Source organism: Phyllobates terribilis, unplaced genomic scaffold, assembly GCF_046119375.1.
Source record: "Phyllobates terribilis strain yellow unplaced genomic scaffold, ASM4611937v1 Scaffold_13__5_contigs__length_258822181, whole genome shotgun sequence".
In the NCBI taxonomy this organism is placed as follows: domain Eukaryota; kingdom Metazoa; phylum Chordata; class Amphibia; order Anura; family Dendrobatidae; genus Phyllobates; species Phyllobates terribilis.
This window is the reverse complement of record NW_027362773.1, coordinates 200,897,502-200,969,590: the sequence shown is the minus strand read 5'-3', so window position 1 is coordinate 200,969,590 and position 72,089 is coordinate 200,897,502.

Genomic DNA, 72,089 nt, shown 5'->3' with positions numbered 1-72,089 from the left:
CCAGTGTGAAGGCGTGAGATGGACCATCCCTGGCCACATTCACTTGTCCACGTGTTTGTGGTTAGGCTGTCCTTCAAATAGGGGCAGGCCGGGCTAAGAAAAGTGTGTGGGGGGAAGTTGACAGGAGAAATAGGGGCGGCTGGGGACGGTGTGTGGACACACGGCCACGGGGTGGCTGGGGACCGAGTATGGACACCCGGCCGCCCCCTGGCGGCTGGGGACCGAGCGTGGAAACCCGGCCACCAGGTGGCTGGGGACTGAGTATGGATATCAGGCCGCTGACGCAGCCATGACGTGGTGGCCAGATTCCGCCTCCACATGCCTAAAAGGCCCAATTTCAAGTGCAAGCAAGCTAGCAGTATGGTATTGCTGCCTGGGGGTGGGTGGATGGAAGGCTGCATACTTACGCTTGCATTGCAAGGAATGTAGGAGGTACAATTGAACACTGCCCTGTGACAAGCACTTGCACGGGGATAGTTGCAAGTCTGAATCTTCTGATGCGGCAAGGATCACTTCTGATGGGCACACTTTTAGGCAGTGACCTGGGTGTCAGAGATGCTTCCAGGGGTCTTCCCCATGCTGTTTCCATGTCTTTTCAGCACTGTATGCATGTGTCACACAGCACATGGCTAGATAAGGTTGTAAAATGTTAAAATGGCATTTCCCGGTGAATGCATTTGTCACGGTTGAAAGCAATACAAAAGTGCAAAAACGCATAAAAAATGCTACTTGTAAACATAGCCCAAGGTGTGGAGGAGTATTTTTGTTTTTGGTTATTTATTTTACCTTATACAAAAGTCTTTACCCTTGAAAGGATGTTCCTTAACATATTTCACAGGAAAACCGTTTCAGTTTCGTTTTTGAATGTTTTATTGTGAGCCCGTAAAAGTGGCTTAATACCTCTGACCACGTTGTTGACAGCAGTGACCTGGGGGTCAGAAATGCTTCCTGGGGCAATGCCCATGCTGTCCCCATGTCATTTGAGCACTGTCACTATCGTTTTGGGCACTTTTTAGGCTTTCTACAGACTGCCGGGGGTGCCACCGCAAAAATGCTCGGGTCTCCCATAGACTAACATTGGGCTCGTTGCTCAGGTCGAGCACCCAAGTATCACGGCGAGCTCGGCCCGAGCTTCGAGCACCCGAGCATTTTAGTGCTCGCTCAACACTACTAAGGAACAATGCAAGGAAGTCAAACAAATAGAGAGTTTTGTAATAAAAATATGATGTAATATATTAAAGGGAATCTGTCAGCAGGATTTCACCCCATCCCCACCCCCATGTACTATTTATAATATCTTTACATAGTCAGTCATTTTCTCTGTTACTGAAAAATTTTCATTTTAATTGATATTTAAGTGAGGCTGAGGAGCTTTTGTAGACCTGAAGCCTTGGTCATTCCAGCTCTATTTCCCGCCCAGGACTGCTTCCTTTTGCTTGACTGATGACTCCTTCATTGAATTCATACAGTAAAGAGGCTGTCAGTCAAGCAGCAGGAGGCAGCACTGGGTGGGGAATAGAGCTGGAGTGACAGAGGCTTCAGATTTACAAATAGTTCTTCAGTGCTATTTCCATATCAATTAAAATGCTGATTTCTCAGTAGTGGAGGAATGGAGTGAACATGTAAAGGTATAGCTGAACTTGTCTTTGAAAGAGCTACATGTACATTTAAATTGTTTTTTGGGGTAAAATTCTGCTGACAGATTCCCTTTAATAAATTACATTATATTTGTGTTACCAGAATTTGTTGGACTTCATTGGATTGTTTTTCAGGGAAAAAGATAGGAAATTTTGAAGGTCAGGTGTGTAGAACATTTTGATACATGTTACATTTGAAGGATTCTTCATAAACTGAAAAGAGTAATAGGTTTTCCTGAAATAGCTTTAAAATGTGATAAATCTTATTAGGAAGTTATTAGCTCCATGGTTACAGAAGCAACAGATTCTGTTGACCTATGTCAAACTTTATGGGTTGTTGTCTTGTAGTGGGACCCTATTAAAGCGGCTCACTGGAGGGAACATCTGGCTTTTTATGAGAAAAGGATTACAGGTTGCAAATTAACAATATATGAAATAACTGCAATAAAATATAATATCCTCCATTCCTCCTCACTGCACAAACGTAGTGAGATGGACAACCGGTCATTTGATGTACAGGGTGGGCCATTTATATGGATACACCTAAATTAAATGAGAATGGTTGGTGATATCAGCTTCCTGTTTGTGGCACATTAGTATATGGGAGGGGGAAAGCTTTTCCAGATTGGTGGTGACCATGATGGCCATTTTGAAGTCGGCCATTTTGGATCCAACTTTATTTTTTTCAATGGGAAGGGGGTCATGTAACATATCAAACTTATTGAGAATTTCATAAGAAAAACAATGGTCTCATTGGTTTTAGCATAACTTTATTCTTTCAAGAGTTTTTTACAAGTTTATGACCACTTATAAAATGTGTTCAAAGTGCTGCCCATTGTGTTGGATTGTCAATGCAACCCTCTTCTCCCACTCTTGACACACTGATAGCAACACCGCAGAAGAAATGCTAGCACAGGCTTCCAGTTTCTGTTGTTTCAGATGCTGCACATCTTGTATCTTCACAGCATAGACGATTGCCTTCAGATGACCCCAAAGATAAAAGTCTAAGGGGGTCAGATCGGGAGACCTTGGTGGCCATTCAACTGGCCCACGATGACCAATCCACTTTCCAGGAAACTGTTCATGTAGGAATGCTCGGACCTGACACCCATAATGTGGTGGTGCACCATCTTGTTGGAAAAACTCAGGGAACGTGTCATCTTCAGTGCATAAAGAGGGCAACACATCTTCATGTAGCAATTTCAGATATCCAGTGGCATTGAGGTTTCAATTGATGAAGAATGGCTCCACTATCTTTGTACCCTATATACCACACCAAACCATCAAGATGCGAGATGTGGAGCATCTGAAACAACGGATACTGGAAGCCTGTGCTAGCGTTTCTTCTGCAGTGTTGCTATCAGTGAGTCAAGAGTGGGAGAAGAGAGTCTCATTGACAATCCAACACAATGGGCAGCACTTTGAATACATTTTATAAGTGGTTATAAACTTGTAAAAAACTAATGAAAGAATAAAGTTACATTGAAACCAAGCACACCATTGTTTTTCTTATGAAATTCTCAATAAGTTTGATGTGTCACATGGCCCTCTTCCCATTGAAAAAAATAAAGTTGGATGGAAAATGGCCGACTTCAAAATGCCCGCCATGGTCACCATCCATCTGGAAAAGTTTTCCCCCTCCCATATACTAATGTGCCACAAACAGGAAGCTGATATCACCAACCTTTCCCATTTAATTTAGGTGTATCCATATAAATGGCCCACCCTGTATATAGACAGAAAGTTCCGAGACTTATAGACTTTGAATGGAGAAGCATCACACAAGGACATGTATTCAAACTTCCCTCATTGCGGACATGTTATGAGAAGGAAGAGGAGTTCTGTACCCCCTTTCTACAGATCTGTGGAGGTTGTAGCAACGGAGAACCCAGCAATCAAACATGGTTTGGTGATAAATGTTAATTTCAGAAAAACCTCTTGAGATATGTCTAAACATATGTAAGACGTAAAAACAACTAAATGTATATACTGTATATATCATATGAGGAAAAAATTGGCCAAAGTCCATCACAGAATGCATTGCAGTTATATTACCGTACAGCCGTGCAATATAGCACTTAGATCGTGGTGTCACATGAAGAGATGACATTGCCACCATGTTTCCATCATTTATCAAATTTGTACCTTTGTCACTACTTCTCTTTTGTCTTTGTACATCTTTTTTAGATTTTTTAGAAATGTCTCAGGAGACAAAGTGGAAAATAAATGGGAGTGTTGCATACATTTCTGTATTCATTCCATAAGTTTCTGCTTCTGTAGCTGGACCGCACAGTGCCTTTGTTATGGGTGTTACTGTGAGATAGTGCAACAATTTGGGTTGTTATTTTATGACTAATGGTGTTGTCCAGGATGGAAGCTTAGGGATTATATCCACTGTGTTGACTAATTAACTCCCTTCTGTGAGTCCTGGGTGGGGCTCACACTATTTAATCACCTTGCTTTCAATCACTAGTCGCCAGTTATAAAGTTGCTTGATCTAGTCTACACCCTTGATCTCGGCTCCTGTTTTACTAGTACTTTTTCCTGTTACAGACCTCTGCTTGTTTTCCATTCTGCCTTATGTTTTTACCCGTGTTCCAAATCTCATTGTTTTGAAGTAGATTTCCGATTATCTTCAGACAGATCGCTATTCCGGCCAGCAGCTACTGTAGGGACCAAACCCAGGCTTTTATTTAATCCTCTAACTTTCTACCTCTAGTTGCCAGTTATATGTTCTTCTTGAGTTGGTCCACACTCAGTTTTTCCAGTTTGTTTTTCAACATGCCTGATGTTTTTGCCCTTGTTCCAGACTTCCTAATATTAACCCGCATTCCTGACCATTTTCTGACAGATCGTTCCAAGGCCGATCCAAGGACCCAACCCACGGGAACCTGTCTAAAACCAGATCCCTGTACAGGGGGTTAAAAGTTGAAGTCCAGGGCAACTCTTGGGGTCTGACAGACAGTGTGGCCAGAGCTAAGCCTGTCTATGGAAGCCCTACAAAGAGCTACTAGACAACCATGCGCAAACCCCTATTGATAGTGAGTGAGTTGGCAGACAAAGACTTCTTGCTATAGCTATCCATGTAGATTCACCAAGTCCTTTTAGAGTGCTTGGAGTGTATTGGCTTTTAAATTTCATTTTATGGTAAGGTTTTTTTCTGTATATTTTACTATAGAACTGACTCTACTATACCCATTGTTGGCGTTGATGAGAACTCGATACTTACATCTGATTCTGTTAAGAGGATCAATTTGAATTTTCTTTTATCGAGAGTTATCTGCATTCTTGGAAATTCTCTCATCCCCTTTTCTGTACAATAATCCCTCATCTAGGTCAATTGATTATTGACACTGAAAATCCCTGTTTCTCAGATACCAAGCAGTGAAAAGCACTGCCTAGTGAGAAAAGGAGGTTGTTACATTATATTAGATTATTATACTTTCAAACCTAATTAACCCCATTGGGACTCATTGGCAGCTTAATGCAGCTCAGTGTTGCAGACTAGATCTCCCTTTCAACTTTTTACAACCATCAGCTGCAGACAGGCCTAGTGTTATGGATGATTAGGTCTTTATAAAACCATGAGATTTTATTTTCCTCTAGATCTTCTTCTGCTTCTTGGAATAAAGAAGCTTTTTTATGTTTTTTTTTCAATGCAAATAGAAACAAGTCAGAAGTAGTCGTATTAGCTGTATTCGAGTTTTTACACGAAGAACCTGAGGTAATTGATGTTCTGGTAGAATGTACAGTTTCTTCTTGATTCATCTATGAGACACATGCTTCATCACTAGTCTTAAGATTTAAAGGGTTCTTCAGGTTTCTTATATTCTGAAATAACATCTAGATCTTTAAATATATTAATCAGGCTGGATTCACGCATCCAACTTTCACAGCATGAGTATGGACTTCAATGTCTCGACCAGCCATGGGTCTCTTGACCCAAACTCAACAGTCTCATAGGCATATATGAGGCTTCTAAGCTAGGGTCAGACACCATGATCTATAATCAGACCTTGAATTTTGGACTTCTGTAAATTTCTTATTTGTGTGTTAAAGGGGACCAAAGGATAATATTTCGGAAGGAAGTAGTATTTCTTAGCCCCTTCACGGTGCAGCCAATTTCCGTTTTTGTGTTTCTGTTTTTCCATCCCCTTCTTCCCAGAACCATAACTCTTTTATTTTTCTGTCCACATAAACATATAAGGGCTTATTTTTTGCTCGACGAGTTGTACTTTTGAATGACACTATTTATTTTACCATATAGTGTACTCAAAACTGTAAAAAAATTCCAAATGCTGTGAAATTGTGAAAAAAAAACTGTAATTCCCACATTGTTTTTTGAAAATTATTTTTACGGTGTACATTTTCTGGTAAAAAATGACCTCACAATATGATTCTCATCATCAATGCAATTACAGCAATACCAAACATGTCTAGTTTTTTTATTATGTTTGCAAAAAAAAAAAAAAAAGTGGGGTTGTGTCGCCATTTTCCATGACCCATAACATTTTTATTTTTCGTCTGATAGAACTATGTAATGGCTTATTTTTTTCTCAGCAAGACAATGTTTTTATTAGTGCCATAGATGTGACTTTTTAATCGCTAGTTGCAGCATTTTATGGAGAACTGCGGCGACCAAAAAACTAATATTGGCGTTCTTGAATTTTTTCAGTTTACGGTGTTTACCAATCGGATTAATTGTTTTCAGATTTTGATAAATTCGAGTTTTTGAATGCAGTGATATCAGATATGTATATTTTTATTATTTTTTTTAACATCTTTATTTTCAATGGGAGGAAAGGGGAGTGATTTAAACTTTTTTTTTTCATATTTTTAAAAACCTTTTTTTACTTTTTCCTGATTATGTTAGTCCCCTTAGGGGACTTAAAGATGCAATTATTTCATCGCTTGTGCTATATGTAGTGATGTCACAGCATTGCTGCATATAGCAGAAATCACAGTCTCCTTTGAAGCCTGTCCACAAACAGGGTTTCAAGGGAGCTCCGTAATGACAAGCACGGGGGTCATGAGCTGAGCCCCAACTGTCATGAAAACCCATCGGCAACCCGTGATCACGTCACTGGCCCGCCGATGGGTGGAGTTAATGACATGCATGTTAGAGATTGACAGTGGCATTTAACAAGTTAACAATGGCGAGTGGAGCTTGAGACCTTGAGTCCGCTCCATACACTTGCTTCTGACATGCGCCGTATATATATATGGCGGATATCATGAAGGGGAGAAGGATGACTGCATATCACTTGGCTTTTTCATCTTTTTATGCTCAATGTGGGTCTGAAGTTTGGAACCACCATAAATTTTGAAAAAAAGGGCCCATAATGCTGTTTTCCGGCACAGCAGTACCCCAGCCATCTTGTGGTGCAGAGAACACTACAGTTGGCCCTTTTTTCTCTTAAAATGGGGCAATGCTAAAATTCTCTGCACAGGTAGTTGTTGGAAAATAACTGTGCAGAGATAAAATAGTGAAGGGGATGCAGTGCTAAACTTAAAAGTTGGGTTCCCACCATTCAAAAGGGGTGGAATACCATAGCAAATGTAAACAATCTCATAAGTAAAATGAAAATTTTTTACTTTTACGAAGTCCTTCACTAGTCACCTCTAGCCATTTTTAGGAGGCTTTAAAGTCTTCCAGTATTATACACACATCCACAGCTTGATGATTCTAGTTCACATTTAACCCATTCATGGCCAGGCTCTTTTCCATTTTTATTTTTTTTTTTTTTTATTTTTTCCTCCCCCTTCTAAGAACAATATTTATTTATTTTTTTCATCAACCTAACCATATGAGGGCTTGTTTTTCCAGGAAAAGTTGTACTTTTGAATAACACCATTCATTTTATCACGTGATGCACTAGAAAGCGGGAAAAAATTCCAAGTGCATTGAAATTGCAAAAAAAGTGCAATTTCACAATTTTTTTTTTACTATTATTTTTTATCATGTTCACTATACCATAAACCTTACTTGGTAATATGATTCTCCAGGTCAGTAAAATTATGCAGATACCAAACATGTAGTTTTTTTTTTTTATTTAAGTGGCGAAAAAAAAATTAAGATTTGTAAAAAAAAAATGTTGCTTGTGTTGCCAATTTCCAAGACCCATATTATTTTCAAATTTTTGAGATGGCTTATTTTTTACACCCCAAGCTGATGTTTTTTCTGATATCATTTGGGGTAGATACGATGTTTTGATCACCTTTTATTGCATTTTACTGCAATGTCGTGGCAGCCAAAAAACTTCCCATAATTCTGAAGTTTCGATTTTTTTTTTCATTACACAGTTTACCGCTTGGATTCAGTTATTTTATATTTTAATAGATATGACTTTTACGAATGCAGCTATTCCAAATATGTGTATTTTTTATTATTTTTGTATTGCTTTATTTATGATAGGGCAAAAGGGGGGGATTTGAACTTTTATATTTTTATCATATTTTTTAAAAAAAAAAATTCACTTTTTACTGTATTTGTTAGTTCCCTTAGGGGACTTGAAGTTGCTATCATCTGATCACTTGTCCTATACATAGCAGTGATTCAGCACTGGTATGTATTGCAGAAATCATGATCTCCTATCAACGGCAGCTACAAACTGGCTTTCAGAGGAGAAACAACATGACAAGCGTAAATGTCTTCAGCAGACCCCCAGCTGTTATGGCAACCTATCGGTGCCCCATATTCACTTCACGGGCACAAGATGGGCTCGTGAAATGACGCGCCCTTCTACCGGCACGTGTTAAATGTTGCTGTCAGAGATTGAAAGCAGCATTAAACATGTTAACAGGCTCAGGTGGAGCTCAACTCCACACTTGGCTGTTAGAGAGCCCACATCAAATTTAGGTACCCAACATATGACGTAACTGTACGTTATATGTCGGAAAGGGTTTAAAGAAAACTCCGCACAAAAATTTAAAAATGTCATCTCCTCCAAAATTGACTTACCTATAAAATGCCATTTCAAATATTAGCTATTGTTTTCTGCTAGGACCAAAAATAATTAAAAAGTATAAAAAATAAGTCAATTTGAAAATTATGTAGAGTAACCTAATAACAATATCAAAAAGTATATTCATAAAGACAAAGTTATCACTACATGTGTAAAGGACCAGTACTAGGACTTGGGATACTTGTCTGTAAAAGCCAAGTCAATCTTGACCAAGTTAGCTTCTGAGACTTTTTCTTCTATATTTATTTTTACCGAAATGTACCATAATGTCTTTTTTGTTTGGAGTGTCTGGTGAAAAATGTTCTTCTCTATCCACATCTACAATGACAGACTAGGAAATACAGAGGCCTCCATATAACCTGTCAGTTTGAGTTAAGCATTCACATTCATTTTGTGAACTCCTTGATTATTTCAACCTTTTTTCTCTACAGTCTCCAAAAAACCTGACATCAAGGGCTTTAAAAACTAATATTTTCCCACCGGTAGTAATGATCTGCCCTGTTGTCATAATCGATCCAAGGAAAGGTCTCTGCCTTCTGACTCTCTCTTACTTTTTTATATATGTGATCTCTTCTTTTAGAGGTGACCCTATAAATTATTTTTCTCAGAATGTAACCCATAAATGCTCAAAGCAAAATCCAACTCTATCAAGCTTCATCTTTGAGATGTACCCTTACCTAGATGAAAGAAATTGTTCCAAGTACATTTACAAGTATCAAATTTATGCCACAAATTTATGCAACAAATTTTGGAAACCACCAATTTAAGTACCAAATTTGTTTCTGTGGACTTTTCATTAAATCGAAAAATAAAACAATGCAAATCAGCACTTCTGGATTTTGCTACAACGCCACAGTCCATACACCTGAGAAATTCTGACAAGATTTCTGGAAAAAAAATTCTACAGCAAAAAACAGCGGATGAGATTTTAGCAAAACTTATCAATGTATGTTGTGGAAATTTTGACTTTTTTGAATTATTATTAGAGATGAGCGGTGTTCGACTTGAACTGTTCGCCAATCTCAAATTCGAGCTGTTTTGGGCGGTGTTCGAGCCGTTCGGCGAACACGAACGATTTGAAAAAAATTTGGCTGATCGAGGTTATGTTCGATAACTGTTCGTGCACCAAAATCATAACTGGATTTTTTCTCAGTAATGATGAAAATTAATGTTAATACGCAGTTTGAGTGTACAGCGGGGCGGGGGGAGGGGCAGGGGAGGGATCTCTGCAGGAATAATGAAGATCTCCATTTTTTTTTCTCTTTCCCGCATTTACAATGGGGAGGTGCAATCTGTCAGCCTATCAGCAGTGCATACACGGAGCGAAGTGCTTTTTTTCACACAAGCAAGGGCATGTGTCATTGGCAGTGTATGTCACATGTCCTTGCCCTATAAGACCCAGCCATTTTCCCCGTCGCAACCATTTTCTCACTGCTGCAGCTGCGTGTTAGATGGCACCGCTGTTGCTGTGTGTGCTATACCTTGTTAATTTCAAGCCAATTTTCGCACAAATCTACAGATACCTTGGGAGTAGAGAAGAGTTGTGATTGCAGTCCTTTTAAGGACTAGGTTACAGCATTTCCTACGACTTTTATCAGGCACGTCTGTGCTCTTAAATAGATAGGTTGTGGGAGTAAAGACTAATTGTAACTGCAGTCCTTTTCAGGACTAGGTTACATTAGTTCCTATCAGTTTTTGCCAGGCAGGTCTGTGCCAGTGCTGTGCAAGTTTTTTTCACAGCATTTGGTAAAATCTAGCAAAGCTAATCCTTTTTGGCCTATTGCAGAGTGTGTTAGTCAGTGGAGTAACCTATCTGTGTTGCAAGATACACCACCTGTGTATAGAATACCAATTTTTTTACTGCACCTAGTGAAGTAAAACCTTTTGGGCATAACATCATTCTATTAGTCCATCTATACTGACCTCCATAAGGTTGCAAATTGAATATAATTTTTTTCTGCATCTACCTCTGAAAAAATAATTGGGCTTCTAGCTGTGTGTGGGACTTGTTCTATTAGTCCATCTATACTAGCCTCCATCAGGTTGCTAATTGAATATAATTTTTATCTGCATCTAGCTCTGACAAAAATATTTGGCCTTCTAGCAGTGTGTGGGACTTGTTCTATTAATCCATCTATACAGACCTCCATCAGGTTGCAAATTGAATATAATTTTTTTCTGCATCTACCTCTGAAAAAATAATTGGGCTTCTAGCTGTGTGTGGGACTTGTTCTATTAGTCCATCTATACTGACCTCCATCAGGTTGCAAATTGAATATAATTTTTTTCTGCATGTAGCTCTGAAAAAATATTTGGGCTTCTAGCAGTGTGTGGGACTTGTTCTATTAGTAGATCTATACTGACCTCCATCAGGTTGCAAATTGAATATAATTTTTTTCTGCATCAAGCTCTGAAAAAATATTTGGCCTTCTAGCAGTGTGTGGGACTTGTTCTATTAGTCCAACTATACTGACTTCCATCACGTTGCAAATTGAATATAATTTTTTTCTGCATCTAACTCTGAAAAAATATTTGGGCTTCTAGCTGTGTGTGGGACTTGTTCTATTAGTCCTTCTATACTGACCTCCATCAGGTTGCAAATTGAATATAATTTTTTTCTGCATCTACCTCTGAAAAAATATTTGGGCTTCTAACTGTGTGTGGGACTTGTTCTTTTAGTCCATCTATACTGACCTCCATCACGTTGCAAATTGAATATAATATTTTTCTGCATCTAGCTCTGAAAAAATATTTGGACTTCTAGCAGTGTGTGGGACTTGTTCTATTAGTCCATCTATACTGACTTCCATCACGTTGCAAATTGAATATAATATTTTTCTGCATCTAGCTCTGAAAAAATATTTGGGCTTCTAGCAATGTGTGGGACTTGTTCTATTAGTCCATCTGTACTGACCTCCATCAGGTTGCAAATTGAATATAATATTTTTCTGCATCTAGCTCTGAAAAAATATTTGGGCTTCTAGCAGTGTGTGGGACTTGTTCTATTAGTCCATCTATACTGACCTCCATCAGGTTGCAAATTGAATATAATTTTTTTCTGCATCTAGCTCTGAAAAAATATTTGGCCTTCTAGCAGTGTGTGGGACTTGTTCTATTAGTCCATCTATACTGACCTCCATCAGGTTGCAAATTGAATATAATTTTTTTCTGCATCTAGCTCTGAAAAAATATTTGGCCTTCTAGCAGTGTGTGTGACTTGCTCTATTAGTCCATCTATACTGACCTCCATCACGTTGCAAATTGAATAAAATATTTTTCTGCATCTAGCTCTGAAAAAATATTTGGCCTTCTAGCAATGTGTGGGACTTGTTCTATTAGTCCATCTATACTGACCTCCATCAGGTTGCAAATTGAATATAATATTTTTCTGCATCTAGCTCTGAAAAAATATTTGGCCTTCTAGCCGTGTGTGGGACTTGTTCTATAAGTCCATCTATACTAACCTCCATCAGGTTGCAAATTGAATATAATTTTTTTCTGCATCTATCTCTGAAAAAATATATGGGCTTCTAGCTGTGTGTGGGACTTGTTCTATTAGTCCATCTATACTGACCTCCATCAGGTTGCAAATTGAATATAATTTTTTTCTGCATCTACCTCTGAAAAAATATTTGGGCTTCTAGCTGTGTGTGGGACTTGTTCTATTAGTCCATCTATACTGACCTCCATCAGGTTGCAAATTGAATATAATTTTTTTCTGCATCTAGCTCTGAAAATATATTTGGCCTTCTAGCAGTGTGTGGGACTTGTTCTATTAGTCCATCTATACTGACCTCCATCAGGTTGCAAACTGAATTTAATTTTTTTCTGCATCTAACCCAGACAATAGTTTTGGCCTAATACCACAGTTTGGCGACTTAGCTTTGCTCGGTTCCCATCCAGTGTTTTTTTGTGCAAACAACTCCAGAGTTGTGAATTAGTTAACCACCAAAATGAGTGGAAAAAGGCCTGCTGGTGGTGGAAAGGGGAATAGGCGTGTTGGGAAGGGGAAAAAAGGTTGTGTCCGTGGAGTAGGTGTTAAAGCAACAGTAACATCTGCAGAAGAAAGACCATCTTCCAGCAAAACTAAAATGTCTACTTCTTTTAGCGGACAATGTGATAAGATCCCTTTCTTACGGCCACGCCAATCGCTACAAATTCCAGATGAGGCACAAAAACAGCAGGTGCTTCAACGGATATCAAGTGCTCCTTTAAGTGGGCTCTTCTCCACATCAACTTCAACATCACAAATACTCCAGTCCTCAGAGGTGTCACCCCAATCGCACTTGCTTCCTCACAGCTCCCAAATCTCCAGCTGCCCGTCTGAGTATGAGGTAGAACAGATGGTTGAGTCTGCAAAGCTGTTTACTCATACTATAGCCTGGGAATCAGAGGTCGACTCCAGCGCTAACGTGAATCCAGACGAGGAAATGATCTGCACTGATGCCCAGAATCTTTATGAGTCGGATCCAGGACCAGACGCAGAAGATTCTGACCATAATGTAGACCCTCATTCCCAAACTGTAACTCCTGTTGGTGGAGACAATGAGGAAGACGATGATGAGACTCAAATACCTGATTGGAGCGACAACTTTAGTTTTTTGTCAGGGCAGGAACAGGTTGGCTCTGAGGACGACGGGTGTGATAACACACAGTGTGATGATGATGAGGTTGGAGATCCCACTTACTGTCAACCCACAGTCAGCCAAGAGATGAGGTCAGCAGAGGAGGTGGAGGAAGATGCTTGTGACGACGAGGTCAGGTTGCGCCTTCCTGGACAGAGACATAGTACTGGAAGCACGTCAACAACTGCATCCTCAAACACAACTCTGCCTCTGACCACAAGTCGTGGTGGCTCTTAAGGTCGCATGGGTGCTAAGCCTTGCATAGACTGGGCATTTTTTCAGATCGATAAAGATGACCCAACTCGTGTTATCTGTAACATTTGTCAACAAAAGCTAAGTAGAGGCCAAAAAATACATAGTTTGAGTACTTCATGCATGAACCGGCACATGGACATGAAGCATAAGTTGCAGTGGGAAGCTCACTGTGCTACAATGCGGCCTAGCCGGTCGGGCCAACCACCGTCTGCCCCATCTTGTGCATTGGCGGCCTCTTCATCCTCTGTGACTGGGGGGACAGCAGTCACTCCTGTTTAGGGACGCAGACCTGCCACCTCTTTACCCGCAACAGCAAGTGTGATTGGCAGGTCATCATTTTCTTTGGCGGTGGTAACACCAGCTGGTGTTGAGCGCTGTCCGACATCGATCGCACCACCTTTGGATCAAGGCAACCTAACATGTCCGTCTGCATCTTCCTCACAGACCGGCAGTTTGCCGGGGACACCCTTATCAACCCCATCTAAGCACAACAGCCAGCCCTCAGTCCCTCAGATGTGGACAAGTAAAAGACCATTTCCTTCTAGCCATGAGAAAGCTAAGAGGTTGAATTTCACCATCTGCAAGCTCTTGGCTACAGAAATGCTGGCTTTCCGCCTGGTGGACACAGAGGATTTTCGAGACCTTATGTCGGACGCAGTGCCCCAGTACCAGATGCCCAGCCGGCACTACTTCTCAAAGAAAGGTATGCCTGCGCTCCACCAGCATGTCGCACACAACATCACCGCTTCTTTGAGAAACTCTGTGTGTGACAGGGTGCATTTCACCACTGACACTTGGACGAGTAGGCATGGACAGGGGCGTTTCATGTCGCTGACTGGGCACTGGGTAACTATGGTGACAGCAGGACAAGGGGCTGCTGTCCAAGTCTTGCCGTCCCCACGAGTTGTGCGTCAATCCTCTTTATGTCAAAGTTCCTCCACTGCCTCTGCCTCCTCAACCTCCTCCCGGTCCTCCACCTGCACCCAAAGCCTGTCTGGTCATGCCACAAGCTTTCTAACTGCGCAGAAGGGATCCTGCACACCTCCTTACTATGCTGGCAGTAGGGCTCAACGTCATCAGGTGGTTTTTACTTTGAAATGTCTGGGAAATGTGAGTCACACAGCTGAGGATTTGTGGTCAGCTCTGGAGAACCAATTTCATGAATGGTTGTCTCCACTGGACCTGAAACCAGGGAAGGCCGTGTGCGACAATGCTGCAAACCTGGGTGCGGCACTTCGCCAGGGCAATGTCACACACGTGCCTTGTATGGCTCACGTGTTGAACCTGGTTGTCCAGCAATTTTTAGCCCACTATCCCGGACTAGATGGCCTTCTGCAGAGGGCATGGTCGCTGTGTGCTCACTTCCGCCATTCGCATCCCACAGCTCAGCGACTTACATTTCTACAGAAGTCATTGGGCCTGCCACTTCACCAGCTAAAATGCGATGTGCCTACCCGGTGGAATTCAACTCTGCACATGTTGCAGCGACTGTGGCAGCACCGACAAGCCCTGGTGCAATACGTTCTGATGTATAGCCTGGGCCAACGGGATCCAGAGGTGGGGCAAATCACGCTGGAGGAGTGGTCTCAGATCAGGGACCTATGCACCCTTCTGCACAGTTTTGAAATGGCGACGAAGATGTTTAGTGGTGACGATGCCATTATCAGCATGACTATTCCAGTGATTTACACGCTGGAGCACATGTTAAACAGAATTCAGAGTCAGGTGGTGGCACAAGAGGAGGTGGAGGAAGTAGAAGAGGAGGAGTTGTATGCGAAATGGCTAACATCTGCAAGGTCCAGACGGTTGGCAGCACCAAGGCGGCAGGCATGTGAGGGTGGGGGAGATGGTTTTACCAGGGCGCATGGTAGCAGCCAAACTAGTGAGGAAGGTGCAGGAGCCCAGGAAGAAGTGGAGGACGAACTGGTGGAAGACTCATCAGTTGAGGGAGACCTTGATCACATTTCTGTTCTGCGAGGTTGGGGGGAGAGGACAGAGGAAGGAAGCATGATTGTTACCTCGCCACCAACACAACAGGGACTTGGTGCTCCTGGATGCGCAAGACAAATGAGTGCCTTCTTGCTGCACTACCTGTAACATGACCCTCGAATTGGGAGAATTAGAAAGAATCCTGACTACTGGGTTGCCACACTGTTAGATCCCCGGTACAAAAGTAAATTTGCAGAAATAATTCCTGCCATAGAAAGGGATGAACGCATGCAGGAGTATCAGCAGAGACTGTTGCAGAATCTTACATGTGCTTTTCCACAAAACACCAGTGGTGCACGTAGTGAATCTCACAGTTCCAACTTGCCAACCGGGGGACCTTCGAGTGTTCAGCACTCAAACCGTAACAGAAACACAGTATCTGCTGGTAACATCAATTTTGCGGAATCATTTCACCACTTTTTTAGCTCATCCTTTGCAAGGCCACAGGAGACAAGAAGTCTGACACATAGTCAACTCCTAGAGACGATGGTACAGGAGTATCTCAAAGTAAACATTGAAGCCAAGACTGTGTCACTGGACCCTTGCTCTTTTTGGGCTTCCAATCTGGATAAATGGCCAGAGCTCGCCACTTACGCCTTGGAGATCTTGTCATGCCCCGCAGCCAGCGTTCTGTCTGAACGTGTGTTCAGCGCTGCTGGTGGTGTGCTGACAGATAAGCGCATGCGGCTCTCCACTGATAATGTAGACAGACTCACGTTCATAAAGATGAACAAATCATGGATCCGAAACGACTTTTCTACCCCTGTGTCATCCTGGGGAGAGTAAAAGCTTGATGATTGGTTAAAATCACCTCACCAACCATTTTAAGCTTTCAAATTACTAATCATTTTTATCTGTATCTTGGCTGGAAAATAATTTTGGCTTTGTAGCAGTGTGCAGTACTGATTCTATTAGGCCATCTATACTAAGCTCCACCAGATTTAAAATTAATAATAATTTTTAGCTGCATCTAGCCCGGAAAATAATTTTGGGGCTCCGACATGCGCAAGACAGATAAGTGACTTCTTGCTGCACTACCTGCAACATGACCCTCAGATTGTCAGAATTCGAAGTAATCCTGACTACTGGGTTGCCACATTCTTAGAACCCCCACACTCTTCGATCAACCTTTTCATTTTAATAAAGACCAAAAAAATGGTCATTTTTGAAATTATAAGCATTAGCCGGTTATTAGAAACTGAAATCAAACAGTTTTCAACTCAAAACTTTATTCTAGGTGATGTTACATTTTCACATAGGACCCCTTGTTCGAAAGGAGCTTCTGAACTCTCTCGTCCATTGGATTTGTCATGTTTTGGATGGTTTCTGCTTCAATTGTTTTGCATGAGGACACAATACCCTCCCAGAGCTGTTGCTTAGATGTGAACTGCCTCCCGCCATCATAGACACTCCTTTTGATGATGCTCCAGAGGTTCTGAATGGGGTAGAGGTCAGGGGAGCATGGGGGTCACACCATAAGTTTGTCCCCTTTTATGCCCATATCAGCCAGAGATGCAGATGTGTTATGTGTAGCATGAGACGGTGCATTATCATGCATGAAAATGATCTTGCTGCGGAATACACGGTTCTTCTTCTTGAACCATGGCAGGAAGTGCTGTTTGAGAAACTCCACATACATTATGGAGTTCATCTTTACCCCTTTAGGGATCCTAAAGGGGCTGACAATCTCTCTCCCCATGATTCCAGCCCAAAACATTACTCCACCTCCTCCTTGTTGGCACTCTAGCCGTGTTAGCGTTGGGTGTCCATCAATCAGCCATCCTCCACTCCATCCATCTGGACCATCGAGCGTTGCATGGCACTCATCCGTGAACAAAACAGTTTTGAAATCAGTCTTCATGTAATGTTTGGCCCACTGGAGCCGTTTCTGCTTGTGTGCAGTGGATAGAGGAGGTCGACAGGATGGCGTACGCACAGCTGCAAACCTCTAAAGGACCCTGCATCTTGTTGTTCGGGGAACGTTGGAGGCACCAGCAGCTTCAAAAACTTATCTGCTGCTATGACAAGGCTTTTTTGCGGCTGCTCTTTTAACCTGACGTAATTGCCTGTAGGAAAGAGTCCTCAATTTGCCCTTATAAGCACGCACACGTGTGTACTTTGAATCAGCTACATACTTCTTGATTGCCAAGACACTTCATCCTGATCATCGCACAATGTTGATTGTAGTCATGCCTTGACCTAAACACTCCACAATTTGTTGCATATCAGCAGCCGACACATCCTTTTTCTTTCCCATTTTGGCAGAAAATGTAGGCTTCTTAATAATGTGGGACAGCCTTCTTAAGTAGTCTTGCCGTTCATTGGACACACCTGCCAAAATAATTAGCACAGGTGTCTGCAATTGCTTACAGTGATATAAAGAGCCCTGACACACATCACCATCAATGAGTTTAACTGACAAACAAACAAATTCTTCCCTTATCACTCCTAAACACTTTTTGCATAATAATTTGGAACACAGTGTACATGTGCTTTTCCACAAAACACCAGTGGTTCACGTAGTGAATCTTACAGTTTTAACTTGCCAACTGTGGTCTGTATGGAGTTGTTCAATAAAGGGCCCAAAATTAAGATAACATAGACGGGAGAGGTCTGTATGAATAGGAATTCCTAAGAATTTGATACCCTGTGAGGGCCAGGCAAAGGGAAAGTTGGACTGGATGGAATCCTGTATGGATTTGGGGAGGGAGACATCGAGGGCCTCAGACTTCGCTGTATTGATTTTAAAATTTGACCATGTAACAAAGTGATCTATTTCAGCCATAACAGCAGGGATGGATATATGTGATTGAGTGATATATACTAGGACATCATCAGCAAATAGAGAGCACTTGTACTCGGTGCCTCCCACCTCAATCCACCTAATATTGGGGTTATGGCGAATTGATGAGAGCAGGTGCTCTGTCACTAGGATGTATAAGAGAGGGGACAGAGGACATCCCTGCCTTGTCCCATTGGTGATTATGAAAGGTGATGAAAATGTTCTGACGCGCCCCCTGGGCCTTGGGACATCTGGAGCCGGACCTTTTTTGGTGGATGCTGGTGGTTGTAGTCTCCGTGGCGGCGACCCGGTTCCGTGGCTCAGGGCGGTCAAACCAGTGGCGGAACTATTTATGTGGTTTTGATGTTTCAATGTCCGACTACGCCACCCGTGGATTGTGGTCAGAGTGAACCGCCGCTGCAGGGCAGACCGCTGAGGCTGGTGTTGTGGGTGCAGCAGAGCGTAGCATAACTCCCCACGGGAGGAGAATAGCCTCAGGGCAGTGTATGTGGAGGATGGGGGTGATGGTGCAGGGAAGCAGCAGTAACGACACTGAGTCAGTGATGCAGTCCAGGGCCTTTACTCACAGTTCTTATTATCCAGACCACTTCTGCAGGTAACGGCTGCCCACGTCGTACTGTGCTCACCAGGTGAGGGGCTCAGACAACTCCCAGATAACTTTGGAGCGCTTCACAGGACCCCCTTTGTGTGTCCTTTGTCTGGCCTTTCTTACCAACCCTTCTGTCCGGCTGCCTCGGGCCTCCTCTTGGTAAACTTGGCGCCAGTTTCCCTGACCCTATGTGCTGCCCTCCTAGCGGGTGTAGCGAGGGGCTGCGCCACATAAAATGTCACAGACTCCGGTTTCTAGCTGAGGGTCGTTTCCCGCCTCCACTAGTTTCGGGGACCGGTCTCCCCCTTTGGCCTGACCCCTCCACGCAGGTGGATTCGGGCGTGCGGTGGCAACTCGCCCGTCCACACCCCTAGGATCCCTTCGTTCCTCATTCCTGGAGCCTTCTCCGCTCCTCTTCCTTCCTTCTCCCTCTTCCATGCCTGGGCCTCTGTTACTAGGCCCGCCTCTGGAGCAGAGCTCATGCAGTGCCCCTGCTCCCTGTCACTTCTGCTCAGACTTCTCTGCACTGAACTAAGATGGTGCCCACCTTTTATACTCCCTTCTCAATGCACCCAGGAACTGCTTCCTCCCTGCTCCTGCACTACAGGGTTCCCCTTCCTCAGTGTTCCCTCCCCCCACTCCAGCCAGGGACAGGGACTGTCGTGCCCATCTCAGGGGCATATTGGTCGCCCTGCCCCACGGCAATGTGGTGTAATGCATGCAGGTGTCGGGGTCCTGATCCACACTCCATCCTTACCTGAGAGTGAGATATCACACCTCTGGGTGAGGTGCAATACCTCTGCAGCAACCGAGCCCTCGGGGTGCTACAGTTCCATTTATCTTCAGCCTAGGTGACGCATTGCGATACAGGGCCGTGATTTTGGCTATAAAAGGGTCCCCTAGACCCCTACCCCAAGCTTTTTAAGATAATAATATATGGCGTGCCAGGAGACACTATGGAATGTTTTCTCAGCATCCAACGAGAGTATCTAATTACAATTTTTTAACTGCATCTAGCCCAGGAAATACTTTGTGCCTAGTAGCAGTGTCTGCTAGTCAGCGGATTATCCCGGCTGTTAAGCAAGCTACACCACCTGTAGTTTGGACACTTAATTTTTTCAAATGAAATGCTTCGGGACCACGGGATACTCAGTGAAGAGCATCAGGAGGCACCCCAAGGCATAGTGGCTGGGACTGGCGGTAGGACGCCTTGCGGTGGACAGCCGAGCTCAATCCTTATAAAAGCTTTTTAACTGCAGCAGCTTTAGTGGACGCTACTGGAGCTGGAATTACGCGGCTGCTGGCATGAGACTTGCCCTTCAATAGATCCTTGTAAAAGGATTTAAAGTGTATTCATTCAAATTAGAGAGACAATTTAAATTAAAAAGCTTAGAGCTGCCTCCACCACAGGGGGGCTCGCTCGACCCACCAGCGGACAGGCACCAGTATTGGGAGAGGGGGGCTGGCCGTCAGGGTGCACCGCGGCTCTGGCACAAACGGAGGTGGCACAGGCAGGAACGGACTGACCGTGTCGGCTTCTCACTTTTTGGATTTTAGAAGGGCATGACATGCCTATATCTGTGTCTCCCCCTCCTTTTACTCCTCCACCTCTTTTCTTTTCGCATGACTATATGTACTTGTCACTTTTCCATGTGTTAGTTATGTCTTCTGAGCAGTTTGTCAGCTTTTGGACACCTTTGAAGGTGTTTTCTATGTGTTTTTGTTTGCCTGCCATTGGTTTTAACGCTGTTCGAAGGTGTTCGACGAACAGTTCGGCGAATACAGGGGTGTTCGACGAACCGAACCGAACTCGAACACTACGGGGGTGGCTCAACACTAATTATTATGTTCTCAGAATGTCAGTTGTTATTACTAATTGGTTACAGGTTTTCTCGTTGAATTCAAAGTGGAAGTCAAAATCTATAACAAAAAGTAATGGATTATGTGTTCAACATGCAAGTCTTCTCTTAAGAAAGAAAGAGAACTTGAACTCTAGCGCCACTTATTGGAAGCAGCGATCCTAAAATCAATATCGACTCTTTAAAAAGCCTTGTAATGTGACTTAGGATAAAAGCCAAACCAGAATCTCAATTTTCAGACACAGGGTTTTGGGGTGTTGCCCCTCAACAGTGCAAAGTATGAGATCTGATTTGGCTAAGTGAGAGGATCTGGACTTGGGTATAAGTGGTACTGATTCTCCTTGTCGAGAGTGACAAGCCAAGTCAGACATGTCAGAATGAGGAGACTTATAAGCTATGCATGCTCCTCTGGGAAATCAAATATGCAAATTGTTTTTTGTTTCAGAAAGGAAGAGGACTTGGTTACAGGTTTTCCTGTTGAGTTGAGAGGGGAGGTCAAAATCTACAACAAAAGTTGTGGATTATGTGTTCAATATGCAAATTGTCTTTTCACAGAGGAAGAGGACTTGAACTCTATCACACCCTATTGGAAACAGCAATCCTAAAAGAAAACTCTTTAACAAGGCTTGCAATATGACTTGGGATAAAAGCCAAACCAGAATCCTAATTTACAGATAAAGTGTTTATGAATGTGGCCCACAAAGAGAAACATTACCCCTTAGACATCAGTCCGGATTATGAATTTAAATTCCTACAGAACTGTGGCAAAATCTGCAAGTGCAAATTTCAAAACCATTGATTTTTTTACATAATTCACCGGAAGATCTATAGCAGATCTACATAATTTGAAGCAGATTTGCCACTCATGGCTTTTCTGCAATTTTCTCTGGAGTTGCGGCTGAAGATTGCATCTTTGGAAACTCTGCATGTGTAGACTTTATTAATTCTATTGTGTTCTGCTCGTTGCTCATGTTGCCAGCCACCTCTGCAATGTATTGGAGGTGGCCAGTTTCCTATTCAAAGTGAGCAACGTTACAGGCACTTTTCTAAATCTGGCCAGATTGTTGGATCCAGCTCCAGATTCCCACATGATGCGAAGCTGCCTCTTCTTGAAGCATGGAAGAGTGCACAGTTGGGAGCAGTGGCACAATCATGCTGCTGGTCAGAACTGTCAATCTTCAGGAGCACACATCCTACCCACCATTAAGAAAGATGATTGGAGATAGATGAGCGGTGTGCTCCTAAACATTGAAGATGAGTACCACCCTTTAGAAACAACTTTTTTCTCTACTATGTTTCATGCACTACCATATTACAGATTCTTGATGTGTAAGTCCCTAATTTAACACTCATAGTGTGCTATGGTCTCTTACTGTACCATGTTATGTACATAATGCCAGAGGGAGATCATTTGCCTCAACGTAAAACCTGTAACAGATTCTCCCACCTACCATGTATCATTTATACTATCGATGATTTTTATGGGTCAGTAGGAGAAATGAACTAGTGGAATAGAATTCTACAAAAATTTGCATTAGCCAGATTGCAGATTTTTTATAATTCGCTTCCACACGGATTTACCAAAATGGCAGCTGCTGGTGGCCCCTTTACTAAACTGTGAAAGGCCATCAATATGTTAAAAAAAATCCTTGTACTCATCTCTCTGGCCCATCTATGTTACCTGACCAATCCTTTCCGCATTTCCAAATCACCACTGCTTGCGCTGAAATCCCTGGGAGGGTTCTTCACAAGCATCAAGTCTCATGCTAAATCTTCTAGGGCCTCATTAAAGCCAGAAGTCCCACACCAGCATGAAAGGCCTGGAGTGAGTATAAGGATTTATTTATTTATTTTTTTACATATTCTGTTTATTAATATTACATATTTTGTTTAAGGGGCACTACATTTGAGAAGAATAACTTCTCCACGTGTCGAAATTGCTGGGAAAAGCCTCGCAAACTGACAAATTGGAATTTTCCCTTATTTTCTCATCTCTAATCATTAGGGTTATTAGAAACTATAATATGGATGTAAATGGAACCACTGAACTCACACTCTATAGATAATCCCTTATAGCATGGATATCGATGTTATATATTGGAAAAAGATAGTGACTCCCAGTTGACAGTTCCAACTGTGTCTCTATTCTTATCTTTTAAAAAACAAGCACAAAAGTTCTATTTCTTTTTTAGAATTACACTTTTGTGAAATAGTTTTTATTTTCTGTGCATTCAATTCAAATAGAAAGGAAAAAATATTACATTAAAAATTAAAAAAAACAGTGACGCGTTCCCTAAATCACTGGCAGAGCATGGGGCGGAGGAGGCATCTTCATAGTTGATTGCCCTGAGTTGCCGAATTCTTTGGGGGGAACAAAATTCCTCTCTGTCCTGTGGATATCAGAGACATGTATCCACATGTACCTATTAAAAGCTATGGTGATCTTCACATGTCCGTGTTTTCCAGGCCAAGCAGATGACAAGGGCCAATACAAGTCTGTGGGCCTGTATAAAACACGTACAGCACACAGATGGCATCTGTGTGTCATCCATGTGTCATCCGTGTTTTTTACAGGCCCTAAGTCATGTGACAAGGCTCGTTAGAGAGTCGATATTGACTTTTAGGATTGCTATTTTCTATAGGTGGCACTAGACTTCTAGTATTTTTCCTCTCTGAAGAGAAAATTTGCATATTTCCCAGAGGAGCATTGCAGCTTAAAAGTATCCCCACCTTGGCCTGTCAGGCTTGACATGTCACTCTCAGCAAGGAGAAACGTTACCCATTGGATCCCGGTCAAACGCCTCTCACCTAGCCAAACCAGATCTCACACTTTGCACTAATGAGGGGCAGTACCCCAGAACAGTGTCTGAAAATCGAGATTTTGGTTTTGGCTATTATCCAAAGTCATGTGACAAGGCTAGTTAGAGAGTCGATATTGACTTTTAGGATTGCTACTTCCTATAGGTGGCACTAGAGTTCTAGTACTCTTCTTCTCTGAAGAGACAATCTGTATGTGTTTAACATTGCAAAAGTATGGGAGAAGCTTTGGAATTGATTTTTCTTAAGTCATACAAGAACAAAATAGATGGCACACTGATCCAAAACACTTACTTGATGGCTATTTCTTGAGAAATGTGTTTTTTTGGATCATAGATGTCTAATTGATCCAAAACACTGATGACGCCGGTACCATTTTTTTGGTACTGTTACTATACGGATGGATGAAGGGGGCCTTAGGTCTACAATAAGGACTAAGGGCGAAGTCAGACGGTCGTATAACACGGACGACAATTGTATCTCACTGTCCAGACTGGCCGCTGGCTCTCCTGACCTGAGTGTGAAAGCCGCATAGAAATACAGGCTATTATGCTCGGGTAAGGAGAGCCGCCGGCCAGTCCGAGCATTGCGATGCGATTGTCGTCATTGTTACATGGCCGTCTGACGGCGCCCTAAGGTTGAAGCTAGAGTTAGGGTTAGGGTTGGGGCTAGGGTAAGGGCTAAGGTAATAAAATAGTTAAAAAGAAACACAAAAAAAAATATTAAAAAATTACAATTTATAACTTTTCATTTTTAAAATGTCAGATTTAATCAAAACGTAGAAAAAATAACAGAAAGACAAAGGGCAAACTATAATTTAATCAGTATTTTTTTAACTACATTACATGTTTTTGAGGAATAAGAAGTGATGCTGGTAATCCAGGCTTCGTCATTGCCCCAATTCCCTATTTTCCTTAACAAAATAAGTTTATCATTGATTTTCCCCACTTTTTATACGTTTCCTCATTTTATTAAAATAATTGTATGCCAAAATATTAAAATAGCATTCCTTGATTGAAATTTCCTTGTAAAATATGCATGCAACCCATTGGTAATTTACACTCTTCTAAGTGGACTTTCTATTTAATAATAAATAATATCTGGAAAAAAAATGGAACAATTCAGTTCTATTTTAAGTTTTTTTATTCTTGAAAAAGGATCACGTGTCGTAATCATAAAATATAATTACCTTATTAAATAAATCTATTCATACTGAAGAGCCATCATCTGAATCTTCTATCATTTCTGTTTTGCATAGACATATATATTTAATGTATATAAAATTAATATTAAAGGATTACGAGAAATAATTGATGCTTTGTTCCTGTCCTGCTCCTACTATATAAAATGTTAAGTACGATGTAAATATCCATAAGCAGGTAAATTGGGAATAGCAGGTGATATTAAATGGTATAAATACTCTTGAATTTAGTCTACATGGGAAAAGTACAAAAGATAAAAAAAAAAGGAAAAACTGCCGAGCCCGTGTTGCTAATTTAAGGCTGGTTAATTTATCAAGTTACTGCTCATTATAATAAGTAATAACAGGCCAGAAAATAAATGCCTTCTCCGCTCTTCAATCACGTAAAAAATCAAGCCCAGAGCAGTTTCGTTCTAGAATACAGATTTCGAAAATGTCAAGCCAGTGGGAACTTTTCACACACAATGACTTAAGAACACTAAGTGATAAATTGAGATAACAAACACAGGTATGTTGTCACATTTCCATTAATCTGAAACCAGATGGAAGGTTGAAAAAAATTACAGTGTGTTTATATTCTTTTCATAAAATTCTTATTTATTGACTTAGTTAAAAGAGTAAAAGGCTGTATTTTTAAAAAATATATATATTTGATATACATATATCAAAAAGCAAATCAAAAAGCCATCCCTTGACCCATCCTCTCTGTCTAGCTCTCGTCCCATATGACTTCTCCCCTATGCCTCAAAACTACTGTAACAACACGGCCATCTTGAGTTGTCCTCCCACCTCTCCTCCTGCTCCCTCTTTGTCCGCCTCCAATCTTGGCTTCTGACCGCACCATTCCACTGAAACTACCCTGACTGAAGTCACCAAAGACCTACTGACAGCCAAATCCAAGCGACACTACTCTATCCTTCTCCTTCTGGACCTGTCATCTGCCTTTGACACAGTAGACCATTCCCTCCTACTACAGACTCTCTCATCTCTTGGCATCACAGACTTGACCCTATCTTGGTTCTCTTCATACCTAACAGACAGAACATTCAGCGTCTCCCACTCACACACCACCTCCTCACCCCCTATCTGTCGGTGTTCCCCAAGGCTCAGTTCTAGGACCTCTGCTCTTCTCCATCTACACCTTCAGCTTGGGACAGCTCATTGAGTCTCACGGCTTTTAGTATCACCTCTATGCTGATGACACACAGATCTACCTCTCTGGACCTGATATCACCTCCTTACTAACCAGAATCCCACACTGCCTGTCCGCTATTTCATATTTCTTCTCTACTAGATTCTTAAAACTTAATATGGATAAAACTGAATTCATCATCTTTCCACCACCTCGCTCAACCCCCCCATCTGACCTATACATCAAAGTCAATGGCTGTCCATTCTCCCCAGTCCCGCAAGCTCACTGCTTCGGGGTAACCCTTGACTCTGATCTCTCCTTCAAACCTCATATCCAAGTCCTTTCCATTTCCTGCCAACTCCAGCTCAAAACTATTTCCCAGATCTGCACATTCCTCAACCATGAATCTGCAAAAACACTAGTGCATGCCCTCATCATCTCCCGCCTCGACTACTGCAACCTCCTGCTCTGTGATCTCCCTTCTACCACTCTCGCACCCCTCCAATTTATCCTAAACTCTGCTGCCCCACTAATCCAACCGCTATTCCCCGGCCTCTCCTCTCTGTCAATCCCTTCACAAGCTCCCCATTGCCCAGAGACTCCAGTTCAAAACCCTAACCATGGCATATAAAGCCATCCATAACCTTTCTCCTCCGTACATCTGTGACCTAGTCTCCCAGTACTTACCTTCACGCAACCTCCGATCCTCACAAGATATCCTTCTCTACTTCCTTCTTATCTCCTCTTCCCACAATCGCATGCAAGATTTCTCCCATGCATCACCCCTACTCTGGAACTTTATACCCAAACACATCAGACTCTCGCCTACCGTGGAAACTTTTAAAAGGAACCTGAAGACCCCCCTCTTCCGTCAAGCCTACAACCTGCAGAAACCCTCGCTCCACCATACCTGCACGACAAGCTCTATCCTTACCTACTGTATCCTCACCCATACCTTTTAGATTGTGAGCCCTTTCGGGCAGGGTCCTCTCTCCTCCTGTACCAGTCGCTGACTCGTTTTTGTTCAAATTATTGTACTTGTTGCTTGCTATGTATACCCCTTTTAAATACGCAAAGCGCCATGGAATTAATGGCGCTATAATAATAAATAATAATATGGTTAAGTGACAAATTGAAAGTTAAAGGTTTGTATAAATAAATGTATAATCTCTGGAGTTTGACTGCTTAGATCCCACTGATCCTGAGAAAGACGTCTCAAAGTCCACTGTGTAATAGAGCCATAGTAAGCATGTGCGGATCCTTTGAAATGTGAATTAATCTTCGCATTTGCAATCTTGTAATTGCTTGGAAACTACAAATGAGTGAAAGAAAGAGAGAGAAAGACAAAGCGAGAGAGAGAACTCCGCTGACCATAAGAGCTTACACTCTACAGGAGAGAAAGAGAGGACTCCCTGGACCGTAAGAGCTTTCACTCTATAGGAAAGAAAGAGAGGACCCCATTGACCATAAGAGCTTATACTCTACAGGAGAGAGAGGACACCTCTGACCATAAAAGCTTACACTCTACAGGAGAAAGAGGACCCGCTGACCATAAGAGCTTACAGTCTACAGAAGAGAGAGGACCTCACTGATCATAAGAGCTTACATTCTACAGGAGAGAGAGGACCCCACTTACTATAAAATTTTACAGAAGAGAAAGAGAGGACCCTGCTGACGATAAGAGCTTACATTTTACAGGAGAGAGAGAGAGGACCCCTCTGACCATAAAAGCTTACACTCTACAGGAGAAAGAGGACCCTGCTGACCATTAGAGCTTACACTGTACTGGAGAGAGAGGACCTCACTGATCATAAGAGCTTACACTCTACAGGAAAAAGAGGACCCCACTTACTATAATATTTTACAGAAGAGAAAGAGAGGACCCTGCTGATGATAAGAGCTTACATTTTACAAGAGAGCTAGAAGACCCCACTGACCATAAGAGCTTGCACTCTAGAGCAAAGCGATACTTATCCAGTGACTCTGGAGATAAAAAACATCTCTGCGATAGAAACTGTGCTCCACCGGGAACTACTGATCTATGGTGACCCCGTTACTGACCACCACTGTACATTGTGTGATAATCCATCTGATCTCATAGCTGCAGGACATTAGAGGGAAGCTGCATTTTAATGCCAGAATAATTACCCTGCTCTCTGATGCTTTTGCAGTGTAGAAATGGTGTCAGGCAAGGGTTTTTTTCAGCTACAAATCGAATGTTCAGATTCACGTTTAAAAACAAATATCAGGAAACTAAGCTCAAACTGTATCGTCTTTGAATCTATCTGCTCATCTCAAGCAGCCACCCATATTGACAGTTAATTTTGCAGTGGTTAGTGGTTGCACATGCTCACTTATAGTCTTTTTATAGGACTTCTATATGACCAATGAGCAGTGGTTGCACATGCTCACTGCTAGTTTATTTATAGGATTTCTATTTGACCGATGAGCAGTGGTTGCACATTCTTACTTCTGATCTATGAATTTTGGATTTTTGTTCTCAAGTTTGCTTTGGTTCTCTGCCTCTTGACCCTCAGTGATCACATTTATCACCTATCCTGTGTCATCCATCCTCATTCTTTCATATTAATTTCCCTATATCTTTGTCTTGGAAATAGACTAATATTAAAAATATTTTTACTCATAACTCCATTAACTACTTTTTTTTTGTTGCCGGGAGCACTACTCGAATGACTCCTTAACAGCTGTTGGATAGAATAATAATCTTCTGAAAGCCTAAGGGTTAATGTTTCTTCTTAAGGAGACCACTAAGCAGGCATAGATGCCATTTAATGCTCCTTTGGGAAAAAGAAATGCAAATAACTTCTTTACATGGGAAAAGCACAGAGTTTCTAATAGCACCTATAGGAAGTAGAAGTCTAAGGCTATGTGCACACGATGCGTTTTTAATGCGTTTCCGCTGCGTTTTTGCAGCTGCGGAAACGCATTAAAAACGCATGGTAGAAGGGCAGCAATGTTCCCCAATGGAAATCCGCATGTGCTGTGCCCATGATGCGGATTTTTCCGAACGGTAAGATCATTACAGTGGTTACAATTCTCTTACTAAAGTACGCTGCAGTGTTGGGTAAGCGGAAAATGTGAGATTTTGCTCTTTTTTTCCCTCAAAATTTGACACAATAATTGTTTATTGAGCTTTCAGAAGATAAGCTAATTATTTAGGGGTTTTTTTACACTATGTTTGGAATGTATGCATTACTAATATATATTGCAATCTTAAAATGTTGACTCTCCATAATTGTCAAGTTGCCATTCTCCAACTAAAGTCAACATCTAGCTGTGATCTAATAGACCAGAAATACTTGTGTGTCAGGGGTGCAACAATAGCTCTTAAACAAGAAGCAATTAAACCACGGCCTCAATGCTTGAGGGATCTCAATGGTCCATCTGACTTCTAAAAAGGAACAATATCATAGATGGCCCATTTTTAGCTCTAATATTTGGCATTGGTTCTATGAACTACAAGTTCTTTTCATATCTATTTAATTGATTGTTATGGCTCACTTGGTTAGGTAGATTCTCCAAGCTGCAAGTCTGGATTTGTAGCTTGGACTGAATGTGTTGATGCAACGAGAAGAAGTGATATAAGTAACGGAGACTGTAAAGGCTAAATTGCAGGTGAAGAAATGGAGGCTGTAGTGGACTAGTGTAAAGTTAGAGATGAATTTAAGAGTAATATAGCTGAGCCAAGCAAAGTAGCAGAGCTGGGTATGTCAGGAGACTTGCAGGTAAAAATGCAGCAACGTAGCAGAACTTGGTATTTAAATGAATATGCAACAAAGCTCAACATCATAGTAGAGCTGAATATGTCAGAGAAAGTAAGGGAAGATATAGTAGCAGTGGGTAAGTGAAGATACAGTAGAGCCCAGCATAGTTCTATGAGACAATAGTAGTGTCGTGTGCATAGGTGGATTATAATGAGGGCAATCTGGGCTATCGCCCAGGGTCTGAGGCTCCAGGGGGGGGCCATGACCAGATTGCCCTCATTATAATGTTTTATGCGCCGTGCAGCCGATGGGGCGCACATATCCCGGCAATTTGCAGGGGCGGGCTGGGCTGGGAAAGCCCTTGGTTGCGCCCTCAGTAGCTCCTAGGCCACCCCCCTCAGCAGCTATTCACAGGTAGCAGACACGGCCCTGTGCACGGCCATGTCTGCTGAAATGACGTCACGCAATGTGCGCCTGGTCTGCAGTGCTGCGTGCTTACCAGCAGAGAGGACCTGGACCAGAGACAAGCCGGGGGATGGTGACTCGCTGCTTCCCAATGTACCCACTGTGTGTCTGTGTGCATGTATGATTGTGTTTATCTATGTATGTGTGATATGTCTGTTTATATGTATTTTTCTGCATATCTTCAAATATGTTTAGGCTTGCAATATGTCTTTATATATGTCTGTGTGTGCACATTTTTGCGACCCGTATATGAGCAAGTCTGCATGTTTATACATCACTATGTGTGCAAGTACATGTGCATGATTTTGTGTGCGCATGCCTGCTGGTGTCTGACTGCATGTACTGTATGTACTGTACCCAGGGAGCTACGTGTGGCCCCATACTGCACCCAGGGAGCTACATGTCGCCCCATACTGCACCCAGGGAGCTACGTGCAGCCCCATACTGCACCCAGGGAGTTAGGTGCGGCCCCGTACTGCAGCCAGGGAGCTACATGTGGCCCCATACTGCACCCAGGGAGCTACATGCGGCCCCGTACTACACCAAGAGAGCTATGTGCAGCCCAGTACTGCACCCAGGGAGCTACGTGTGGCCCCATACGGCACCCAGGGAGCTACGTGCAGCCCCATACTGCACCCAGGGAGCTATGTGCGGCCCCATACTGCAGCCAGGGAGCTACATGCGGCCCCATACTGCACCCAGGGAGCTACATGCGGCCCTGTACTACACCAAGAGAGCTACGTGCAGCTCAGTACTGCACCCAGGGAGCTACGTGGGGCTTATACTGTATCTCGGGAGCTATGTGGGGCTTATACTGTATATAGGGATATTATGTGGGAGCTCATACTGTATGTAGGGGCTATGTTGGGGCTAATACTGTATATAGTGGGATGTCAGCATACTTAATTGTGCTCATTAAGTCATACAATTAATTATAATTAATATGTTAATATTAATATTGAGCAGAATTAATTTTAGCCTATTGCTTCGGCCTCCACAACAGTCACTGTCTCTCATGTGACCCTTTGGGAAAATTGATCTGCCACCTCTGCTCTATTTTGTTTAGCGCTATGTTATGCGTAGCGCTGTACATAAGCGAAAAAATTCTGTTTTTTTCGATCTATAGATATGTACCAAACCACCTGTGTGTTGCTCATATGACCTATCACATGATTTATCAAAGGGGATCATGTGACAGGTCACTTGATACATCAAGTACCGGTGGGGGCCCACACCTTCTAAACTTCCCGGGGCCCTGGCTACTCTTAATCCAACCCTGGTCGTGTGCACCAACTTCCGAAATACTGATTCAGTGTACTGTCAGCTGAGCCAGCCTACAATGCCTGAGAGTGCATTTTCCTCAAAGCATTTCTGCAAATTGAGATTATGATTTGGCTTTTATCATAACAAATATAATAAGGCCGATTAAAGGGTTGACATTGACTTATATAATTGGTACTTCTAATAATAATAGGTGGCGCTAGTGTTCAAGACTAGAGATGAGCGTTGCTCTACTCGAACTGTTCGCCAATCTCAAATTCGAGCTGTTTTGGGCGGTGTTCGAGCCGTTCGGCGAACACGAACGATTTGAGAAAAATTCGGCTGTTCGAGGTTATGTTCGATAACAGTTCGTGCACCAAAATCATAACTGGATTTTTTCTCAGTAATGATGAAAATTAATGTTAATACGCAGTTTGAGTGTACAGCGGGGTGGGGGGAGGGGCAGGGGATGGATCTCTGCAGGAATAATGAAGAACTCCATTTTTTTTTTCTCTTTCCCGCATTTACAGTGGGGAGGTGCAATCTGTCAGCCTATCAGCAGCGCACAAACGGAGCGAAGTGCTTTTTTTCACACAAGCAAGGGCATGTGTCATTGGCAGTGTATGTCACATGTCCTTGCCCTATAAGACCCAGCCATTTTCCCTGTCGCCACCATTTTCTCACTGCTGCAGCTGCGTGTTAGACGGCACCGCTGTTGCTGTGTGCGCTATACCTTGTTAATTTCAAGCCAATTTTCGCACAAATCTACAGATAGCTTGGGAGAAGGGAATAGTTGTGATTGCAGTCCTTTTAAGGACTAGGTTACAGCATTTCCTATGACTTTTATCAGGCAGGTCTGTGCTCTTAAATAGATAGATTGTGGGAGTAAAGACTAATTGTAATTGCAGTCCTTTTCAGGACTAGGTTACATCAGTTCCTATCAGTTTTTGCCAGGCAGGTCTGTGCCAGTGCTGTGCAAGTTTTTTTCACAGCATTTGGTTGAATCTAGCAAAGCTAATCCTTTTTGGCCTATTGCAGAGTGTGTTAGTCAGTGGAGTAGCCTATCTGTGTTGCAAGACATACCACCTGTGTATAGAATACCAATTTTTTTACTGCACCTAGTGAAGTAAAATCTTTTGGGCATAGCATCATTCTATTAGTCCATCTATACTGACCTCCATCAGGTTGCAAACTGAATATAATTTTTTTCTGCATCTAGCTCTGAAAAAATATTTGGCCTTCTAGCAGTGTGTGGGACTTGTTCTATTAGTCCATAAATACTGACCTCCATCACGTTGCAAATTCAAAATAATTTTTTGTCTGCATCTAGCTCTGAAAAAATATTTGGCCTTCTAGCAGTGTGTGGGACTTTCTCTATTAGTCCATCTATACTGACCTCCATCAGGCTGCAAATTAAAAATAATTTTTATCTGCATCTACCTCTGAAAAAATATTTGGCCTTCTAGCTGTGTGTGGGACTTGTTCTATTAGTTCATCTATACTGACCTCCATCAGGTTGCAAACTGAATATAATTTTTTTCTGCATCTAGCTCTGAAAAAATATTTGGACTTCTAGCAGTGTGTGAGACTTTCTCTATTAGTCCATCTATACTGACCTCCATCAGGTTGCAAATTAAAAATAATTTATATCTGCATCTAGCTCTGAAAAAATATTTGGCCTTCTAGCAGTGTGTGGGACTTTCTCTATTAGTCCATCTATACTGACCTCCATCAGGTTGCAAATTAAAAATAATTTTTTGTCTGCATCTAGCTCTGAAAAAATATTTGGCCTTCTAGCAGTGTGTGGGACTTTCTCTATTAGTCCATCTATACTGACCTCAATCAGGCTGCAAATTAAAAATAATTTTTATCTGCATCTAGCTCTGAAAAAATATTTGGGCTTCTAGCAGTGTGTGGGACTTGTTGTATTAGACCATCTATACTGACCTCCATCAGGTTGCAAACTGAATAAAAAAAATTTGTGAATCTAGCTCTGAAAAAATATTTGGCCTTCTAGCAGTGTGTGGGACTTTCTCTATTAGTCCATCTATACTGACCTACATCAGGTTGCAAACTAAAAATAAGTTTTTGTCTGCATCTAGCTCTGAAAAAATATTTGGCCTTCTAGCAGTGTGTGGGACTTTCTCTATTTGTCCATCTATACTGACCTCCATCAGGTTGCAAATTAAAAATAATTTTTTGTCTGCATCTACCTCTGAAAAAATATTTGGCCTTCTAGCAGTGTGTGGGACTTGTTCTATTAGTCCATCTATACTGACCTCCATCAGGTTGCAAAGTGAATAAAAAAAATTTCTGCATCTAGCTCTGAAAAAATATTTGGCCTTCTAGCAGTGTGTGGGACTTTCTTTATTAGTCCATCTATACTGACCTCCATCAGGTTGCAAATTAAAAATAATTTATATCTGCATCTAGCTCTGAAAAAATATTTGGCCTTCTAGCAGTGTGTGGGACTTTCTCTATTAGTCCATCTATACTGACCTCCATCAGGTTGCAAATTAAAAATAATTTTTTGTCTGCATCTAGCTCTGAAAAAATATTTGGCCTTCTAGCAGTGTGTGGGACTTTCTCTATTAGTCCATCTATACTGACCTCCATCAGGCTGCAAATTAAAAATAATTTTTATCTGCATCTACCTCTGAAAAAATATTTGGCCTTCTAGCAGTGTGTGGGACTTGTTCTATTAATCCATCTATACTGACTTCCATCAGGCTGCAAATTAAAAATAATTTTTATCTGCATCTACCTCTGAAAAAATATTTGGCCTTCTAGCTGTGTGTGGGACTTGTTCTATTAGTCCATCTATACTGACCTCCATCAGGTTGCAAACTGAATATAATTTTTTTCTGCATCTAGCTCTGAAAAAATATTTGGCCTTCTAGCAGTGTGTGGGACTTGGTCTATTAGTCCATCTATACTGATCTCCATCAGGTTGCAAATTAAAAATAATTTTTATCTGCATCTAGCTCTGAAAAAATATTTGGGCTTCTAGCTGTGTGTGGGACTTGTTCTATTAGTCCATCTATACTGACCTCCATCAGGTTGCAAACTGAATATAATTTTTTTCTGCATCTAGCTCTGAAAAAATATTTGGCCTTCTAGCAGTGTGTGGGACTTTCTCTATTAGTCCATCTATACTGACCTCCATCAGGGTGCAAATTAAAAATAATTTATATCTTCATCTAGCTCTGAAAAAATATTTGGCCTTCTAGCAGTGTGTGGGACTTTCTCTATTAGTCCATCTATACTGACCTCCATCAGGTTGCAAATTAAAAATAATTTTTTGTCTGCATCTAGCTCTGAAAAAATATTTGGCCTTCTAGCAGTGTGTGGGACTTGTTCTATTAGTCCATCTATACTGACCTCCATCAGGTTGCAAATTGAATATCATTTTTTTCTGCATCTACTTCTGAAAAAATGTTTGGGCTTCTAGCAGTGTGTGGGACTTGGTCTATTAGTCCATCTATACTGATCTCCATCAGGTTGCAAATTAAAAATAATTTTTATCTGCATCTAGCTCTGCAAAAATATTTGGCCTTCTAGCAGTGTGTGGGACTTGTTCTATTAGTCCATCTATACTGAACTCCATCAGGTTGCAAATTGAATATCATTTTTTTCTGCATCTACTTCTGAAAAAATGTTTGGGCTTCTAGCAGTGTGTGGGATTTGGTCTATTAGTCCATCTATACTGATCTCCATCAGGTTGCAAATTAAAAATAATTTTTATCTGCATCTAGCTCTGAAAAAATATTGGGCTTCTAGCTATGTGTGGGACTTGTTCTATTAGTCCATCTATACTGACCTCCATCAGGTTGCAAACTGAATATCATTTTTTTCTGCATCTACCTCAGAAAAAAAAATTGGGCTTCTAGCAGTGTGTGGGACTTGTTCTATTAGTCCATCTATACTGACCTCCATCAGGTTGCAAATTGAATATAATTTTTTTCTGCATCTACTTCTGAAAAAATATTTGGGCTTCTAGCAGTGTGTGGGACTTGGTCTATTAGTCCATCTACACTGACCTCCATCAGGTTGCAAATTAAAAATAATTTTTATCTGCATCTAGCTCTGAAAAAATATTTGGGCTTCTAGCAGTGTGTGGGACTTGGTCTATTAGTCCATCTATACTGACCTCCATCAGGCTGCAAATTAAAAATAATTTTTATCTGCATCTACCTCTGAAAAAATATTTGGCCTTCTAGCTGTGTGTGGGACTTGTTCTATTAGTCCATCTATACTGACCTCCATCAGGTAGCAAACTGAATATAATTTTTTTCTGCATCTAGCTCTGAAAAAATATTTGGACTTCTAGCAGTGTGTATGACTTTCTCTATTAGTCCACCTATACTGACCTCCATCAGGTTGCAAATTAAAAATAATTTATATCTGCATCTAGCTCTGAAAAAATATTTGGAATCTAGCAGTGTGTGGGACTTTCTCTATTACTCCATCTATACTGACCTCCATCAGGTTGCAAATTAAAAATAATTTTTTGTCTGCATCTAGCTCTGAAAAAATATTTGGCCTTCTAGCAGTGTGTGGGACTTTCTCTATTAGTCCATCTATACTGACCTCAATCAGGCTGCAAATTAAAAATAATTTTTATCTGCATCTAGCTCTGAAAAAATATTTGGGCTTCTAGCTGTGTGTGGGACTTGTTGTATTAGTCCATCTATACTGACCTCCATCAGGTTGCAAACTGAATAAAAAAAATTTGTGAATCTAGCTCTGAAAAAATATTTGGCCTTCTAGCAGTGTGTGGGACTTTCTCTATTAGTCCATCTATACTGACCTACATCAGGCTGCAAATTAAAAATAATTTTTTGTCTGCATCTTGCTCTGAAAAAATATTTGGCCTTCTAGCAGTGTGTGGGACTTTCTCTATTTGTCCATCTATACTGACCTCCATCAGGTTGCAAATTAAAAATAATTTATATCTGCATCTAGCTCTGAAAAAATATTTGGCCTTCTAGCAGTGTGTGGGACTTGTTCTATTAATCCATCTATACTGACTTCCATCAGGCTGCAAATTAAAAATAATTTTTATCTGCATCTACCTCTGAAAAAATATTTGGCCTTCTAGCTGTGTGTGGGACTTGTTCTATTAGTCCATCTATACTGACCTCCATCAGGTTGCAAACTGAATATAATTTTTTTCTGCATCTAGCTCTGAAAAAATATTTGGCCTTCTAGCAGTGTGTGGGACTTGGTCTATTAGTCCATCTATACTAATCTCCATCAAGTTGCAAATTAAAAATAATTTTTATCTGCATAAAGCTCTGAAAAAATATTTGGGCTTCTAGCTGTGTGTGGGACTTGTTCTATTAGTCCATCTATACTGACCTCCATCAGGTTGCAAACTGAATATAATTTTTTTCTGCATCTAGCTCTGAAAAAATATTTGGCCTTCTAGCAGTGTGTGGGACTTTCTCTATTAGTCCATCTATACTGACCTCCATCAGGTTGCAAATTAAAAATAATTTATATCTGCATCTAGCTCTGAAAAAATATTTGGCCTTCTAGCAGTGTGTGGGACTTTCTCTATTAGTCCATCTATACTGACCTCCATCAGGTTGCAAGTTAAAAATAATTTTTTGTCTGCATCTAGCTCTGAAAAAATATTTGGCCTTCTAGCAGTGTGTGGGACTTGTTCTATTAGTCCATCTATACTGACCTCCATCAGGTTGCAAATTGAATATCATTTTTTTCTGCATCTACTTCTGAAAAAATGTTTGGGCTTCTAGCAGTGTGTGGGACTTGGTCTATTAGTCCATCTATACTGATCTCCATCAGGTTGCAAATTAAAAATAATTTTTATCTGCATGTAGCTCTGCAAAAATATTTGGGCTTCTAGCTGTGTGTGGGACTTGTTCTATTAGTCCATCTATACTGACCTCCATCAGGTTGCAAACTGAATATCATTTTTTTCTGCATCTACCTCAGAAAAAAAATTTGGGCTTCTAGCAGTGTGTGGGACTTGTTCTATTAGTCCATCTATACTGACCTCCATCAGGTTGCAAATTGAATATAATTTTTTTCTGCATCTACTTCTGAAAAAATATTTGGGCTTCTAGCAGTGTGTGGGACTTGGTCTATTAGTCCATCTACACTGACCTCCATCAGGTTGCAAATTAAAAATAATTTTTATCTGCATCTAGCTCTGAAAAAATATTTGGGCTTCTAGCAGTGTGTGGGACTTGGTCTATTAGTCCATCTATACTGATCTCCATCAGGTTGCAAATTAAAAATAATTTTTATCTGCATCTAGCTCTGAAAAAGTATTTGGGCTTCTAGCAGTGTGTGGGACTTGGTCTATTAGTCCATCTATACTGACCTCCATCAGGTTGCAAATTGAATATCATTTTTTTCTGCATCTAGCTCTGAAAAAATATTTGGGCTTCTAGCAGTGTGTGGGACTTGTTCTATTAGTCCATCTATACTAACCTACACCAGGTTGCAAATTCAATATAATTTTATTCTGCATCTAGCTCTGAAAAAATATTTGGGCTTTTAGCAGTGTGTGGGACTTGTTCTATTAGTCCATCTATACTGACCTCCATCAGGTTGCAAATTGAATATCATTTTTTTCTGCATCTACTTCTGAAAAAATGTTTGGGCTTCTAGCAGTGTGTGGGACTTGGTCTATTAGTCCATCTATACTGATCTCCATCAGGTTGCAAATTAAAAATAATTTTTATCTGCATCTAGCTTTGAAAAAATATTTGGGCTTCTAGCTTTGTGTGGGACTTGTTCTATTAGTCCATCTATACTGACCTCCATCAGGTTGCAAATTGAATATAATTTTTTCTGCATCTACTTCAGAAAAAATATTTGGGCTTCTAGCAGTGTGTGGGACTTGGTCTATTAATCCATCTATACTGACCTCCATCAGGTTGCAATTTGAATATCATTTTTTTCTGCATCTACTTCTGAAAAAATGTTTGGGCTTCTAGCAGTGTGTGGGACTTGGTCTATTAGTCCATCTATACTGATCTCCATCAGGTTGCAAATTAAAAATAATTTTTATCTGCATCTAGCTTTGAAAAAATATTTGGGCTTCTAGCTGTGTGTGGGACTTGTTCTATTAGTCCATCTATACTGACCTCCATCAGGTTGCAAATTGAATATAATTTTTTTCTGCATCTACTTCTGAAAAAATATTTGGGCTTCTAGCAGTGTGTGGGACTTGGTCTATTAGTCCATCTACACTGACCTCCATCAGGTTGCAAATTAAAAATAAGTTTTATCTGCATCTAGCTCTGAAAAAATATTTGGGCTTCTAGCAGTGTGTGGGACTTTGTCTATTAGTCCATCTATACTGATCTCCATCAGGTTGCAAATTAAAAATAATTTTTATCTGCATCTAGCTCTGAAAAAGTATTTGGGCTTCTAGCAGTGTGTGGGACTTGGTCTATTAGTCCATCTATACTGACCTCCATCAGGTTGCAAATTGAATATCATTTTTTTCTGCATCTAGCTCTGAAAAAATATTTGGGCTTCTAGCAGTGTGTGGGACTTGTTCTATTAGTCCATCTATACTAACCTACACCAGGTTGCAAATTCAATATAATTTTATTCTTCATCTAGCTCTGAAAAAATATTTGGGCTTCTAGCAGTGTGTGGGACTTGGTCTATTAGTCCATCTACACTGACCTCCATCAGGTTGCAAATTAAAAATAATTTTTATCTGCATCTAGCTCTGAAAAAGTATTTGGGCTTCTAGCAGTGTGTGGGACTTGGTCTATTAGTCCATCTATACTGACCTCCATCAGGTTGCAAATTGAATATCATTTTTTTCTGCATCTAGCTCTGAAAAAATATTTGGGCTTCTAGCAGTGAGTGGGAGTTGTTCTATTAGTCCATCTATACTGACCTCCATCAGGCTGCAAACTGAATATAATTTTTTTCTGCATCTAGCTCTGAAAAAATATTTGGGCTTCTAGCAGTGTGTGGGACTGGGCCTATTAGTTCATCTATACTGACCTCCATCAGGTTGCAAATTAAAAATAATTTTTATCTGCATCTAGCTCTGAAAAAATATTTGGGCTTCTAGCAGTGTGTGGGACTCATTGTATTAGGCCATCTATACCAAGCTCCACCAGCTTTGAAATTAGTAATAATTTTTAGCTGCATCTAGCCCTGAAAATAATTTTTCCCAATAGTGGTAGCAATAGAAATATGGGGCGCGCGCCTGGCTAACAAAAATATACGCTTCATAACACAAAACACCAGCCTAGCGCACTGCATTAATAAGATGGCATCATCGTCTCTCCCAGTGCTAGGCCTACTACGCAGGCTAGCATTCCTGTGCCTAAAACACAATGTATGGGTCCGCGCTAGCCACTATGCTGAGGGGTATAAAGCTGCTGCTAACGCTTTATAACAATTCAATTGGCAGATTTTCACAGAGCTCTTCCACAACGCCCACCCATCGGGCAACAGTTGCCCACCCTCCCTATGGGATCTAGTGGCGAATAGTCGATGCCATTAATCAGAGCGTCAGTTGCCCCGTCAACGTGGCAAGCATACGGTAAGGCATGGGAAGAGTGGACACGACTAGTAGCAGGCAGACGGGTTGACCAATGTGAACAAGCCAGATCACAAGTCACCATAGAATTTCTCCACCAGCTAATGATGAGGGGCATATCAGGAGCGTCAGCGCAGCGGTGTCTGACCGGAGTAGCATTTCACTTCCAACTACTGAAATGGGGAGATGTGACAAAGATTCATCATCAGACAATCCATAAAAGGGTGGAAAAGGGGTCAGCCAAGTCAGGAATGTAGACGTCCCGTCCCGTGTCACTAAAACTGATTTCTCACATCATATCCCTAACACCATTAACATGACACTCACAATTTGAAGCAACACTAATGTCTACTGCATTTGTGATCGCCTTCTTCGGGACGCTATGTATAAGCGAATTAGTCCCTCAATCCAAAATTACCACTAGTGGAGGCTTATTACACCAGGACGTAGTCATAACCAATAATGCAATACGTCTACGCATACACCAATCGAAAACGGTTCCAGCGGGCAGGGGTACTTGGGTACTTCTACAACCCACAAACGGTACACTGAGTCGGGTAACAATAGTAAAAGCATATATAACCATCAGATCACAAAGTAATTTCTTCCTATCACACATTGATGGAACGCCATTATCAAGATACCTGTTCCAAGCTATATTTAATAAATGCATAACATCGGCAGGGAACCACCCCAAAGATTACGGGACACACTCATTCCGCATAGGTGCAGCCACGGAAGCAGCAAGAGCAGGACTGTCAGAAACGGAAGTTCAGAGGATAGGGAGATGGCGATCCACGTGTTTGGCGAGATACATAAGACCGGACTTGTTATCCTAACGTGGTTTGTTTCTTTTACAGGTGACGCTAAGCCAACAGTGTGAGTGATAGGCCACTCGTATATATATTGGGCACAAAAAAGGGCGAAAGTCCGCCCAGGCGGGAGGAAATTAGAGTTTCATAACACATATTTCAACTGAAGAGGTATTAGAGGCCTGCTATGGCCACAGGTACTAATGGAGGTAATCAAGGTAGGGAGAGAGGCAAGAGGTCTGGTCATCTTAGTTATACAGGCCGGGGGAAACAACCTAGGTCATCACAAGAGCGCATAACTAATGGCAATAATGAAACTAGACACTGAGCGCTTCAGAGAATTTTTCACAAAATTAGCTATAGTATGGTCAGAGATTGTGCCGATAGCGGTATGGCAAGGTGCGCGAGACATCACGGCCATCGAATGGACAAGGCGGGTAATAAATATTCGGATGGCAAAGTTTAGAAGAGACAGAGGCGGTGTAGTGATACGACACCGACAACTGGAAGGAGATAAAGCAGGCCTCATACGGCCCGACGGTGTTCACTTAATAGATATTGGACTGGACATATTCCTGTCAGGACTCCAGAACGGAGTGGAACAAGCGTTAAGAGTGATGGGTGGGGGTCAGAGTCCTGCATACGAGTACGCTGGATCCTCCGTGGCCTGGAAATAGAAAGGACATGTTGGAGAGTTACACTTGTTGGCCATGTTGCCGGAGTGGGGACCCAGGGCATGCTGCAACAAGCTGAATTATTTTAGAAATAAAATGCCTTTCTAATGGAATGAGTATAAAGAGTTAATAAAGCTGTGACCGATCCTCACCCATCCAGTTGTAAGAGTTACATTATTGTATTGTCCATGAAAGGGGGGCGGTAGGGGGGCTGAGCGTCTGGGTTTGGTTGGGGGTCCCCACAGTCTGCCTAGGCTAGATTCATTTAAAAATTCTTATTAGATACACAGGCGGTGCAGCTTGCTTCGCAGCTGGGCTACTACGCCCAAAGTATTGCCTAGGCTAGATGCAGTTAAAAATTCTACGCTGACTAGCAGACACTGAAGATTTGGAGCAGACCTCTGAGTAAACAGCTCTTCAGACTCAACCATCTGTGTTACCCCAAGCCATAGTGTATGTAGTTTCTTACAGTTAAAAGGGGGGGGTGCGACCCAACCCACCTGGAATTGACGATGCCAACGTCACGTAAGACACAGCAAGGGGACTCCCAAAATTGTGGCGCAGACACCACTTAACCCTAGAACGCATACCTGTGGCCTTGCAGGCCCGCCCAGTTAATTGTTTTCTATTTTCTGCAAGATTACTTTAGTTAGAATTTTGAAACTCTAGGTATTCTTCATGTATATAGTTGTTTGTCATTTGAGTTTGAGTTATTCCATGTTATTTGCACACGGGCCTAAAGGGCCCCAGGTATGTGAAAGTGTAGATTTTTATGGTCATGCGTTCTAGGGTTAAGTGGCATCAATTGCCCCACTGTTGCTTAAAACGGTTGGTGAGGTGATTTTACCAAATCCCCAAGCTTTTAGTCTCCCAAGGATGACACAGGGGTAGAAATGTCCTTGCGAATCCATGATTTGTTCATCTTTATGAACGTGAGTATGTCTACATTCTCAGTGGACAGCCGCGTGCGTTTATCTGTCAGCACACCACCAGCAGCGCTGAACACACGTTCAGAGAGAACGCTGGCTGCATGGCATGACAAGATCTCCAAGGCGTGAGTGGCGAGCTCTGGCGATTATTCCAGATTGGAATACCAAAATGAGCAAGGGTCCAGTGACACAGTCATGGCTTCGATGTTCACTTGGAGATTCTCCTGTACCATCCTCCCTAGGCATTGACTATGTGTCAGACTTCTTGTCTCCTGTGGTCTTGCAAAGGATGGTCTAAAAAAGTGGTGAAACGATTCCACAAAATTGCTGTTACCAGCAGATACTGTGTTACTGTTACTATTTGAGTGATGAAGACTCGACAGTCCCACCGTTGGCAAGTTAGAACTGTGAGATTCACTACGTGCACCACTGGTGTTTTGTGGAAAAGCACATGTAAGATTCTGCAACAGCGTCTGCAGATACTCCTGCATTCGTCAATACCTTTTTATGGCAGGAATTATTTCGGCAAATATACTTTTGTACCGGGGATCTAAGAGTGTGGCAACCCAGTAGTCGGGATTACTTCGAATTCTGACAATCCGGAGGTCATGTTGCAGGTAGTGCAGCAAGAAGGCACTCATGTGTCTTGCGCATCCAGAAGTACCAAGTCCTTGTTGTGTTGGTAGCGAGGTAAGAATCATGCTTCCTTCCTCTGCCCTCTCCCTCCAACCTCGCACAACAGAAATGTGATCAAGGTCTCCCTCATCTGATGAGTCTTCCATGCCCATCGCCAGTTCGTCTTCCACTTCTTCCTCGGCTCCTGCACCTTCCTCAACAATTTGGCTGCTACCATGCACCCTGGTTAATCCCTCTCCCCCACCCTCCCATGCCTGCCGCCTTGGTGCTGCCAACCGTCTGGACCTTGGAGATGTTATCCCTTCCGCATACGACTCCTCCTCTACTTCCTCCACCTCCTCTTGTCCCACCACCTGACTCTGAATTCTGTTTAATGTGTGCTCCAGCATGTAAATCACCGGAATAGTCATGCTGATAATGGCATCGTCGTCAGCACTAAACATCTTCGTCGCCATTTCAAAACTGTGCAGAAGGGTGTGTGGCGCCCCCGAGGGTTCAGTCGCCACAGAGTTACTGCATCTCACCCAGAGGTGTGGTATCTCACCCTCAGGTAAGGAAGGCGTATGGCTCGGGACCCTGACTCCTGCATCCAACACATACCCGCAGTGGGGGTAGGGCGAGATTGCTCCTAAGGGAGAGCACAGTCCCAGGTCCCTAGCTGGTTTGAGGGTCCTATGTAGTGGGTGCTTAGGGGAGCAGCTTAGGGGAGCACATGACAAGGAGAGTATAAATAGGAAGCCATCTTAGAAAGAGCAAGCCAGACAGGGGAGGAAAAGTGACAGGAGCAGAGACTAGGCATGAGCTCTGCTCCGGAGGCGGGCCTAGCCTGGGAGGCCCAGGACTGAAGGAGAGAAGAGAGGAGTGGGAGCTGGAAGGCTCCAGGAACCGAAGGGACCCTACGGCTATGGGCCGTGCAGAAGGACACCCGTACTCCCGCTGCTACCAGGAGGTAGAGGGGTCAGGCCAGATAAGGGGAACCGGTCCCTCAACTAGCGGAGAAACAGCAAGGCTCAACTAGCAACCGGAGGCTGCTGCATTTCATGTACTGCAGGCCAAAGTCCACACCAGTCTCACTAAGAAGGTAGCCACATAGGACCCAGGGGACGGAACACATGTCACCCGCCAAGGCCCGAGGATACCGGATAGAAGTGTCACTGGGTGTGAGGTGCAGGGAAAAGGCCAGAGAAAGGACTCACAGAATGGGGTCCTGCTAAGTACTCCGGAGCTATCTGGGGGTGGACTGAGCCCCTCACTGAGTATGCACAGCACGACGGGGGAGATTGCTCTGGTACCTGTAATCTGGACTACAACAACTGTGAGTAATATCTTGAGACGGCATCACACGGACTCTGTGCTCATTACTGACTCCCTGCACTACAACCACCATCATCCACCCACACTGCCCTGAAGCTACACTCTTCCTGTGGTGAGTAATAATACCGTTGCTGCAAAACCACCAGCTTCAGAGGACTGTTCCGCAGCGACGGCCCCTTTGGCCGCACTCCACAGGTGGCGTAGTCAGACATTATAAAATCCATATATACAAATTACCCTTGGATTGACCGCCCTGGGTCACGGACTGGGTCACCGCCACAGTGACCACAACCCCCAGCGTCTACCGGCCCGGCTCAGGGTACCCCATGGCCCAGGGGGCGCGTCAACTTCATAGGTCCCTGATCTGAGACCACTCCTGCAGCGTGATTTTCCCCACCTCTGGATCTCGTTGGCCCAGGCTATACGTCAGAACGTATTGCACCAGGGCTTGTCGGTGCTGCCACAGTCGCTGCAACATGTGCAGAGTTGAATTCCACCGTGTCGGCACATCGCATTTCAGCCGGTGAACTGGCAGGCCCAACGACTTCTGTAGAGATGTAAGTCGTTGAACTGCGGGATGCGAACGGCGGAAGTGAGCACACAGCGACCGTGCCCTCTGCAGAAGGCCATCTAGTCCGGGATAGTGGGCTAAAAATTGCTGGACAACCAGGTTCAACAAGTGAGCCATACAAGGCACGTGTGTGACATTGCCCCGGCGAAGTGCCGCACCCAGGTTTGCAGCATTGTTGCACATGGCCTTCCCTGGTTGCAGGTCCAGTGGAGACAACCTTTCATGAAACTGGGTCTCCAGAGCTGACCACAACTCCTCAGCTGTGTGACTCACATTTCCCAGACATTTCAAAGTAAACACTGATGCAGTTGAGCCCTGCTGCCAGCATAGTAAGGAGGTGTGCAGGATTCCTTCTGCGCAGTTAGAAAGCAGGTGGCATTACCAGACAGGCTTTGGGTGCAGGTGGAGGACCGAGAGGAGCTTGAGGACGCAGAAGCAGTGGAGGAACTTCGAGATAAAGAGGATTGACGCACAACTCGTGGGGACGGTAAGACTTGGATAGCAGCCCCTTGTCCTGCTGTCACCATAGTTACCCAGTGCCCAGTCAGCGACATGTAACGCCCCTGTCCATGCCTTCTCGTCCAAGTGTCTGTGGTGAAGTGCACCCTGTCACACACAGAGTTTCTCAAAGAAGCGGTGATGTTGTGTGCGACATGCTAGTGGAGCGCAGGCACACCTTTCTTTGAGAAGTAGTGCCGACTGGGCATCTGGTACTGGGGCACTGTGACGGACATAAGGTCTTGAAAATCCTCTGTGTCCTCCAGGTGGAAAGGCAGCATTTCTGTAGCCAACAGCTTGCAGATGGTGAAATTCAACCTCTTAGCTTTCTCATGGCTAGGAGGAAATGGTCTTTTACTTTTCCACATCTGAGGGACCGAGGGCTGGCTGTTGTGCTTAGACGGTGTTGAGTAGGGTGTCCCCGGCAAACTGCCGGTCTGTGAGGAAGATGCAGGCGGACATGTTAGGTTGCCTTGATCCAAAGGTGGTGCTCTCGATGTCGGAGAGCGCTCAACACTAGCAGGTGTTTCCACTTCCCAATGAACTGACGACCTGCCAATCACACTGGCTGTTGCGGGTAAAGAGGCGGCAGGTCTGCGTCCAAAAACATGTGTGACTGCTGTCCCCCCTGTCACAGAGGATGAAGAGGCTGCGGATGCACAAGATGGGGCAGACGGTGTTTGGCCCAGCCGGCTAGGCCGCATTGTAGCACAGTGAGCTTCCCACTGCAACTTATGCTTCATATCCATGTGACGGTACATGCATGAAGTACTCAAACTATGGATTTTTTGGCCTCTACTTAGCTTTTGCTGACAAATATTACAGATAACACGAGTTGGGTCATCCTTATCGATCTGAATAAATGCCCAGGCTATGCAAGGCTTAGAGCCCATGTGACCTGAAGAGCCACTACGACTTGTGGTCAGAGGCAGAGTTGTGGTTGAGGATGCAGTTGTTGACGTGCTTCCAATACTCCGTCTCTGTTCAGGAAGGCGCAACCTAACCTCGTCGTCAATAGCATCTGTGATGCCCCGCTGCGCTTGGTATCACAGATCCTAGAAGAGTGCATTGATGGAATCCTCCACAAGAGGCCCCCATAAACATTCACACATCTCCACCTTCCACCTCAGACCAGCAGAGGGAGCCCGTTAGGGATATAAATAGGGAAGGTGGAGCTAGGCAGTTCAGTTCCTCTGAAGAGTTCCTGCAGTAGAGAAGCCTAAGAGAGGTCAGTCTGCAGTGGAGCTCAGTCTAGTCTAGAGAACGCAGTTAATAGTTCAGCAGTGGAGCACGAGGCTCCTGCTTGCTAGATTCAGGGAGCCCAGATAGAGCTTAAGGTGTGCCGGTGCCGTAAGATCAGTGAAGCGCGGCAAGCTGCCGTTAGTGTGTATAGCCTAGTGAGGGCCCGAGTAGGCCGAAGGCGAGTGGCGAGTTAGTACATAAGGGGCAGAGGAGCTTAACCAGCTCACCCCGAAGCATTTACAGGACACAGGATCCGAGCTTACCGGTATCTCTATGACCCAGTAAGGCATAACCGGAATCCCTGGAGAAGTACAAGTCCCAGGATCGCTAAGGTGCTGATATGTAACAGAGCAAGGAGACGCTTAGGCCCCGCATACTGGGAGCGTGAAATCCAAGAGAAGGCCCTACCACAAGGTCAGCCAGCGCAGGACAGAGACAAAGTTAGGCCTAGCTCCAGCCAGGTCAGAAACTTACTACGCAGAGGCAAGAAACAGGAGGCCCTACACCCGCTCATTGGGGAGGATCCTGATATGCACCCTTCACCCTACAGTGCTTCGGGATGTGCCTGAATTTCCACCAGTAAAAGGTACTGAAGTGACTACCGTGCCCGTTCCCTTTCTTGCTCTGACCCAGCTGGGTCTTGCCTGTCCTGCATTCCCCCTGCATACGCTGCCCTGAGACCTAGGTCCACCTGTGGGGAGCTATACCATCGAGCTGCCTTATCACCGGCCTCAGTGGACTGCTGCAGCGCTGGTGCTTGTCACCAGATACCACAGGTGGCGTCATGAACTCATAAAATTAACAATTATCCACCCTTTTAAAGAGAGACCCCAGGGTACAGGCCAGGGAGCCGACCACCGCGACATCCCCAAGGCCAGGCAAATGCCCGGGTACCGAGTCATCCCCATCCCCAGGGCTAGTCACATCCTCCTCCACCTCCTCTGCTGACCTCATCGACTGGCTGACTGTGGGTTGACAGTAAGTGGGATCTCCAACCTCGTCATCATCACCCTGTGTGTTATCACACCCGTCGTCCTCAGAGCCAACCTCTTCCTGCCCTGACCGAAAAGTCAAGTTGTCGCTCCAATCAGGTATTTCAGTTTCATCATCGTCTTCATCATTGTCTCCACCAACAGGAGTTACAGTTTGGGAACAAGGGTCTACATTATGCTCAGAACGTTCTTCATCTGGTCCTGGATCCTACTTATAAAGATTCTGGGCATCAGATCAGATCATTTCCTCATCTGGATTAACAGAAGTTCTGGAGCAGACCTCCGTTTCCCAGGCTATAGTATGAGTAAACAGCTGTGCAGACTCAACCATCTGTGCTACCCCATACTCAGACGGGCAGCTGGAGACTTGGGAGCTGTGAGGAAGCAAGTGCGATTGGGGTGACACCTCTGAGGACTGGAGTATTTGTGATGTTGAAATTGAGGTGATGGAGAGCCCACTTGAAGGAGCACTTGATATCCGTTGAAGCACCTGCTGTTTTTGTGCCTCATTTAGAATTTGTAGCGATGGGCGTGTCCGTAAGAATGGGATCGTATCACATTGTCCACGAAAAGAAGTCGACATCTTAGCTTGGCTGGAAGATGGTCTTTCTTCAGCAGATGTTACTCCCCCCCCACCGTGGGGGGCCTCGACCCACCGGCGGACAGGCACCAGTATTGGGATAGGGGGGCTGGCCGTCAGGGTCCACCGCGGCTCTGGCACAAACCCGGCGACACAGAGGTGGCACGGGCAGGAACGGACGGGCCGTGTCGGCTTCTCACTTTTTGGATTTTAGAAGGGCATGACATGCCTATATCTGTGTCTCCCCCTCCTTTTACTCCTCCACCTCGTTTCTTTTCGCATGACTATATGTACTTGTCACTTTTCCATGTGTTAGTTGTGTCTTCTGAGCAGTTTGTCAGCTTTTGGACACCTTTGAAGGTGTTTTCTATGTGTTTCTATGTGTTTTTGTTTGCCTGCCATTGGTTTTAATGGTGTTCGAAGGTGTTCGACGAACAGTTCGGCGAACACACGGGTGTTCGACGAACCGAACCGAACTCGAACACTACGGGGGTGGCTCAACACTATTCAAGACCTCTGATGAGGCAGTTTGAATAATTCACTTCCCACAGGAGCATTGCATGGCCTTTAAGTCTCCTCACACTGGCATATCAGGCATGTCACTCTGCACAAGGAGAAATGTTACCCCTCCTGCTTTGCACTGAAGAGGGGCAACATCTCAAAACATGTGTCTGCAAACTGAGATTCTGGTTTGACTTTTATCCTGTCATGTGTCAAGGCTCGTTAAAGGGTCAATATTGACCTTTAGGACTGTCTGTTACTTGAAATAGATGGCACTAGAGGTCAGAACTAGTGTTGAGCCACCCCCGTAGTGTTCGAGTTCAGTTCGGTTCGTCGAACACCCGTGTGTTCGCCGAACTGTTCGTCGAACTGTTCGTCGAACACCTTCGAACACCGTTAAAACCAATGGCAGGCAAACAAAAACACATAGAAACACATAGAAAACACCTTCAAAGGTGTCCAAAAGCTGACAAACTGCTCAGAAGACATAACTAACACATGGAAAAGTCACAAGTACATATAGTCATGCGAAAAGAAAAGAGGTGGAGGAGTAAAAGGAGGGGGAGACACAGATATAGGCATGTCAAGCCCTTCTAAAATCCAAAAAGTGAGAAGCCGACACGGCCAGTCCGCTCCTGCCCGTGCCACCTCCGTGTCGCCGGGTTTGTGCCAGAGCAGCGGTGAACCCTGATGGCCAGCCCCCCTCTCCCAATACTGGTGCCTGTCCGCTGGTGGGTCGAGCGAGCCCCCCTGTGGTGGAGGCAGCTCTAAGCTTTTTAATTTAAATTGTCTCTCTAATTTGAATGATTACACTTTAAATCCATTTACAAGGATCTATTGGAGGGCAAGTCTCATGCCAGCAGCCGCGTAATTCCAGCTCCAGTAGCGTCCACTAAAGCTGCTGCAGTTAAAAAGCTTTTATAAGGATCGAGCTCGGCTGTCCACCGCAAGGCATCCTACTGCCAGTCCCAGCCCCTATGCCTTGGGGTGCCTCCTGATGCTCTTCACTAAGTATCCCATGGTCCCGAAGCATTTCCTTTGAAAAAATTAAGTGTCTAAACTACAGGTGGTGTAGCTTGCTTAACAGCCGGGATAATCCGCTGACTAGCAGACACTGCTACTAGGCACAAAGTATTTCCTGGGCTAGATGCAGTTAAAAATTTGTAATTAGATACTCTCGTTGGATGCTGAGAAAGCATTCCATAGAGTCTCCTGGCACGCCATATATGATTCTCTTAAAAAGCTTGGGGTAGGGGTCTAGGGGACCCTTTTATAGCCAAAATCACGGCCCTGTATCGCAATACGTCACCTAGGCTGAAGATAAATGAAACTGTAGCACCCTGAGGGCTCGGTTGCTACAGACGTATTGCACCTCACCCAGAGGTGTGATATCTCACTCTCAGGTAAGGATGTAGTGTGGATCAGGACCCGACACCTGCATGCATTACACCACATTGCCGTGGGGCAGGGCGACGAATATGCCCCTGAGATGGGCACGACAGTCCCTGTCCCTGGCTGGAGTGGGGGGAGGGAACACTGAGGAAGAGGAACCCGGTAGTGCAGGAGCAGGGAGGAAGAAGTTCCTGGGTGCATTGAGAAGGGAGTATAAAAGGTGGGCACCATCTTAGTTCAGTGCAGAGAAGTCTGAGCAGAAGTGGCAGGGAGCAGGGGCTCTGCATGAGCTCTGCTCCGGAGGCGGGCCTAGTAACAGAGGCCCAGGCCTGGAAGAGGAAGAAGGAAGGAAGAGGAGCGGAGAAGGCTCCAGGAACGAGGAATGAAGGGATCCCAGGGGTGCGGACGGGCGAGTCGCCACCGTACGCCCGAATCCACCTGCGTGGAGGGGTCAGGCCAAAGGGGGAGACCGGTCCCCGAACTAGTGGGGGCAGGAAACGACCCTCAGCTAGAAACCGGAGGCTCTGACATTTTATGTGGCGCAGCCCCTCGCTACACCCGCTAGGAAGGCACCACATAGGGTCAGGGAAACTGGTGCCAAGTTTACCAAGAGGAGGCCCGAGGCAGCCGGACAGAAGTGTTGGTAAGAAAGGCCAGACAAAGGACACACAAAGGGGGTCCTGTGAAGTGCTCCAAAGTTATCTGGGAGTTGTCTGAGCCCCTCACCTGGTGAGCACAGTACGACGTGGGCAGCCGTTACCTGCAGACGTGGTCTGGATAATAAGAACTGTGAGTAAAGGCCCTGAACTGCATCATTGACTCCGTGTCGTTACTACTGCTGCCCTGCACCATCACCCCCATCCTCCGCATACACTGCCCTGAGGCTATACTCCTCCCGTGGGGAGTTATGCTACGCTCTGCTGCACCCACAACACCAGCCTCAGCGGTCTGCCCTGTAGCGGCGGTTCACTCTGACCGCAATCCACGGGTGGCGTAGTCGTACATTTAAACATCAAAACCACATAAATAGTTCCGCCACTGGTTTGACCGCCCTGAGCCACGGAACCGGGTCACCGCCACGAAGACTACAACCACCAGCATCCACCAAAAAGGGTCCGGCTCCGGGTGTCCCAAGGCCCAGGGGGTGCGTCAGAACATTTTCATCACCTTTCACAATCACCAATGGGACAAGGCAGGGATGTCCTCTGTCCCCTCTCTTATACATCCTAGTGACGGAGCACCTGCTCTCATCAATTCGCCATAACCCCAATATTAGGTGGATTGAGGTGGGAGGCACCGAGTACAAGTGCTCTCTATTTGCTGATGATGTCCTAGTATATATCACTCAATCACATATATCCATCCATGCTGTTATGGCTGAAATAGATCACTTTGTTACATGGTCAAATTTTAAAATCAATGCAGCAAAGTCTGAGGCCCTCGATGTCTCCCACCCCAAATCCATATAGGATTCCATCCAGTCCAACTTTCCCTTTGCCTGTCCCTCACAGGGTATCAAATACTTAGGAATTCCTATTCATAGAGACCTCTCCCATCTATGTTATCTTAATTTTGGGCCCTTTATTGAACAACTCCATACAGACCACGGTTGGCAAGTTAGAACTGTAAGATTCACTACGTGAACCGCTGGTGTTTTGTGGAAAAGCACATGTACACTGCGTTCCAAATTATTATGCAAAAAGTGTTTAGGAGTGATAAGGGAAGAATTTGTTTGTTTGTCAGTTAAACTCATTGATGGTGATGTGTGTCAGGGCTCTTTATATCACTGTAAGCAATTGCAGACACCTGTGCTAATTAGTTTGGCAGGTGTGTCCAATGAAAGGCAAGACTACTTAAGAAGGCTCTCTCACATTATTAAGCAGCCTACATTTTCTGCCAAAATGGGAAAGAAAAAGGATGTGTCGGCTGCTGAGAAGCAACAAATTGTGGAGTGTTTAGGTCAAGGCATGACTACAATCAACATTGTGCGATGATCAGGATGAAGTGTCTTGGCAATCAAGAAGTATGTAGCTGATTAACCGTACACACGTGTGCGTGCTGATAAGGGCAAATTGAGGACTCTTTCCTACAGGCAATTACGTCAGGTTGAAAGAGCAGCGGCAAAAAAGCCTTGTTATAGCAGCAGACAAGTTTTTGAAGCTGCTTGTGCCTCCAACGTCCCCCGAACAACAAGATGCAGGGTCCTTCAGAGGTTTGCAGCTGTGCATACGCCATCCTGTCGACCTCCTCTATCCACTTCACACAAGCAGAAACGGCTCCAGTGGGCCAAACATTACATGAAGACTGATTTCAAAACAGTTTTGTTCACGGATGAGTGCCGTGCAGCGCTCGATGGTCCAGATGGATGGAGTGGAGGATGGCTGGTTGATGGACACCCAACGCAAACACGGCTACAGCGCCAACAAGGAGGAGGTGGAGTAATGTTTTGGGCTGCAATCATGGGGAGAGAGATTGTCGGCCCCTTTAGGATCCCTGAAGGCGCTAAAGATGAACTCCATAATGTATGTGGATTTTCTCAAACAGCACTTCCTGCCATGTTTCAAGAAGAAGAACCGTGTATTTCACAGCAAGATCATTTTTCTGCATGATAATGCACCATCTCATGCTGCACATAAAACATCTGCATCTCTGGCTGATATGGGCATAAAAGGGGACAAACTTATGGTGTGACCCCCATGCTCCCCTGACCTCTACCCCATTCAGAACCTTTGGAGCATCATTAAAAGGAGTGTCTATGATGGCGGGAGGCAGTTCACATCTAAGCAACAGCTCTGGGAGGGTATTCTGTCCTCATGCAAAACAATTGAAGCAGAAACCATCCAAAACCTGACAAATTCAATGGACGAGAGAGTTCAGAAGCTCCTTTCGAACAAGGGGTCCTATGTGAAAATGTAACATCACCTAGAATAAAGTTTTGAGTTGAAAACTGTTTGATTTCAGTTTCTAACAACCTGCTAATGCTTATAATTTCAAAAATGACCATTTTTTTGGTCTTTATTAAAATGAAAAGGTTGATCGAAAAGTTTGGGGGATCTAAGAGTGTGGCAACCCAGTAGTCATGATTACTTCGAATTCTGACAATATGAGGGTCATGCTGCAGGTAGTGCAGCAAGAAGGCACTTATGTGTCTTGCGCATCTCGGAGCCCCAAAATTATTTTCCGGGCTAGATGCAGCAAAAAATTATTTTTAATTTTAAATCTGGTGAAGCTTTAGTATAGATGGCCTAATAGGATCAGTGCTGCACACTGCTACAAAGCCCAAATTATTTTCCAGTCAAGATACAGATAAACATGATTAGTAATTTGAAAGCTTAAAACGGTTGGTAGGGTGATTTTAACCAATCATCAAGCTTTTACTCTCCCCAGGATGACACAGGGGTAGAAAAGTCGTTTCGGATTCATGATTTGTTCATCTTTATGAACGTGAGTCTGTCTACATTATCAGTGGAGAGCCGCGTGTGCTTATCTGTCAGCACACCACCAGCAGCGCTGAACACACGTTCAGACAGAACGCTGGCTGCGGGGCATGACAAGATCTCCAAGGCGTAAGTGGCTAGCTCCGGCCATTTATCCAGATTGGAAGCCCAAAAAGAGCAAGGGTCCAGTGACACAGTCGTGGCTTCAATGTTTACTTGGAGATACTCCTGTACCATCGTCTCTAGGCGTTGACTATGTGTCAGACTTCTTGTCTCCTGTGGCCTTGCAAAGGATGGGCTAAAAAAGTGGTGAAATGATTCCGCAAAATTGATGTTACCAGCAGATACTGTGGTTCTGTTACGGTTTCAGTGCTGAACACTTGACGGTCCCACGGTTGGCAAGTTGGAACTGTGAGATTCACTACGTGCACCACTGGTATTTTGTGGAAAAGCACATGTAAGATTCTGCAACAGTCTCTGCTGATACTCCTGCATGCGTGCATCCCTTTCTATGGCAGGAATAATTTCTGCAAATTTACTTTTGTACCGGGGATCTAACAGTGTGGCAACCCAGTAGTCAGGATTATTTCTAATTCTCACAATTCGAGGGTCATGTTGCAGGTAGTGCAGCAAGAAGGCACTCATGTGTGTTGCGCATCCAGGAGCACCAAGTCCCTGTTGTGTTGGTGGCGAGGTAACAATCATGCTTCCTTCCTCTGTCCTCTCCCCCCAACCTCGCACAACAGAAATGTGATCAAGGTCTCCCTCATCTGATGAGTCTTCCATCAGTTCGTCCTCCACTTCTTCCTGGGCTCCTGCACCTTCCTCACTAGTTTGGCTGCTACCATGCGCCCTGGTAAAACCATCTCCCCCACCCTCACATGCCTGCCGCCTTGGTGCTGCCGACCGTCTGGACCTTGCAGATGTTAGCCTTTCCGCATACAACTCCTCCTCCTCTACTTCCTCCACCTCCTCTTGTGCCACCACCTGACTCCGAATTCTGTTTAACATGTGCTCCAGCATGTAAATCACCGGAATAGTCATGCTGATAATGGCATCGTCAGCACTAAACATCTTCGTCGCCATTTCAAAACTGTGCAGAAGGGTGCATAGGTCCCTGATCTGAGACCACTCCTCCAGCGTGATTTGCCCCACCTCTGAATCTCGTTGGCCCAGGCTATACGTCAGAACGTATTGCACCAGGGCTTGTCGGTGCTGCCACAGTCGCTGCAACATGTGCAGAGTTGAATTCCACCGGGTAGGCACATCGCATTTTAGCCGGTGAAGTGGCAGGCCCAACGAGTTCTGTAGAGATGTAAGTCGCTGAGCTGCGGGATGCGAACGGCAGAAGTGAGCACACAGCGACCGTGCCCTCTGCAGAAGGCCATCTAGTCGGGGATAGTGGGCTAAAAATTGCTGGACAACCAGGTTCAACACGTGAGCCATACAAGGCACGTGTGTGATATTGCCCCGTCGAAGGGCCGCACCCAGGTTTGCAGCATTGTCGCACACGGCCTTCCCTGGTTTCAGGTCCAGTGGAGACAACCATTCATGAAATTGGTTCTCCAGAGCTGACCACAACTCCTCAGCTGTGTGACTCACATTTACCAGACATTTCAATGTAAAAACCGCCTGATGACGTTGAGCCCTACTGCCAGCATAGTAAGGAGGTGTGCAGGATCCCTTCTGCGCAGTTAGAAAGCTTGTGGCATGACCAGACAGGCTTTGGGTGCAGGTGGAAGACCGAGAGGAGGTTGAGGAGGCAGAAGCAGTGGAGGAACTTTGACATAAAGAGGATTGACGCACAACTCGTGGGGACGGCAAGACTTGGACAGCAGCCCCTTGTCCTGCTGTCACCATAGTTACCCAGTGCCCAGTCAGCGACATGTAATGCCCCTGTCCATGCCTACTCGTCCAAGTGTCTGTGGTGAAATGCACCCTGTCACACACAGAGTTTCTCAAAGAAGCGGTGATGTTGTGTGCGACATGCTGGTGGAGCGCAGGCACACCTTTCTTTGAGAAGTAGTGCCGACTGGGCATCTGGTACTGGGGCACTGCGACGGACATAAGGTCTCGAAAATCCTCTGTGTCCACCAGGCGGAAAGGCAGCATTTCTGTAGCCAAGAGCTTGCAGATGGTGAAATTCAACCTCTTAGCTTTCTCATGGCTAGGAGGAAATGGTCTTTTTCTTGTCCACATCTGAGGGACCGAGGGCTGGCTATTGTGCTTAGACGGGGTTGATAAGGGTGTCCCCGGCAAACTGCCGGTCTGTGAGGAAGATGCAGGCGGACATGTTAGGTTGCCTTGATCCAAAGGTGGTGCTATCGATGTCGGACAGCGCTCAACACCAGCTGGTGTTCCCACCTGCAAAGAAAATGATGACCTGCCAATCACGCTGGCTGTTGCGGGTAAAGAGGTGGCAGGTCTGCGCCCCAAAACAGGTGTGACTGCTGTCCCCCCAGTCACAGAGGATGAAGAGGCCGCGGATGCACAAGATATGGCAGACTGTGGTTGGCCAGGCCGGCTAGGCCGCATTGTAGCACACTGAGCTTCCCACTGCAACTTATGCTTCATGTCCATGTGCCGGTTCATGCATGAAGTACTCAAACTATGTATTTTTTGGCCTCTACTTAGCTTTTGCTGACAAATGTTACAGATAACACGAGTTGGGTCATCTTTATCGATCTGAAAAAATGCCCAGGCTATGCAAGGCTTAGCACCCATGCGACCTGAAGAGCCACCACGACTTGTGGTGAGAGGCAGAGTTGTGTTTGAGGATGCAGTTGTTGACGTGCTTCCAGTACTACGTCTCTGTCCAGGAAGGCGCAACCTGACCTCGTCGTCACTAGCATCTTCCTCCACCTCCTCTGCTGACCTCATCACTTGGCTGACTGTGGGTTGACAGTAAGTGGGATCTCCAACCTCATCATCATCACCCTGTGTGTTATCACACCCGTCGTCCTCAGAGCCAACCTGTTACTGCCCTGACAAAAAACTAAAGTTGTCGCTCCAATCAGGTATTTGAGTCTTATCATCATTTCCTCGTCTGGATTCACAGAAGCGCTGGAGTCGACCTCTGATTCCCAGGCTATAGTATGAGTAAACAGCTCTGCAGACTCAACCATCTGTTCTACCTCATACTCAGACGGGCAGCTGGAGATTTGGGAGCTGTGAGGATGCAAGTGCGATTTGGGTGACACCTTTGAGGACTGGAGTATTTGTGATGTTGAAGTTGATGTGGAGGAGAGCCCACTTAAAGGAGCACTTGATATCCGTTGAAGCACCTGCTGTTTTTGTGCTTCATCTGGAATTTGTAGCGATTGGCGTGGCCGTAAGAAAGGGATCTTATCACATTGTCCGCTAAAAGAAGTAGACATTTTAATTTGGCTGGAAGATGGTCTTTCTTCTGCAGATATTACTGTTGCTTTAACACCTACCCCACGGACACAACCTTTTTTCCCCTTCCCAACACGCGTATTCCGCTTTCCACCAGCAGCAGGCCTTTTTCCACTCATTTTGGTAGTTAACTAATTCACAACTCTGGAGTTGTTTGCACAAAAAGACAATGGATGGTAACCGAGCAGAGCTGAGTGGCCAAACTGTGGTATTAGGCCAAAACTATTGGCTGGGTTAGATGCAGAAAAAAATTATATTCAATTTGCAACCTGATGGAGGTCAGTATTGATGGACTAATACAACAAGTCCCACACACAGCTAGAAGCCCAATATTTTTTCAGAGGTAGATGCAGAAAAAAATATATTCAGTTTGCAACCTGATGGAGGTCAGTATAGATGGACTAACAGAGAAAGTCCCACACACTACTAGAAGGCCAAATATTTTTTCAGAGCTAGATGCAGAAAAAAATTATATTCAGTTTGCAACCTGATGGAGGTCTGTATAGATGGATTAATAGAACAAGACCCACACACAGCTAGAAGCCCAATATTTTTTCAGAGGTAGATGCAGAAAAAAATATATTCAGTTTGCAACCTGATGGAGGTCAGTATAGCTGGACTAATACAACAAGTCCCACACACAGCTAGAAGCCCAATATTTTTTCAGAGGTAGATGCAGAAAAAAATATATTCAGTTTGCAACCTGATGGAGGTCAGTATAGATGGACTAATACAACAAGTCCCACACACAGCTAGAAGCCCAATATTTTTTCAGAGGTAGATGCAGAAAAAAATATATTCAGTTTGCAACCTGATGGAGGTCAGTATAGATGGACTAACAGAGAAAGTCCCACACACTACTAGAAGGCCAAATATTTTTTCAGAGCTAGATGCAGAAAAAAATTATATTCAGTTTGCAACCTGATGGAGGTCTGTATAGATGGAATAATAGAACAAGAACCACACACAGCTAGAAGCCCAATATTTTTTCAGAGGTAGATGCAGAAAAAAATATATTCAGTTTGCAACCTGATGGAGGTCAGTATAGATGGATTAATAGAACAAGACCCACACACAGCTAGAAGCCCAATATTTTTTCAGAGGTAGATGCAGAAAAAAATATATTCAGTTTGCAACCTGATGGAGGTCAGTATAGATGGACTAACAGAGAAAGTCCCACACACTACTAGAAGGCCAAATATTTTTTCAGAGCTAGATGCAGAAAAAAATTATATTCAGTTTGCAACCTGATGGAGGTCAGTATAGATGGATTAATAGAACAAGACCCACACACAGCTAGAAGCCCAATATTTTTTCAGAGGTAGATGCAGAAAAAAATATATTCAGTTTACAACCTGATGGAGGTCAGTATAGATAGACTAACAGAGAAATTCCCACACACTACTAGAAGGCCAAATATTTTTTCAGAGCTAGATGCAGAAAAAAATTATATTCAGTTTGCAACCTGATGGAGGTCTGTATAGATGGATTAATAGAACAAGACCCACACACAGCTAGAAGCCCAATATTTTTTCAGAGGTAGATGCAGAAAAAAATATATTCAGTTTGCAACCTGATGGAGGTCAGTATAGATGGACTAATACAACAAGTCCCACACACAGCTAGAAGCCCAATATTTTTTCAGAGGTAGATGCAGAAAAAAATATATTCAGTTTGCAACCTGATGGAGGTCAGTATAGGTGGACTATTAGAACAAGTCCCACACACTGCTAGAAGGCCAAATATTTTTTCAGAGCTAGATGCAGAAAAAAATTATATTCAGTTTGCAACCTGATGGAGGTCAGTATAGATGGATTAATAGAACAAGACCCACACACAGCTAGAAGCCCAATAATTTTTCAGAGGTAGATGCAGAAAAAAAATATATTCAGTTTGCAACCTGATGGAGGTCAGTATAGATGGATTAATAGAACAAGACCCACACACAGCTAGAAGCCCAATATTTTTTCAGAGCTAGATGCAGAAAAAAATTAGATTCAGTTTGCAACCTGATGGAGGTCAGTATAGATGGACTAATAGAATGATGCTATGCCCAAAAGATTTTACTTCACTAGGTGCAGTAAAAAAATTGGTATTCTATACACAGGTGGTATATCTTGCAACACAGATAGGCTACTCCACTGACTAACACACTCTACATTAGGCCAAAAAGGATTAGCTTTGCTAGATTCAGCCAAATGCTATGAAAAAAACTTGCACAGCACTGGCACAGACCTGCCTGGCAAAAACTGATAGGAACTGATGTAACCTAGTCCTGAAAAGGACTCCAATTACAATTAGTCTTTACTCCCACAATCTATCTATTTAAGAGCACAGACCTGCCTGATAAAAGTCATAGGAAATGCTGTAACCTAGTCCTTAAAAGGACTGCAATCACAACTATTCCCTACTCCCAAGCTATCTGTATATTTGTGCGAAAATTGGCTTGAAATTAACAAGGTATAGCGCACACAGCAACAGCGGTGCCGTCTAACACGCAGCTGCAGCAGTGAGAAAATGGTGGCGACGGGGAAAATGGCTTGGTCTTATAGGGCAAGGACATGTGACATACACTGCAAATCACACATGCCCTTGCTTGTGTGAAAAAAAGCACTTCGCTCCGTGTGTGCGCTGCTGATAGGCTGACAGATTGCACCTCCCCACTGTAAATGCGGGAAAGAGAAAAAAAAATGGAGATCTTCATTGTTCCTGCAGAGATCCATCCCCTGCCCCTCCCCCCACCCCGCTGTACACTCAAACTGCGTATTAACATTAATTTTCATCATTACTGAGAAAAAATCCAGTTATGATTTTGGTGCACGAACAGTTATCGAACATAACCTCGAACAGCCGAATTTTTCTCAAATTGTTCGTGTTCGCCGAACGCCTCGAACACCGCCCAAAACAGCTCGAATTTGAGATTGGCGAACAGTTCGAGTAGAACAACGCTCATCTCTAGTCAGAACCTCTTCCTCTCTGAAGAGGTAATTTACATATAGGGTTATCATAGTAAGCCCAAGTACACAAGAGCTGGGATGGTTGGCTGGAGCAGTTGTAGGACAGAGAACCCAATGCTATAGCAAGAACAGGTGAATAACACTGATCTGTCGGACACTGTCTTATGGGTCTATGTTGTACATTGATGTGCTACCAATTCTACGTAGGGGAACATGGAAGTTTTCTTATGATGGATTTCGTGAGAATGCACAAATGAAGTAAGCATCAATCTAGCTGACGTTGCTTCTATGCCACTAACATAGCATACTACTTATGCTCTTAATATTACAATGACCAGATTATATAAGTACTTAAAGTGCACCTGTTAGCAGGATTGTGCTTATTAAAGCACATACACTGTCAGGTGGGCGCCGTTATACTGAGTAATATGATACCTTTGTTGATAAAATAGGTCCAGTGATTCTTTTATAATCATTATTTTCAGTTAATGATATGCTCGTGCTTCGGGGCGGCCTTTGGGGAGGGGCTTTATCTGGTGCTCTGCTTATATATTCCTATGTCTGCCTTCTGACCAGTCACTGTGCTTTCAGTGACCTGCCTACTATTTTAAATACTGCCTGTGTAATTTGTGTGCCAAACCTGAAATTTACATGCACCAAAATGGCCCCCGCTGCCAGCGCATATGCAGTAGCATCTCTCGGTTGCCGAGAGATGCTACTGCTCAAGCGCGGCCGGCGGTGCCATATTGCTGCAGGCAAATTTCTTTTTGCTACAGCAAAATGGCACCCGTGCTTGCCCAGTAGCATCTATTGCTTGCCGATAGATGCTACTGCGCAAGCGCTGGTGGCAGAGCCATTTTGCTGTCGGAAAACGAAATTTGCCTGCAGCAATATAGCCCCCACCGCCCAAGCTTGCGCAGTAGCATATCTCGATTGCCAAGAGAGATGCTACTGCGCATGCGCGGCAGGTGGTACCTTATTGCTGCAGCCAAATTCTTATTCGTCCAGGAAAATGAAACTTGCCTGCAGCAATAAGGCACCACCCGCTGTGCTTGCACAGTAGCATCTCTCTCGGCAACCGAGAAATGCTACTGCACACGCGTGGGCGGTGGGAGCCATTTCACAAAGGTATCATTTTAATTAGTTTAATGGCGCCCACCTGCCAGTGTATGTGATTTACTATGCACAATCCTGCTGTCAGGTGCGCTTTAACAGCAATGTTACATGCTACATTAAAGGAGTTGACTTGTTCAAATCAATAAGTCTGCAGTCACTGTGTGTGAATACAGACTCATGAATACCCCCAGTGCACACACACTGTGGGTTGCAGGGATTCACTGTTTTTTGTGCTGGTATTGGAGGTTATTTTTGTGTTATACATACCCCCGGCCAGAGGCCATCTATTGGGCGCGGCCTTGCTCCATACACTTGTTTTGAGCGAAGTCACGCCCCGACTAGTTACGAGGTCATCCAGTGGGCGTGGTCGATTAGAGGGTGTGGCCTCACTTCATACAAGTGTATGGAGCGAGGCTGCGCCCACTGGACGGGCTCTGGCCGAGAATATGTATATGTATATGTAGCACCCTGAGGATTCGGCTGCTACAGGAGTATTGCACCTCAACCCAGAGGTGTGATATTCCACTCCCGGGCAAGGATGGAGAGTGGAACTGAGCTCGGTAGGCTGCATGCACTACACACATCCCATTTCCGGGGAACAGACCAACGGTACTCCCACTTAGAAATGTGCAGGTACGACCGAGTCTGTTCCTGGCTGGAGTGGGAGGGGGGTGGTACATCCCAAGTAGTGTAGGGGCAGATAGGGGGAGCAGCCTGGGTAAAGATAGGAGCTCATTGGGTGCTGGTCACCTGAGCTCACACATAGAGGGTGTATATAAGGTGGGCACCATCAGAGATCAGGGTCAGATGCAGAGAACAAGTCAGTTGGAGACAGCAAGACAGCTGCAGAGGAGCAGACAGCAAGCAGAGAGGAAGTCAGCCTGCAGCAAGAGAGAGACCCTGAGTGAGAGAGGAGCAGAGAAGGAGTACCCAGAGGGGAGAACAGAGAGGACCCAAGAACCCAAATTAAAGCACCGGGTGAGGAGTCGGCATCAGGGTACCGGAACCCAAGCTGGTGGGGGTTAAAACATTCCCCAGCCAGAGACCGGAGACCGTGGGCAGCGTCTGCCACGGTCACCCATCACATCCACCCTGAAGGCACACCACATGAAGGGTCAGGGAACCCAGGGCCAAGGGTGTCCCAACAGAAGGCCCGAGGGAGCTGGACCTAGGTGGATTACTGGTGGGGACGGCCAGAGAACGGGACAGAAAGAGAGCTCAGGGCCACGCTCCGGACTTGTTTGGGGGTTGGCTGGATCCAGGACCTGGTGGACGCAGCACGGCTCGGGTGGTCACTAGCAGCTGGAGTGACCAGTACAACATCTGCAGTAAGTAAACACCCTTAACTGCACAACCCGACTCTGTCTTCACTGCCGTCTGCACTACACCACCACAACCCCCATCCTCTGCGCCTGTCCCCTCTGAGGCTATACCCCTCCCGTTGGGGGTTATCCCACCAAGCTGCGCACCCACCATCAGCCTCAGCGGACCCTGCTGCAGCGGCGGCCACAGTGACCGCATCACAACGGGTGGCGTAGTCGACATTAAGAACTTTAGTAACATCTGTAGAACTGCCACATACAACTGAGTTTGACACCCTGGGCACGGACCGGGTCACAGCCGCTCGGAGACTACAACCCCCCATCTGATCCGGTGCCGGGTATTCCCCTCAAAAAGGAATATGTCCCAGGGGGCGCGTCAACTTTGGCGTAGTCGGCAGGATTACGTGCCCGCAACACCCGGGTACTGCGTGCCTGAAGAAAAGTGCAAGTTTACCTCAGAAAGAAGTCTCCCGCCGGTTCCGGAGGGTCCACGCCATCGGACGCCATCACCAGTCGTTTCCCGCCGATTGTCCGCCATTTCCAACTTGTTCCCGCCATCTGCAGAGTTTCCCGCCACTGGGCGACGCTTCCCGCCAAAACCGCAGATTTCCCGCCTTGGAAGAGCAGCGGACGCCATTATGGGCGTGCCAAAGGAGGGCAAGAGGCCACCTCCCATCGTGGGCCGGGACAGAAAATGGCGCCAAAAGTGGAAACCGCCCCCACCAACAGAGACTGTGATGCTGGAGGTGTCTGTCAGCGTGAAAGAACTACCCCTGGAGCTGACAGTCACCGAGTTGCCCCGGGACCGCCCTCGAAGTGGGAGGAGACGAAAGAAAAGAGCGAAGATGGGTGCCGCCTGGAGCAGTCTGGAGCGAGCGCACCCGGAGGCAAGAAGTCTAACGAGGAATAGCGGAGAAGTTTACCCGGATATGGAGAGAAAGCAGAACAGCACCGGCCCGCTGGCCAGGAGTCTGCTAAAGACCGAGGAAGGAGAGCAGAGCAGCACCGGCCCGCTGGCCAGGAGCCTGCTGGAAGAAGAGCAGAGCAGCACCGACCCGTTGGTCAGGAGCCTGCTAGACACCACGACCCCACTAGGCCTAGTGGAGGTCCTTGCACAGCTCCCCCGAGACCGGGAGTGTGCACAGACTGCCCTGGAGGGCCTCGCACGGAGGATGGCCCGGGTACAGCGCGAGATACTGGCGGAGTGGAGCCGGGAGATGACCCAGCAAGCTGAGACCAGTCAACGGAGCACGCTACCCTGGAAGAGGAAGCAGACCGCCTCTGAGGATGGCGCGGGAGGACCCAAGGCCGGAGACGGCGCCGAGAAGGGAGCCGAACGCATGGAGGCAGGTAAAGGGGACGCCTATACCCCAAGCCGAGAAACCGCCCACCTGCCCCAGCTCCCCGTCGCAGAGCCCGAAAGTCCCCCTGCTGTGCCCGTAGCCGCCATGTCACCGCTATGGACTAGGCCCCGACCGGAAGCCGCCGCAGCGACCCCTGTGACGTCACGCGCCTCGACCCGGAGCGTGACAAAGCAGGAAATACCACCAGCCTGGTCGCAAGGCCTAGTACCCCCGGGCGCCGCATCACCAACAGCGCCCCCTACCTCCGCGGAGCCTCCGGCCTGGCCGCAAGACCAGGTAGCCCAGGGCGCCGCCGTCCTAACGGTGCCCTTCACCTTCCAGGTGCCCCAGGCCTGGCCGCAAGGCCTGGGCAATCCGGGCGCCACCACCACCGCGCCCGCGCCCGTAAAACCAAGGGTGCCACACCTGGGGGAGGACTTGTTCAGCCAGCTCACATGGCCGGACGGGCGGCCCTTCATCTGGCCCGAAGGATACCATGAGCTGGAGCGGCAACAAAGATTAGGGCCCTTGTGTGAGCCCCTGATCCCGGCTCCGAAGCCCGTGACTCGGGTCTCGCCTCCTTTAGAAGAAGCCCAATTCGAGTGGGACCCCACGGGAGAAGATTTGATGGGGTTCACCGGAGAAACTCGGGCAGTCGCCGCTGAGCGTACTGAGTGTTGTCGTCAGCAGCTAGCAGAGTTTGCGAGAGAACGGGAGGAGAGGCGGGTCAGAGAACAACAGGCCCAAATCCGGAGCGCAGAGCAGAAGAGCCGGACCAGGAGGGACCCCCGTGCAGCGCACAGTCCCCGTACCACCGGGACTGTAATCAAGTTCAACCAGCAGCATGGGTGGGGCTTCATTAGAGACAACAACACCCCCGGCGACGTCTTTGTCACGCGCAGAGACGTGGAGTCCCATCTGCCGGAGGGGCACAGAGGTCGTGACCTCTACATCGGAGACAAGGTCACCTTCACCCGGCACAAGTGTGCCAAAGGACCTTACGCCCTCCACGTACACCGCTTGACGGAGGAGGAGTTGCGGTACGGGGAGGAGGAGCCAGAGGACCCGGACGGGTCTGAAGCAACACCATATCACCAAGAAAAAGCAGGAGGGAGCCGTCGTTGAGGACGGGAGTAGAGACTGTATATAGTTGCCCGTCGGGGCACAGTGAACCGTTGCTGCTAAAATAGTCCCCGTTGGGACCAGTGAACTGTTTACCCGTTAACCCCTTCATCCTACAGGCTGAGGACTGTGAGCAGCCATTCCCTTCCCTCTAACTGGCCGAGGACTGAGAGCGGCCAACTTCCCCTGTAAATAGTTGCGCGTCCTAAAGCGCCCCCTACCGGTTTATAGGAAAACCATTTTTCTAGAGAAACTGTTGCACTTTTCCCGGACACACGTTGCACAGTGTCCGGAGGAGGAACCTGAAACAAGAAACGACTACGAGAATGTTTATATGAAAAGTTTTATATGATGTTTTATATGTTTATGTTTATAAAAAAAAAAAATGTATGTTTGGTGTTTTATGTCTTACAGCCCGAGGACGTGCTGTGATTTACCAGGGGGGAATGTAGCACCCTGAGGATTCGGCTGCTACAGGAGTATTGCACCTCAACCCAGAGGTGTGATATTCCACTCCCGGGCAAGGATGGAGAGTGGAACTGAGCTCGGTAGGCTGCATGCACTACACACATCCCATTTCCGGGGAACAGACCAACGGTACTCCCACTTAGAAATGTGCAGGTACGACCGAGTCTGTTCCTGGCTGGAGTGGGAGGGGGGTGGTACATCCCAAGTAGTGTAGGGGCAGATAGGGGGAGCAGCCTGGGTAAAGATAGGAGCTCATTGGGTGCTGGTCACCTGAGCTCACACATAGAGGGTGTATATAAGGTGGGCACCATCAGAGATCAGGGTCAGATGCAGAGAACAAGTCAGTTGGAGACAGCAAGACAGCTGCAGAGGAGCAGACAGCAAGCAGAGAGGAAGTCAGCCTGCAGCAAGAGAGAGACCCTGAGTGAGAGAGGAGCAGAGAAGGAGTACCCAGAGGGGAGAACAGAGAGGACCCAAGAACCCAAATTAAAGCACCGGGTGAGGAGTCGGCATCAGGGTACCGGAACCCAAGCTGGTGGGGGTTAAAACATTCCCCAGCCAGAGACCGGAGACCGTGGGCAGCGTCTGCCACGGTCACCCATCACATCCACCCTGAAGGCACACCACATGAAGGGTCAGGGAACCCAGGGCCAAGGGTGTCCCAACAGAAGGCCCGAGGGAGCTGGACCTAGGTGGATTACTGGTGGGGACGGCCAGAGAACGGGACAGAAAGAGAGCTCAGGGCCACGCTCCGGACTTGTTTGGGGGTTGGCTGGATCCAGGACCTGGTGGACGCAGCACGGCTCGGGTGGTCACTAGCAGCTGGAGTGACCAGTACAACATCTGCAGTAAGTAAACACCCTTAACTGCACAACCCGACTCTGTCTTCACTGCCGTCTGCACTACACCACCACAACCCCCATCCTCTGCGCCTGTCCCCTCTGAGGCTATACCCCTCCCGTTGGGGGTTATCCCACCAAGCTGCGCACCCACCATCAGCCTCAGCGGACCCTGCTGCAGCGGCGGCCACAGTGACCGCATCACAACGGGTGGCGTAGTCGACATTAAGAACTTTAGTAACATCTGTAGAACTGCCACATACAACTGAGTTTGACACCCTGGGCACGGACCGGGTCACAGCCGCTCGGAGACTACAACCCCCCATCTGATCCGGTGCCGGGTATTCCCCTCAAAAAGGAATATGTCCCAGGGGGCGCGTCATATACATGCCCTCCGGTCCCAGCTCAGAAACCGGCAAATAAGTGACTGCAGAATTATCGATTTTGACCGGACAACCCATGTAGTAGAGAATTGCACCAGTAGTTAATTTGGTGCTTGCTATATTTGTGTAAGAAAAAAAAATGTTTTTCAATTTTTCTCATGAAAATATAATTCCGATTAAGATGCATCCCTTTTTACTATTTTCCTCTGAAAACAAAATGGGAAAGAGCCTTTATTTTCCTGTAAATGGCATGACCTGTTTTTTACATATCAGCTCATTAAGGTAAAATACCATCTCATATTTCTTCTAAATATTAATCATCAAAACCAATTAATGATGAGAGACAAACAATTAATTTGTAGCTCAGAATAAAAAAATCTTACAGGTTAGAAAAAAAAAGACATGTTTAAGTAAATTGTAATAAGATGAAACATGGCTAATCGTCCTTAATCACCTCCGATCAAAAGATCAGAGGTTATTAACATTATTACATTGCATACATGAAGTGGCACAGAAAATTACATTAGTTTCATCTTACATAAATAAGTTTAAATTCTTGTTTTCTTTCTAACAATTCTCGATAAGCTTTTCTTAGAATTCTACATTGTCATTTTTTAAGTTATTTCCCTTGAAAATGCATTACTAAATTAACTATTGAGCATTGTTATTCTCATTGTCATTAGGGTGGCAAAGGGAATCCAGGGAAATGGCGCTTTCACCGCAGGAAGTTGTAGTAAATGGGAGTAGTAAAGTTATGTGCTCCAAGTGTAGATATTTTAATAAAACCAATTTGGCAAAAAAAGGTAGAAAAAAACACAAAGCGTTTCGGCTATGAACAGCCTTCATCAGGTGTCCTTCATCTGGTGTCCTCCATCAGAGACACCTGATGAAGGCTATTCATAGGCGAAACGTGTTGTGTTTTTTATAACTTTTGTTGCCAATTTGGTTTTATTAAAATATTTGCATTTGGAGCATATATTTTCACTACTCCCATTTACTATCATTTCCTGCAGTGGAAGCACCATTTCTCTGGATTCCCATTGCGGCTCTCTATGGTTGGAACTGTATCGGAGGAATCTTCCATGGTCCACTAGCTTAGCTGCAGTCGATACCACAGATCACATATTGGATCCACCTTATCTAGCATTTTGCCTCTGGTAGCACAACCTCTCCAGGTGAGCAATTGGCTTATTTTTCACCCGACCTATCCACCACTGATTTACTATGCTTAGATAGTGATCTTTTTCTTCCCTGCTACTACAGTGATCCTTTTCTTCCATTCCTTTTGTTGGGGTGTGAACCTAAAAATTCTAGCTATCAGCTGTTGTATGTGGGGAAAACAGGCAGCGTTTAAAGGGGACGTCTAGTATTCTGCTAAAATGTCTGCCGTCACTCTATGTTATTGAAGACTTCTGAATCCTTACAGCATGCGCACCACACGCTGTCAGGTTTTGCCTACATTGCTGCCGAGACCAGGCAGTTACGTGACTGAAAGTGTGTGATTTCCAGCCACAATTCGACTGGATATGGTCGGCCTCTTTCAACACAAGTGAATTTTCATTATTTTATCCATATTTTTGTCTTTTTTTCATTTTTTGACTCTTTTTAGTCATATTGTCCACTAAAATGTCACAAAATTTGCGTAAAAATTTCTGACATGCATAAAGTCACTAAAGGGTGGACTGGAGTACATTTATGTAAAAATTTTGCAACTTTTTACAAAAATTGCAATTGATGAATAAGCCAAAAATATCGATAATTCCTAAAACATGCCATGCCATGTCATGTGACTAGTGTTGAGCCACCCCCGTAGTGTTCGAGTTCGGTTCGGTTCGTCGAACACCCGTGTGTTCGCCGAACTGTTCGTCGAACTGTTCGTCGAACACCTTCGAACACCGTTAAAACCAATGGCAGGCAAACAAAAACACATAGAAACACATAGAAAACACCTTCAAAGGTGTCCAAAAGCTGACAAACTGCTCAGAAGACACAACTAACACATGGAAAAGTGACAAGTACATATAGTCATGCGAAAAGAAAAGAGGTGGAGGAGTAAAAGGAGGGGGAGACACAGATATAGGCATGTCATGTCCTTCTAAAATCCAAAAAGTGAGAAGCCGACACGTTCAGTCCGCTCCTGCCCGTGCCACCTCTGTGTCGCCGGGTTTGTGCCAGAGCCGCGGTGAACCCTGATGGCCAGCCCCCCTCTCCCAATACTGGTGCCTGTCCGCTGGTGGGTCAAGCGAGCCCCCCTGTGGTGGAGGCAGCTCTAAGCTTTTTAATTGAAATTTTCTCTCTAATTTGAATGAATACACTTTAAATCCATTTACAAGGATCTATTGGAGGGCAAGTCTCATGCCAGCAGCCGCGTAATTCCAGCTCCAGTAGCGTCCACTAAAGCTGCTGCAGTTAAAAAGCTTTTATAAGGATCGAGCTCGGCTGTCCACCGCAAGGCATCCTACTGCCAGTCCCAGCCCCTATGCCTTGGGGTGCCTCCTGATGCTCTTCACTGAGTATCCCGTGGTCCCGAAGCATTTCCTTTGAAAAAATTAAGTGTCCAAACTACAGGTGGTGTAGCTTGCTTAACAGCCGGGATAATCCGCTGACTAGCAGACACTGCTACCAGGCACAAAGTATTTCCTGGGCTAGATGCAGTTAAAAATTTGTAATTAGATACTCTCGTTGGATGCTGAGAAAGCATTCCATAGAGTCTCCTGGCACGCCATATATGATTCTCTTAAAAAGCTTGGGGTAGGGGTCTAGGGAACCCTTTTATAGCCAAAATCACGGCCCTGTATCGCAATACATCACCTAGGCTGAAGATAAATAGAACTGTAGCACCCTGAGGGCTCGGTTGCTACAGAGGTATTGCACCTCACCCAGAGGTGTGATATCTCACTCTCAGGTAAGGATGTAGTGTGGATCAGGACCCGACACCTGCATGCATTACACCACATTGCCGTGGGGCAGGGCGACCAATATGCCCATGAGATGGGCACGACAGTCCCTGTCCCTGGCTGGAGTGGGGGGAGGGAACACTGAGGAAGGGGAACCCTGTAGTGCAGGAGCAGGGAGGAAGCAGTTCCTGGGTGCATTGAGAAGGGAGTATAAAAGGTGGGCAACATCTTAGTTCAATGCAGAGAAGTCTGAGCAGAAGTGGCAGGGAGCAGGGGCTCTGCATGAGCTCTGCTCCGGAGGCGGGCCTAGTAACAGAGGCCCAGGCCTGGAAGAGGGAGAAGGAAGGAAGAGGAGCGGAGAAGGCTCCAGGAACGAGGAACGAAGGGATCCCAGGGGTGCGGACGGGCGAGTCGCCACCGCACGCCCGAATCCACCTGCGTGGAGGGGTCAGGCCAAAGGAGGAGACCGGTCCCCGAACTAGTGGAGGCAGGAAACGACCCTCAGCTAGAAACAGGAGGCTGTGACATTTTATGTGGCGCAGCCCCTCGCTACACCCGCTAGGAAGGCACCACATAGGGTCAGGGAAACTGGCGCCAAGTTTACCAAGAGGAGGCCCGAGGCAGCCGGACAGAAGGGTTGATAAGAAAGGCCAGACAAAGGACACACAAAGGGGGTCCTGTGAAGCGCTCCAAAGTTATCTGGGAGTTGTCTGAGCCCCTCACCTGGTGAGCACAGTACGACGTGGGCAGCCGTTACCTGCAGACGTGGTCTGGATAATAAGAACTGTGAGTAAAGGCCCTGGACTGCATCACTGACTCAGTGTCGTTACTGCTGCTGCCCTGCACCATCACCCCCATCCTCCGCATACACTGCCCTGAGGCTATACTCCTCCCGTGGGGAGTTATGCTACGCTCTGCTGCACCCACAACACCAGCCTCAGCGGTCTGCCCTGGAGCGGCGGTTCACTCTGACCGCAATCCACGGGTGGCGTAGTCGGACATTTAAACATCAAAACCACATAAATAGTTCCGCCACTGGTTTGACCGCCCTGAGCCACGGAACCGGGTCGCCGCCACGGAGACTACAACCACCAGCATCCACCAAAAAGGGTCCGGCTCCTGGTGTCCCAAGGCCCAGGGGGCGCGTCAGAACATTTTCATCACCTTTCACAATCACCAATGGGACAAGGCAGGGATGTTCTCTGTCCCCTCTCTTATACATCCTAGTGATGGAGCACCTGCTCTCATTAATTCGCCATAACCCCAATATTAGGTGGATTGAGGTGGGAGGCACCGAGTACAAGTGCTCTCTATTTGCTGATGATGTCCTAGTATATATCACTCAATCACATATATCCATCCATGCTGTTATGGCTGAAATAGATCACTTTGTTACATGGTCAAATTTTAAAATCAATGCAGCGAAGTCTGAGGCCCTCGTTGTCTCCCTCCCCAAATCCATATAGGATTCCATCCAGTCCAACTTTCCCTTTGCCTGTCCCTCACAGGGTATCAAATACTTAGGAATTCCTATTCATAGAGACCTCTCCCATCTATGTGATCTTAATTTTGGGCCCTTTATTGAACAACTCCATACAGACCACGGTTGGCAAGTTAGAACTGTAAGATTCACTACGTGAACCACTGGTGTTTTGTGGAAAAGCACATGTACACTGTGTTCCAAATTATTATGCAAAAAGTGTTTAGGAGTGATAAGGGAAGAATTTGTTTGTTTGTCAGTTAAACTCATTGATGGTGATGTGTGTCAGGGCTCTTTATATCACTGTAAGCAATTGCAGACACCTGTGCTAATTAGTTTGGCAGGTGTGTCCAATGAAAGGCAAGACTACTTAAGAAGGCTGTCTCACATTATTAAGCAGCCTACATTTTCTGCCAAAATGGGAAAGAAAAAGGATGTGTCGGCTGCTGAGAAGCAACAAATTGTGGAGTGTTTAGGTCAAGGCATGACTACAATCAACATTGTGCGATGATCAGGATGAAGTGTCTTGGTAATCAAGAAGTATGTAACTGATTCACAGTACACACGTGTGCGTGCTGATAAGGGAAAATTGAGGACTCTTTCCTACAGGCAATTACGTCAGGTTGAAAGAGCAGCGGCAAAAAAGCCTTGTCATAGCAGCAGACAAGTTTTTGAAGCTGCTGGTGCCTCCAACGTCCCCCGAACAACAAGATGCAGGGTCCTTCAGAGGTTTGCAGCTGTGCATACGCCATCCTGTCGACCTCCTCTATCCACTTCACACAAGCAGAAACGGCTCCAGTGGGCCAAACATTACATGAAGACTGATTTCAAAACTGTTTTGCTCACGGATGAGTGCCGTGCAGCGCTCGATGCTCCAGATGGATGGAGTGGAGGATGGCTTGTTGATGGACACCCCACGCAAACACGGCTACAGCGCCAACAAGGAGAAGGTGGAGTAATGTTTTGGGCTGGAATCATTGGGAGAGAGATTGTCGGCCCCTTTAGGATCCCTGAAGGCGCTAAAGATGAACTCCATAATGTATGTGGATTTTCTCAAACAGCACTTCCTGCCATGGTTCAAGAAGAAGAACCGTGTATTTCACAGCAAGATCATTTTTTTGCATGATAATGCACCATCTCATGCTGCACATAAAACATCTGCATCTCTGGCTGATATGGGCTTAAAAGGGGACAAACTTATGGTGTGACCCCCTTGCTCCCCTGACCTCTACCCCATTCAGAACCTTTGGAGCATCATTAAAAGGAGTGTCTATGATGGCGGGAGGCAGTTCACATTTAAGCAACAGCTCTGGGAGGGTAT